This window comes from Apteryx rowi, unplaced genomic scaffold (assembly GCF_003343035.1).
Source record: "Apteryx rowi isolate R43461 unplaced genomic scaffold, aptRow1 scaffold_389, whole genome shotgun sequence".
Taxonomy (NCBI): Eukaryota; Metazoa; Chordata; class Aves; order Apterygiformes; family Apterygidae; genus Apteryx; species Apteryx rowi.
Window position 1 is genome coordinate 793,109 of NW_020450407.1, and position 72,089 is coordinate 865,197.

At 37.6% G+C, this 72,089-nt stretch overlaps 1 protein-coding gene across 12 annotated transcripts; it reads left to right on the forward strand.

Annotated features, from left to right (window-relative positions):
• The first annotated feature begins 22,407 nt into the window (after nt 1-22,407).
• IL15 (interleukin 15) lies at nt 22,408-57,913 on the forward strand. Of its 12 annotated transcripts, XM_026074425.1 has the most exons (9): nt 22,410-22,594; nt 22,723-22,819; nt 24,782-24,890; nt 32,806-32,935; nt 51,148-51,257; nt 52,903-52,984; nt 53,521-53,562; nt 55,125-55,268; nt 55,832-57,913. In XM_026074425.1, exons 4-9 carry the CDS (start codon nt 32,873-32,875, stop codon nt 55,940-55,942), a joined length of 552 nt encoding a protein of 183 aa, XP_025930210.1. In that variant the 5' UTR covers nt 22,410-22,594; nt 22,723-22,819; nt 24,782-24,890; nt 32,806-32,872; the 3' UTR covers nt 55,943-57,913. The 12 variants fall into 12 exon arrangements, with proteins under 12 accessions (XP_025930218.1, XP_025930213.1, XP_025930212.1 ...); XM_026074426.1 differs by lacking the exon at nt 24,782-24,890; XM_026074423.1 differs by lacking the exons at nt 22,410-22,594; nt 22,723-22,819 and adding an exon at nt 23,286-23,597.
• Nucleotides 57,914-72,089: the final 14,176 nt, after the last annotated feature.

The window sequence follows — 72,089 nt, forward strand, 5'->3', positions numbered from 1 at the left end:
ATGTCACTGGACAATTTTCCCTGCTGTTTCCAAAAAATCAAAGGTACTATTACTCCACTAGAAAGTTTCAGAAATATTGGATTTGAACTGCTGTTATTTTTTTGAAAAGTCTAAATGAGCCAATGTGAATCTCCGGCAAACAGCTTTCTGACTGAAGGAACTCTAAAGATAGGAGATATAAAACAAAGCAAAATTAAAACAAAGCAAAATTAAAAAAACTCAGCAAGTTAATGGAAGCAGACTGTCAGAGATGGACAGGTCATGTCCATCACTACATCCATTATCAAGTTACCTTCTGTTTTTTAAAGAAAGTATAACTGCTACATTTCCCAGATTCAGTCTTCTTGGGATACTATAGAAGCAAACACTGGATTAATGCAGCGGTGTGGATACATCCAGGAACAAATTTCGCTTCCACGAAGCTGAGAAAGAAATTCCCATTAATCCAAAGAAAAGTATGGTTAAACTTTTAGAAGGACCTATGACCTTAGCATTTTTTGCTGTATGTCTACCTTTGTCTCTATGTTTTTCCTCTAAACTATGAATTGTTAGCTTCTTTCCCTGAGCTTCATTGCCAGTGTAATGCTGTTCTAAGTAATCTTACTTAACACTGCTATTTTACTCCTGGAGCCAGATACAAGAAAAGACTAATATGAACATAAAAAGATGTTGCAACGTAGGTGGCTGTGCCCAAAGCTATAATTAACACTTCTTCCATTTCTTTCCCCCTTCAGGTATGTTGCCACTAACAAACAATGAAACACGAAACTTCACAGGTCCCTCTTTTCTTGACTGGACATGACTTTACAGTTCTCCAGGCATTTACAATTAGATTTTTGGGCATATACCAAAATGTATTTCCAAGCTCACTATCTCAGTCCAGCTGGATTTCAGAAACAACACGGAAAGTCTCCATCCAGTAGATATTCTCACAGCACATTCACACACTGCCAAACCCATGCCTTTGGGTCGTGACACAGTGTTAACCTCTTTCTTTTGAAATTGCATATCTGAGTTCAAACCTGAGCCTCTGAGAAGTTCAGGGTTTTTTTGCCGTTCTTCCTCTGGCCAGTAGCATATGGGAGATTTAAACATGTTCTCTTTATTTTGTCTGTGCCAAGGGCTGTAGCCAGTACAAAACTAGGAGTATGTTGTACTTCAGGTAAATTTTGTTTTCTTTCTTCAAGCTACAGTTATAAACAACATTGCATTTCTGACAGACCCACTATCCAGTTTACCAGGTAAAATATTCAGTTAGGATATGCCCACCTCTGGTTATACATATCACCATTCAGAAATGATACAATCACAGAGATGCAGCCTCACAAGGAAGAACCTCACCCTGATCTCAAAACAGTCCACATCCAGGGCATTAGGCACAGTAGGTCAGAGACCTAGGAATTCAACCCAGGGCTCCTACATCCTCACTCAGTACTCTCAGCCTGGAGCTACTGGATGAATAGAGATGTCAGCAACAAACTTTTTAAAGCAAAGGGTGACCCCTGTGCTATTTCTTGAAAGGAATGATACAGTTAACCAAATTCTGGAGGGTTGCAGGCTGTGGATTTGAGCAGGGAGAGGCGCTGAGGAAAGGAATCCAAATGGCCATAGCAAGGCCAGAAGACTAAAATCCCTAGTAGGCAACTCAATATATTCATGCCCAAGAGATATATAAAAGAGAATGACATGCATACAAAAAATCTCTCATATTCAGAGATGTTACAAACATGCACAGACTTGTTTATACTTAAAGAACCAAGAACAAGTCATTAGTGGAAAGATGAATAATATTAGATATCCACACAGAATGCCAATACAAATTGTTAGGCACACTCATTCCCCCCAAACTAGTACTAGAACTCTGAGGACAACCTTGCTAAATGCTCCCAACATAGGAAATGCTTAGAAGAAATGATGCATTAATCACGAGACAACTGGATGCTTTCACACAGTTTCTTAATCTATTTCATCCATTAAGTTTCCCAATTAACTGCATTCAGTATGTGAAATGTGTATGATTCATCTACCAGTTACAAAGGTCTTTCAGCATCTACTAAAATCCCTATTTTGAAAAATTTTGGATAGAAAGTTTTCTGACTCATGTTTCTGCTATTTATACTTAGAAGTCATCCAGAGGAGCAGAGAAAATTTCTCTTCTAGGTAGTGTTGGAAGAGCTGCCTTTGTAGTAATAGCAACAGTGAGAACTCTTGTACAGAAAATGTGCTCATGGCCAGTGGCATTTCTCCGTATCAGCATTTGTTCAGAAGACAGAATAGGTGAGGGCCATACACACCTGTGCTTAAGAGAACGGCTAATGTAGGCCTGTGTTTAAAGTTATGTTCACTTCTAAATCCTGGAACAGATTTAAATTATATCCATGTCCTCAGTATTTTCTGCTGGTAACCAAGGAAGTTCTCCAGTCAGACAGCAGAGATACAGAAAATCCTGGTTTTAGAGGCCTAACTCCACATGAATTGTGGAGGGAGGATAAGCATTTTACTCAAGCATATAGGTTCCACAGGGCATTAAGCAGGTATTAAGCACACTTAATGTACCATGCCATGTACCCAAGTCAGTTCTAAATGTCGGGCTGCCAGAAAAAAAGAGGTAAAATTGGTAAGCCAGCCCAGATGGTGAGCCACCCTAATGTATCCACACTGAAGCTAAGCTAGCTAGAATATCTCTAAAGGGCACTGCATTATTAGGGAGAAAAATCAGATGCTGCATTGCACGGTTCTCACTATCCTTGGCTACCACATCATTAATTGGAATTTAGGGTACTTAACACCTTGAAATACCTGTTTTTCAAAGTGTCAGTTCCCCTAATGAGTCTGTCTGAAAGACAACATATAATCTATAGTGTTTCCAAATTACACTCTAAGTCCTCAGTTAAATAATCAGTTAACTAATGCTCCTTCTGGGGACACTCTACATTAAGGAACAGGAAAGGAAGCATGAGTACAAAACATTTTACAAATAAAGACATATTGTTCAGAGAGGATTTTCCGTATTAGGCATTTACTGTCCAATCTTCTGTCTGTTTGCTTCCTCTGACTGTAATTGGTTTATATGTCAGCGTTCTGTAAATTGAACACCAACTATATGATGTTCTAATTTTTATTACAAACTGCAACAATTCTACCTGCTGTTTCAGAGGGACATTATGTTAATTTACACATATCACTTGCAACTTCTTTAACTCTGTTCACTGTCAAGCTATGTTTCATACACATTCCATTTTCTTTTTAGTAATAAAAGCAAAACCAACTCTCTGAAAAGTTATTCCAAAAGCTGGATAACAAATACTGAGGATTCCTAAACTGGACCAAAACAAAGAATCTTGCAGCATACATGAGACAGAGTTAATGTCACCAGACACCCAACTGATCCATCTTCACATTTTATTTTTGAAGTTTCTAGCAATAAAACATGTTTGTAAAACTAGGGTGGTTCAAGCTATTCTATTTCTTGTTATTGAATTCAGGCAAACTTAATAGATACATATATATCAAACTGACATCATCTAGCAGGAATTTCTTTCTTCCCTGCCCTCCTCTCTACCAATCATAAATCCACTTTTTTTCCTTCACATCATTTGTAATCCTGAAATGCCCTTCTGTTTGCTTTAGAGCTCCACTGAGGATTATTTTTATTATTCTTTTAATCTCATCTGAACTCCTAACTACTTTTAACTTTCACATCCTCTCTTCATTTCAACATGCCTACAAGCACATTCTTGTCTCCTGATCCTGAGAAAGCCTTCTACAGTCCTATCCGCCTCTCAAGGGCACTCAATTTTGCAAGATACCATCAGCAGCAAGTCACCTACAAGGACACTGAGAACTGGCTGCAGACACAAGGCTCTTGTTGATGAGCCTTTGCTGGGGCATGCTGGAGTTAACTCTCTTTCATGTCTTACATTACCCCGTTCTTTGACAACATATGCATCCCAGCCGATGTGGCAAATGGGGACAAGGCACAAATATCATGCCCTTTTTAACACATCCCTCTGAGCTGACATGGAGATTCTTTTGCTACACTGTTCATTACTCATATGATCTACTGTAGATACACATTTTCTTCATTACAATACCAGAAGTGAAGAAAAAACTTGATGCTTTAAAATGTAAGATCTACCGTGAAGAGACACCGGAGTAGGATGAGTATCTCTGTGAAGAAAACCTAGGATTATAATTAATATTTTAAATAAATGTTAGATCAAAAGTTAGTAAACCGAGTCTGGGAASAAAATCTACTGAACTGGAAACAGGTATAGAACTAAGACAAACCATACAGCAAGTAGTGGGAAAAACAAAGTCACAGGAAGGCCTGTTAAAGGATAGGGTTGGAAGTAGAGGGGACTGATGCACCTGGTTTTTGATATTGCAAGCCTGCTGCAGCTACATAGGCAAGCACACAAAGAATATTCACACTGTTAGTTCTAGACAACTGGGTTAGGTATAGTTCTAACTCCTAATTTTCATCATCTCAGATCCCTGCACAGTCACTGCAGAGGGAAAAGGACACTGATGAACRCGCAGCTTGGTTTATAACAGACAGGATTGATGAGAACAACTCCCTGTAGAAAATAGTATGGAGCAATGAAACTTCAGCTGGCCTTCACAAGCTAACAGGAGTGATATAGCTGCACTAGTTTTCCAGCCAGATAAAATGAGTCCAGACAGAGCTCCAGCCTAATTATGTCTGGTACATGGGTTGTTAACTTATTTAGCTCAGGGATCTGCATTTGCACCACACAGCTATATTCTTGAGCTTTGTCTGCCTTGCTGCCAAAAGTCAATAGACAGTTCTCTTTGTATAATAGCCAGTAACACTAGTGCATAGGATACCTCTCTCTTTCAGCCCTTTTATCTTTGCCTATCTGYAGGCAGATAAAAAGGAAACCACAATGATCTCATGCTAGGACTGCAGGGTATCAGACTTGTAAGACACTCTTCCCATTATGTACCCATTCCATTCTACCTTCAAGTCATATTATTTTAAGTTATCCCTATTACCTTAATAGCTATAACACTACCTAAACCTGCATATTTGTATCACTTACCTTCTTTATATTTGTCTATTCATTTTATTGTGGCGGTCATCCAAATGATCTGAAAGTATATATATGTACTGAACAAATAGCAAAGATGTGGCTCCTGCTTTAAAAATGTTATAATCTAATAATGTGATCAACGTCTGTCAGTATTATAAGAAGAGCTGGTGGCTAAACAGATGGGACAGTGTGCACTGAGATACCTATTAAAACTGCTAGGTGGAGCATACTAACAAAACATCCTGTTGGATAGTTCAAGATGGTCCCTTCTTTTCATTCTGTCACTCCTGTATAACCTGGTACTGTAATAGCATCTCTTCTCCTATGTCCTGCCCCTTCTGTGCCTGATGCTGTAGCTCAGGCTAGAGAGAACCATGCCAGCTCCATGGTTCTTCTGTGGTCTGCTACTTCAGGACAAGGAAGTTTCTCCAGAAGCCATTTGCATTCCAGATGGCTCTATGCAGGGCAAAATACTGCATTTGCATAGAGAAAATAATCCTATAATTTCAATTTTGTAGAAAATAAAAAAAAAAACAGTAGTCAACTTTTCTGTGGCTTTCAACAAGCTATTTACAAAAAAAATAAAATGGGAGAATGTCAGCTAAAGAGAAAGGATAAATCCTGCATTCAGACCTGCAGGATGAAAATTCTTGTTACCTCAGTTGGGTTGCTTCTCCTGTTAATAGGAATTCTTTCTACTCTCAAGGAGAAATACAGATCTAGCAGAAGACAGAGTAGGTGCAAAACACTCTTTCCATTCAGTGAGTGGAAAGAGCAAGATCCTTTCAGTAACAGAAGCAGCTGTAAACAATGGAACACAGGTGCAAGGTACTTAACCTGTCACAGCTAAGATACACAAGCTGCAAACACAGGGATAAACTATTGGTTTTCAACAAAGCAGGAAATTAATTAAATGTCTGAGGCTGAGAAGACAGAGAAGGGGCAATACTTCTAAGATACTGGGTTTGTGGCATGGCATATCAAGGTAGCAAGAAAAGTTCCTGTGTATGTTCAGAGAAATAGGATTTTGATGTAAACTAGCTTATCTAACAAAAGTATATCCAGATAAGGTCTATCTTTCTGTCACCAATTTTATTGCCAGAAGCAATCCTAGGAATCATAAATATTAAGCACTTAGGTCAATGGGAAACAAGTACTTATTTTTGTATGTAGGCCACTGTGGTTACTTGAAGTTACCTTCAAGAAACACCAGAGCATATACTATCCAGGCATTATTTGTATCTGGTATGAAGGAGAACCAATGAGGTCCTCAATATCCTCAAAACTGTTGATAGATCCAGGGGAACCTAGTTTCTTACGCACTAGGGTGGTGTGTAATAGAGGCAAGCAAGACCTAAAGCTATGCTCTTGGAAGGAAACATCTGTCTTCTTCTTCCCTACCCCAAAATGTTCTTTGAGATGTTGTGTTTGCTGCAGGGAAGGAATACCTGGAGACAATTCTCTGCCTCAGTTTCTTTACCACTTTGGAGTCCTCTTACTGGTTTGGGGACAATGGCCCTGCGAGGCTGTCAAGGATTTTGCTCCTTCAGCTCCTGCTTTTGCTTGTCAGMCACAGATTCTTCCTAGCACAACCCATCATCTCTGCCTGCAGCTCATCTTGTAGTTCCAAGCACGATTTCCCCTCTCACCTCTAACTGTGAAATCACATCCCTCCCTTTCCCTCTCCTACTTCACTGGATCCTGCAAGTTCAGCATGTGCTGGCAGCTACCTTCTTTATCAGGTCACTGTCCACTTTCTTCTTCATCAGCCTCTCCTCACAAAAACATATCTGAGCTATAGGCGCTTGTGGAGCTTTCCCAGCTTAAAAAATTCTGCAACCATTCCCCACTTGAAGTTCAGTCTACATGGTAGCATTGGTAGCTAACTGTTTTTCCCCCTTATCTCCTGCTACAAAAAATAGTTATGGGCTGCTTCTTCTTTGTGCTATTGATTTTTCACTATATCTGCAGTGTACTTAGAAAAAAACCCTAATGTTTCTACATATTTTCACAGATAGTAAGTTTGACCTTTCATGGGGATTTTGCCTTTATTAAAACCATCTGAAACAAGTGAAGTCTGCTCCTTTTCAAAAGTAATTGGATTAATGCAAACATTTTCAGTGCCTGCTTCAAACCAGTATAAATGGTCTGACATCAAATGAGGTTAAAAAGTCCCCTATAAACTACCACTGCTGTTATTAAATTTAATTAAGATAGAACAACAGGCAGTTTAAATGGGAAAGTGTTGCACAAAAATGGCAGCGCAAAAAAATGACTCTGATGTTGTCATTAAAGCTAATTGGAAGCAAGGGTTTCTAAATGACAATGTAATTAACAAGCTAATGAATACCATATTAGGACTGTTATTAACAATGAAATTTGCAAACATACATGGAAAACTAGTTAGGSATACCAGACTATTAGAGATATTACAAGGTAAAACGCTATAAACAAATTATACAGCACTTTATTTGATGATGATACAGTGTTCTAACCAAACAGCTGTAATTAAAGCCTTTGCCCTCTCACCCTCCTCTTCTAGCAAATTAAGTGACAATTATCACAGATTTGCTATAAAATATGTGCTTTGAGTAATTTTGCCATTCTAAAATTTCTGCATAAACTTGACCAAAGTAGCATGGTTTGAAAAGGCAGTGACCAAAGTTGGAGGAAGGCCCATGACTGCATGCAGCCTGTGCCCTGCAGCTAATTGTTCAGTAAAAACAAGACACCCTTGGGATTCATCACTAAACAAATATTCCACACAGTTGGACAATAAAGGTTCTGCTAAATTAGGCTAATGTGATTTTACGCATAAATGAAATTATTACTCAGAAAAAGATGACATGTTCTGCTTTCAATAGGCAGGTTTGGGCTGACTACTTTTCCATGGACCCCTACTAAGTAACAGATGGAGCAGCACTAGTTCAGATCTTGGAAATTAACCTTTGCATGGCAGTCTGTCATCATTTCAGGGTTTGAAATAATAGAGAAATGAAACATCAAGGACTGGGCAGGAAACTTGCAAGTTCTGAGTGAGAAGAAGACATGAAAAAGTCATAATAAACAACATAAGAGGGGATAAAATGAATGTAATTGCAACAGAGTCTGTTGGTGATACCTTGCTCCAGAAGAGCTCAGACTTGATCACAGTGACTGGAAAGAACCTGGTATTCTCACTGGCTTGAGATGATAGTCTTGAATGGGCCACCATGAAAATTACATTTGTGGGGTTAGGTTTAGGCATGTAACAACAAGTCCCCATTGTCCCGAGTCTGATGGTTAATAGCTGATGTTGCTACTTTGGGTCAGGAACAGAAGTTCTAGAGAGCACCACTTTGATTTTATAGAGGCTTCCATAATGCAATGATAATCAGTTAATAAGACAGTAATTGAGCAGACTTGTACCAGATCTTTGGTTTCTGTGACATTTTTATTTTCATATGCATTTTATGCCATGTTCTTAGCAAAAAGGGCTTATCATCTGTTAAATTTGCCAACATGAAGGAYTGAGTAAAAAGAGCTGTTTTGCAGAAAAGACAGACAAATATCATCCCAAAGGGCTTAGCATATTCAAATAAGTCAATGTTGTTTTGCCTGAGACAGCAAATGGACAAAGATACAGGCCTCAAAGGAACATAAAGTATGCCACATCACCACCAAAACTGCTGGAGGCAACATTTGCTGAAATTGCAGGACTTCATGGAAAGCCTGAGAGGAAAAAAGTGAAATGCAGATTAAAACTTAAGACCAGAATTATAAAAGAAAAATTTTACCTAAYTAACAAACACTGGGTGACAAAATGTAATAAAAGAATAGAGGTATGACTACAAAGAAGACAGAAGAAAGTAATAAGAAGCACTTCTCTGCAATTGTAGTGGACTGATTTGCTTAGAAGACCTTGCAAAGAATTCGAGCTTACGAGGATTTTTACTGGTCAGAGAGGTTAAAATTTCATCAAAAAAAAAGAATTTAGAGAGGTCAGATCTAAAGATGCAGAATTCTAAGCTAGAATACAAAACCATATCATAAACAACAGGCAAACTATTAAATATCCGCATCAAAACTTACAGAACTTCCTCTGCCTCCACAAATAAACATTTCTACATAAGTATGTGTTTCTTCCTTAATAGGTCTGTCCAAACAAACTGAAGCGTATTGAACAAATTATCAAAACATATCTTTATATCAAAACAAAATAAATTTAGTGGAAAACTTCAAGAAAAACAAAAACACCAGGAGACGACAGCAAGAGAAATAAACTAAGGCAATGGCAATTTGGATGGGAAGCTGATTTAAAAAGAAACAAGGTTCAWCTTATCTCTCTTGACTAAATTGAAATTGCTTCATATTCAAGATTCTTGTCTTCACAGTAACCATTGTGACCCAAAGAAAATTTTATACCAGCTATTCCTTTGCGAAGATTGAAAACACTGGCATTCTTTAACTAAAAATCTTCTAGAGTAATCCTTGCTTCACAGTATTCAGTGGAGCCAGGATTTTAACCTACATGCATATTTCTGTTATGTGGGCAGAATGAAATTGTTAAAACATCAATAAAATTGATAATACTGAACTCTGAAAGAGCCTGCATCTTGCAGGATAAGCATTATATTATTTCAGCAGTTCCCAAGATGATATCCTACCAAAAGGTGAAAACTTAGCTGGCATATGCATTTCTTACCTGTAATACCCTGGAAGGGAAAGGTATACTTTTAGATTGCTATTGAAGTAACCTGAGCTAAGGTCACTCTATTCACAAATGAAGAAATCACATAGGTGCTAAAACTTCTCATTTATGTGTACACCCTAATTGCTTTGCCTTAGTTTTCTGAATCTTTCTGTCTAGAGAAACTCTTGCATGGGTTAACATCTAAGTTGTTACAACATGTTCAGACTCATGTAAACCACTTTTTGGTTACTGATGGAAACACAAAAAAGTCACATTCATGCTACAGTGAAGTACAGTCTAAAGGAATCTTCCTAAAATTGGCAGCCAAAGCGGAGCTGGGAATTCAACCAAGTGTGTTTTGTCATAGAGTCTGGATGTTCCTCAAAACCAGAGGGAAAAAATGCTGCTTGTTTCAACAAAACATACAACAAATACTTCTCATCTTTATCTCAGAGCAAAGTATCAGCTTAATCTATTGCTATTGATAATAACAAGATAAGATTTTATCTGAAGCAGTCAATCCTGCTTCCTTTCTGCCCCAGGTCACTTCAATTGTCTATAAGAGCTTGGCTTCTGGACAGTCCAGAAAATATGTGCATGCACTGTTCTTAGCTACAGCAGTTACTATAATTTGGTTCAGCTAGATTTTTGTCAAACAAGCCACTTTCTCAACAAATTTATGGCTACCTGGGGTTTTAGCATTATAACACATATTTGCAGGCGCACAGAGTAGTCCTGCCTTTCAATACATCCCACTACTGTTAACAGTCTTGGCAAGGAAGACAGTAATGTGTAAAGAAATTGAACACATCCAAAGGGTGAATAAGTGACAGCTGTCTTCTGCAACTTCTTTTTCTCTCTCTTGTGTGTGCAGAGCCCCATATTTTTAAGCATGGTGGGAAGGGCTGAGGAGCAACAGATGAAGCCGTGTGTCTGTGTTCCCCAGCCAGCAATTTTTCCTTAGTATATGTCAACAGACAGACACAAAAGCTAGTACTGTCTGAGCCATCAGTGCAATAGCAAACATTTATATTTTCATCACATTGCTGACTGGGTTGAAAAATCAGTGATCAAAATGAATAGTTCACACAACACTTTTCCATATTGTYCTTTCCTTATTGTTCGCTTTACTTCTTGTGCAATATTCCATCGGTTACATTTCAAGGAAGACTTGAAAAATAAAGCAAAAGCTTAAATCCCATTGAATAAATCTCCTTTGCATAAAAAATCCATGGTGCCTCAATTTAAGCTGAGAAAATAAGTGAATTCTTCAACTATGCACCTTTTTGCTTTAGTATTCATCAATATCCTTCATTCAACAATGGTTTCATTTACAGACATGCAAGGGAAAAGTGAATTTTAAGATTTGTTTAGTCAAGAGGAGGGAGCTTATAAAGGTCAGATCATAGAAAAAAGGGCAGATGTGTCACCACATAGTTTCACATACTACTCACTAGGAACAGCACACAGTAAACAATAATTCAGGCTTTTACCCAGTACATTCCTAGTCCATGTGAAACTAAGCTAATATTTGAATTCGCAGTACCAATTCTAAATACATAAAAGAAAGTAATCTTATCAAAGTCAAGATTTGTTCACAAATAGCAAAATAACTTAATTTATGATGTAGATCTTTCCTAGCAACTATTAACTCATCTGGAATGCCTGGAATACCAATCTTTTCAAAGCTTTAAAGATACAATCTGCTTATCTTCTACCTCCCCCTGCTAATCCACCACATGGAATCATCTACTCTTTAAAGTCAGTGCTTTTTCCTGTCCTTGTAATTGCTGGATGTGAAGATCTTCCATAAATTCACCTCAGGAAGTCCGGGTTAATGTTTTCAACCACAGGGTCTACCTCTCCTATCTTGACATTCACACCATAAAAGTGCCTTCAACTTTCTACATGATAATACCTCAAAAGTGAACTTTTTCCAAGTGAAAAGCTACCTTAGAAAACTGACTCTTGGTATAAATATCTATTCCATGTATGCCAATTATCATCCTATTGTTTAGTTATTATAACACTATGAGTCCTTATAATAACAGAGAAGAAAGCCATATAATATTTTTCTTCAAGTAGAAATGCAATTTTCCTAGAAGTGAAAATTTCTAAATCCTTAGTGCTGGTAGCAAAGGAGCATATTATAACAATTTATACTAGCTGACATTTCCTTATCTGACATGTGGATCAAAATTGTCTTAACTCAAAAGAGGAGCGATTCTCTGTGAAAACATGTCATTAATAAAAGAATGCAGTCAAGTAAATTAACATTTGTTTCAATTCTTTTCAAATATTTTCATGACATATTTTCCACTGTCAACACCTAAATCATGGTTTCAAAAGTAAGTTAAGCGTCATTATTAAGCTACAAGCCATAGAAGAGAGCTTAACTTCTGTAAGAATACAATTGTCCTGAAATTTCATGAAAGCTTAATTCAGACAAAAATCTACTGAAGTTGCACTAATTATCACTTAACAGAATCCAGCATACACTCAGGTAAATATATAAACAAATTATTATTCCCTATTATTTTTTCTGATCCTCTATTGAGAATAGGTCTATAAATGATGGGTACATTTCATTATTAGGGAATACTTTTTATTTTGTCTCTATTTAATTTTTTTCTAGATGTACGATCTACAAACTAATCACAAAAAAACATGTCAAGATCTGAAGTGTGAACAAGTGATTGATGATATAAGAGTAAACTAAACATAAGCATTTACCTGCAACAACTTATGGGATTAGACTAACCGTTCTACACCATATTAAAAATCCCAGGCCCAAAATCTCCRAATATTTACATAAGAAGGGTTATTGCTTCTGGAAGTGGAGCACAGATACCTAGGTCACCGTTCATGAGCCAAATATTCATTCATATGGGGCCCAACTGGGTTTTCATATAATGAAATAGTTTTCCAACTATCTAGTTGAACTAGTTTTCAAACTTTCCAAACCTTGGGAAGTATTTTACAAGAGACATACTGCATTTGCCACCAGACCCAAAAGGAGGCACTACTACAATTTTTAGATACATGAATATTTTTAAAATCACATATAACACTTGGYTTATCAAGATACTACAGCTGAAAATCACTTAGGAGCTTCTGCGGTAAAACTGGATGAGTTTAACTTTGTTATGACAGAGAACAGATTATATCACCAAAACATTTTAAGAAGTAAATTCTCATTACCCCCAAAAGCGTAGAGAATAACTATCAAACATAAAGGACCAACCAGGTGTGAGCCATCCCTCCCTCCCTGTTCAAGATCTGACATGAATCGGTGTGATAGCCTGCAGCTCGTTCCCACCTCAAAGTGGAGAGCTGTCTGAGCGAACTCCGCGGGATACAAGAGTATCGCTGGGGAAGTATCACTATATGCTTGCTCTGTTCCCATGCCCCCCCCTCCCATTTGCTCTTGGTCAGTGGACAGTATGCAGATTAAATTCTGGGTTAACAGACCTTTGGTTTGACTGAGTATGGGCTTCTTATATCCTTCCCTTTGAGAAACTCTGACAGATGTGCCAGGGTGAAGGCTGGTAGAAAAACAGGCACAGAGTGCCTATCTTCAAAATGGTGGCAGAACTATAGTCCAGACAGATAATGTCCTCCTCTTGAAAAAATACCAGAAGAAACATTCAAAGAAAACAGTAAAGTGATAAGAAACAAGCCAACACATTTTTGTTATGGACAAATTATGTCAAAATAACCTTCCTTTTGTGACAAGATAACAAGTCTAAATGACAGAGAAGGATTAGCTGTCATGTCATCTTGACTTCAGTAAGACTTTTGACATGCTATCATGTGAAATTATTATAAACAAGCAAGGAATTTGACAGCAGGAGGTTGTACAACTGGTTGGAAAGCTGGACTCAGGAGTGCTGCTTATAGAGGAACTAGAGTAATGTAAAGAAAGGAATACTGATGGCTCATCCAGTATTATTCAAGCACTTTCATTCACGATGCAGTGACCAAATGAAAGCCGTACTTACTTAATCTCAGACAATATTAAACTGGAGAACTGAAACATTCTGGCAGGAGAAATAGATTGCAAAATAATCTTGAAAAACTGGAGAAGAGGTCCAAACTACAACACAGGATGGCTGAGTGCAAAATCCGCTCAAATAGGGCATGGGGATAACCAGCTATGGCACACCTTCTGGAGAAGACAGACAGTCGCAATCAACCACACGCTGACAGTGGCATGCAAATGAAAAAAGCTGGGGACCAAGACTAGCCTACACACAGGACAGGAAGAAATGCTGCTACACAGGCAGAGTTCTGAAGGGAGTCAACAAATTGTGAACAGCTCTTGAATGTAAAATAGACATAAGCGTACTCAAGCTTTTAGATAAGCTCAGAGTCACTAGATTAGACAGAACAGAAATTTCAAACACGTGTCCCTCCCTGCCCACTCATCCTTGCAGGGAGGAACATCACACCTGGGCCTGAGTTAGAACAAACAGTGCTCACTTCCCTATGGCCCTCTGAAATTTTATTCTGCCCACTTCAAAGACCTAGGTCTCTGCTATACATTTCCTCATTCTCTCAGTTTCCCTGCATTTGCCAAAGGATCCTACCTCTGTTGTGCAGCTCTCTCGCATGCTGTATTTTGCCACCTCTCTCTGAAGTTGTACAGCACACTGGAGGTTCTGAAAAGTACTTTAATGGAATACCTGTTAGGCATGGCTTAGGCACCCATGATCATGCCTTAGAGCAGAAGGACAGATTAAGTGACATCATAAAGACTTTCCATTTCAAATTTTGATCTGTTCTTAGCTAACACAGAGAAAGACATTAAGTCTGAAACAGTATTACATAGCTGTGAAGAACACACCATATACAAGAGAAAGATCAGTGATGCATTTTTAAATGGACTATTAAAAGGAGGTGCAATCACAGATGAAAGACTCATCTCAATGTGAGGGCCAGCCTCCTTATTTGGAGAAGAAGAGGTGGGGAGGAGAGCAAGTAAATAATGGAGTCCCTGATAAAAGCTCAGATTGTAATAAACGCTTTTAGTCAGAGACTATATTAATAGTCAGCATCAGCCCTTGAACTACCATTTGGCTGGCACAGGAAGTGTGCTGCTCCTGAGCAAAGTTTATGAAGAGTGGAGTTGCCTCCTTGTGGTAGCAGTGCTGATCTTCAAAGGAGGTAGCATGGATCCACATGAGCATGAAGGCCAAATTTTGCCTTGGAAGGGAAAAAGGTTTGGTGGGGACTAGTGCTGTAAGAGCTGAGCTTCCTATTTAATGTGATCAGGCCTTCAGCAATCAACAGGAAAAAAAAAAAAGAAAAAAAGAAAATGGAAATCACAATGGGAACAAGCACAAGAAGCCAGATCTCCTCCTCCCCAGAGGAGGAAGTGGTTATTTTTAAATTACCAGATGAATTTTATCAGTATTTCTGGCATGATGTTCCAAGAACTTTTCAACCCTCAAGTTACACTTCCTTTCCCTCAGCAATCACACAGTAGCCATTTCTATTCCCTAGGCAGCCTTGAAAATGTCACCAGTTTTATACATTCACCATGTTTCTGAGAAATGCACAGATTAGCAAAGAACATCATTTTAAGCTAAATCTCCTATTGCAGCTAAAGTAGAGCATAGAGGATTTTATTCAAAGATGGTCAGTATAGTCTTAGCCAATTGAGGCAGGTGACGATGAGAAAAGGCCTCCAAGACCTTGTAATTTAGGGTTCTGTGAACTTGTACCATCAGTAAAATTTCAAATCACAATCTTTTTCACACATTACTGCAAGGACGTAGCCCTTCCCCTTTGCCAAAGATTGAACGGATCTCCTGCTCCTTTGAGGTGCCAAAAGGCAACAGTGTTTATCAGATCTTTAGGTTTTAGCTTCTACTGATATGCGTATGATTAGATTAGCATTAGATTTGACACAGGATGAAAGAAGTGAAACATGCAATTTTATGTACCATGTAATTTTATGTACCAGCTGTATGTAGTGTAAATCTAGAAAATCATGGAGTCTCCACTAGTATAAATACATGGAAGGGTTTGCAAGAAAGTGTAGTATCAGCAGAACTCAAACCTATCCTTCCCCTAAGTCACATGAAATACATTCTACAGACAGGAAACTAGTTACACTGGGAGCTGCACAAAAGTAGACTCTCTTTGATAAATCCAGTGAGAGTCACTTTGGAAGGAATTCTGTGATAAAACAAGTAAATGAAAAGACTCTGCCAGTAATCTCAATATCTGTAAAGTCACAAGAAATGCCACAATTCTGCACATCTAAGATTTAGGAAAAGGTTTTGTTAGCCTTTCTCATGTGATGTCAAGTCCATTGTTCTTCTGGCATATACCTACACTGACTACTTTTACATGCCTAATATGTTGACTACTTAGTATCTTTATTGCACAGGACTTATGCTTGGACTAACATTCCTACGTTCAGTTGCACCCTCACAAACAGAAATCTTTTTGAGGCAATACATTTTCTTAAGTGTAACCTTGATTTGTTTATTAAATACATACAGGAGGCCTAATAGCCACATATCAATACTTGTAAGATGGCATGCATTCCTAATTGTGGCCCTCACTACAGACTTGTTAACTAATCCCTGTCTGTAGTTTTAAAGCCTCAACTTGGTTCTGGTGAAATACCTCCTATACCTATATTGATAAAAATGTGCTCATGTGAATTCTAAAAATCAGGTTCTTAAATTTGTTAATTTACAACACACACACACACACACACACACACACAGAGAGCAACAAAATCCAGAATAGGCCTGTTTTGGGGATCACCTTCTCCAGAGGCAGAAATTCACTATATATGAATTTTAGTTACATTTCCTATTTTCCTGGATGCTACTGTTTGGATGTTGTCACATGTGACAAAGCAGTGTACGCATAGACTCCACAGACACACTGAAGTAAGTGAAGTCAGCAACAATGGGCGGTTTCAGTCTTGTCTCTTCAATAATGTCTTTTACAAATGGTTTCTTTATTTTCTCCACATTTCTGCCTCTGCAGAAAATACCATAATCTGTTGAACCACTATCATCCTTTATTTTAATGCATGGAAACTTTGTTCCAACCATATTGACAAAAGTCTTTGGCTTATTTGTCTGTTTTCCCAGCAGCATATGTTGCATCAGCCACATAAAGGACTGCTGCTGTTTTACACTGTGCTAAGATACAGCCCAGAAATCAGTCTTTTGTCTTTCTGCATTTTGAGCAATCTCTAGCAGACTGTAAGTCTTCTTGAATAATAACAGGAACTGAAAGTCTTAAGTCAGGGGTAGCTAGACATCCTGATCTTAGGAATATACTGAAATTTTCACACAGATAAGAGTCACTTCATACACGTCTCATATCTCTGAGAACCAGGGACCATTTCATTTCACTGTGGATGGGCCTGGCCTTGGACACACGCTTCAATAGCTGGCAGTGTCACCCTCCAGTCTCTGCTGGCTCCCTTTGTTCCACAGGCCAGTGTCTGAATTAGCAAGCCAACCACATATCGGACCAAAGTCCTACGTGGAAACTTCACCTGAACGGCTCACAAGACAAACAGGGTTCACTGCTGTGATACTGGAATCCCTTCCATAGACACCTAATCTTTTGCTATTTTAAGGATGCATGAAGTACATGCAGATAACTGCATCTCATCAGGGGAATGGAGAGGTTTGGAAATATCCTGTATGTTTCTATTGTTACATGGCATTGTATGATTCCTACAACAAAATTCAGTGACTTTGGCTAGACGGTTATGAGGCAGTGGACAGAAGAACCCAGAGTAAGCTGTGGAGGTTAAAAATGGGAAATCTATTCTTGTGCATATTGAACACTTCTATGTCTCATGGAGTCCCAGTGGAAACACTGGCATTCTATTCAGAGGGAGCTGCTACTTCTGAATAACAGACGCTCTGGGGAAATATAAGAAATAACAGATGGAAAAAATTGCTGGCTTGAGGATAATAAGCTATCATAAAATCCCAGGACTGAAATGACAAATGGCCAACTATTGATAGTAAATTTCAAAACACTATCTTTTCATCAACTGATCAAACCTCTGAATACTCCTAGTGCATTCAACTTTTCTGTACATAGTACGTCACGCATTAAGATCCCCTACAGAAGGCACATTGATATTTTTCATGCAAAGGAGATAGCATTATGTTGTGGGGTGATGTGGGAATTTAATATTGCATGAGTGTGTCACAGTATATGAAAAGGCTCTTCATATACAATATTAACTCAGAAGGGATACAATAAAATTTAAGACAATCCTGAATTTGAGAAGATCTCTGATTTTTAAGTTAAACTATTTGGAAAAGCCTTTACCTTGCTTTTGGGTAAATGACAACAATAAAAAAACRTTGTGCAGAGTCTCTTAAATTTCCAGTGTTTAGAATACATTCTATCTATATGGTAGCTAAATATCTTGTTTTCTTCATTTATACAGAAATTACCTTCCACTGAAGGACTTCTACCTTTCTCGCAAAAGGTATGAGCATTAAGGAGACACAATGTATTATAGTATAATCAGAGTATAAACTAGTATTATTAAAAGAGAGATACAATTAAATATGTCATAGTTGTAGCATCATAGTATTAAAGGGACAAGAGGAAAAAAATTTTGATGAAGTGGACATCATTACTTGGTTACATTCTTTCTCCTTTCAACCCTCTCTTTCATATGTTGATTATTTCATTCTAGTAGGACTTCTTATTTATTTGGTTTGTTGTATGGGTGAGGATCCATTTCTACTGCATTCCTGAAAGCTTCAACAACAAATGGCAAAGCAAGCTGCAAAGCAGGCTGTTAACCCCAGAGAAGGTGTCTATATGGACTAAGATTGATAGATATGTTTTGCCAAACTGTTTGCTCTGAGGAAAAGTATCCCCCCCAGTCAAAGCACCTCAGTTTTATTATTATAATGCAACATTTTGATTTTTCAATTCACTAGTCTGGAATTTCTGTTCAGACACACTTAAGAATTGCTTGGCTAATAAAAAAAATTTTTTTGACTGACATCTGTCTTGGCTGTCATGTTTAAAACTGAAAAAGGGAGGATTCAGAGCTATGAATCCTGGTTGAGGCATGTCCAGTGCAGTCAGGTACTTAAACTCCAGAAAAGTGCTTTTCCCCACCCTTTTAATTGGCTCATTTAGACAGTGTCTGGTTCAGCATGTTAAGCTGAACAGCTAAACGTGCCTGACTGTCCCAAGACACTGTATGGGGCTCCAGTCACCCAGTTCAGAAAGCAGCAGTCATTTAAGAGTCAGGTGGTCCAGCACCTAACTTCAAAAAAGCACTGGAGCAGAGAATTATTCCTACAGGAGCTAGCTGGGAGCTTAAATAAGAATTAGATCCCCTAGTAGTTTTGTGGACTTGGCCTGTAGTTCTGTACATCAGTGACCACAGCGACAGTGCGGACCACGAGTATTTTGTGGTGCGGCTGCTCCACTCTAGACTGATTGATTAGCTCAAAGGGAAATAACACAAATATAAATTGAGAGAACTGTCATGGTGAAGACATGCCTTTGGAGTGCTGTTTTCCACTGTGCTAAGACACATCCCAGAAATCAATCATGTTAGCTAGCTTTTTATTCATATATTTATTTTATTTTGCGTAGGATTTGCTGTATCGTGACAAGTCACTCACAATCTCTCATGCAAGTTAAGAAGGAGCAACCCTCAATCTTGCAAAGATTTTAGGCTGAAATACTGCAAATACTCTGTCTAAATAGCATAGTGCTTATTCACAGGGCACTAAACAAAACCCATATGATCAAAGGTTCCTCACACAAATCCAACCAGTGGGCTGAAGCTTCATCCTGAATTTCTCTATGATAGCTTTTTGCACAAATTCAGAAGCACAATCCTACTCATTTTATTAAGCATTAAATGCCTTTCCCTTTGTTTTGATTTTGCTAACTTAGCAATCGATATAATTTTGCTTGGAAACACTATCTCTTTAAATAGGAATAGCCCATGTTTAATGGCAATAGTTGATAAATTATAACATGCCAGAAATATTGTGCATGCTTCTGAAAGGCAGAATATTAATGTCTCTCCAGTTGTGTCTAGAAATTAAAAAGCATTTGTAAGATGCCTGAAGTTTTTAATAACCAATCTGAAGAGTCTCTAATCTAGGAGATGTTATAATTTAATATGAAAAAAGAGACGGATTATCTAAAATACTCTACCAACCATGAAGCAGGACTGGCTAGATTTTCAGAAGGCACATGTTCCCAGCTAGTAACATGTTCAGTATATTGCATGTTCTAATACAGCAAAAGATCTGCCGTATAGTTATTTCGGACTTGCGTATTGGTTTATGTATTGTTATGGAACTAGTCTAGTATAGGACAGTTTGCAAATTCAATTATGTGTATGATTTGTTGAAGATTACAATTTACAGAAATGCACTATCCTAGCATATATCAAAGACAGATTTACATAAGTCCCTAATCACACAAGTTCCCCTCTGTCCCTCTCTTGCTTCAAGAGTAAGGCACTCTGCTACTGGCCACTACCAGCAAGATCCAAACTCTCAAGCTTTGTCCATGTCCACATGGGCCCGATAACCCCAGCTCTTGGCATTCAGTAATGAAGCATGCCAGGGGTATTCTTCAGAAGAAGAAGGCTGTCTCCCCCGAGTTAGCTCCACTGGCTGCCACATTGGGAGTGGGGTGAGCAGAAGCTGTACCTATTTATCAGCTCTGTATATCCACTCTTCCACCTGGAGGAAGAAAACAGCAGTTCTTCCATTTCTGTATGCAGTTAATTCATGGCACTGACAACTGAGGGTGTAGTAGTTTACTCTGCAGGAAACTTCTTGAATAAAGCAGGAATATTATAAAAATTAAATAAATTAATACTTCTCAGGAAGAGACAATATTCAAATTGCAAACACTATCTTACGCATCTGCCAGCACATTTGATTTCAGGTACTCTAAAAATTCTGCAATTTTGCTTAAAAAAATCCATATCATTATGCTTTTACTTGTAGAGAACAGCTAGGAGTTCTGAAGGCGTCTTATCAGAGAAGGCCTCCATTTCAAGAATGGTTTTTGAAAAGAGCTGATACTCAGTTAGTACATGAGAAAAGAATGGCCTAGAGTTATCTTCWGTCATTTTAAAATTTATCAAAGAAAGCTGGGTCTGAGTCATTTGGGAACCTCACTGAGGTGATCGGGTTTTGCAAGAACTGCCGCTGCTTTTTTCAAGACTGCCTTCAGAACATTCGGCATTTCTGTATAATCACACACACCACATTGCTCTAGAAAAGCCTTCTTCCCTCCATCTTCCTCACTTTTGCTCTTGTAGTAATACCTGGAGCCTCATTCTGCTCCCCTGCTGCTTCATGACAGAACTAACACCAATTTCAGAGGAAGTCATTTCATATGACTAGAGGCAAATTTTTAAGAGTACAACAAAATCAAACCTGTTGTTGGCCGTAGTGCAACCACACAATTTGGGTGATGTTGTTTCCAGCCAGGATGCTCATGTTTGAATTTTCAGTTATCCTTTTTTAATTTCAAAATTACATTCATACATCTATTTTCACTTTACTGTTTGCAAATTATAAGTTATTCATGTTCTTTGTCACTGCACTTATAATACTAAATTACAATTTAGTAGCTCATTAGTGAGAGTAATTGCCAATATCTTGCCAAATAGTCTGTGTCCACTATAAATGAGACTTGCACAAATTACAAAGGGATATTTTGCTTGTAGGAGAGTATGAGAATAATTTATACTATAAATAAACACCTTGCTATGGCTAGTAGTGTTTAGACGACTATAAAACATCTCTTGCGTAATTAGGAAGCACATTTTTGTGTAATTAAGAAAATGAACGAAAATTAAATGTTTAGAGAGTGCAGGTGGTATTGCCACCCTATCATAACATAATACATACTGACACCTGCATCATTTTTGTATATAACTACTGTATTATGAACAGTTTAGGAACAGTTTTTAAATTAAGCTAGAAAAAGAATATATTTTAACTTCAGAAATGCTAGCAAAATGTAGTCTTTAAAAAAAGCAAAGCCAGGGAACTAGTTAAAAAAAGAAGAAAATACATATATAGTGTTTCCATTTTGCAATATTCAAAGAAAACTGYTTGGGAAGTGATTTTTAAAAATATTAAAATGTGTTTTTTTTCCCCTTTTCCCATAAAATATAATAGAATTTACACATACCTAATGCTTTTTTTGCTTGTTTTTTGCTGTTTGTTTATAACTTTTTTCCAGTTGATAACATTCTGACATATTATAGTGTAGCAAAGATAAAACACCAAAAAGCAAAGACAAATGGAAAACCATCTATTTTCTTTCAGTTTTAAACACTGACAAAATATGATAGACTTTAGGATCTAAAGTCCAAATACACACACACACGCATACACACACATACTTGGAATTATTTACTGTCATTCTTGGAAAAAGCCAGAATAAACTGAAAGAARTGTTTATATGTTTTATATCTTGTTTTAGAAAAAGCTTCTTTAATTACAAGACAGTTAATAAATAAATATGTTCCTTCAGTATAAATGGTTATCTAGGCTGATTTTTTTTTTCTGCAGTGCTGGTACCCACTTTTCACTTACAGTTCTGTACTTTGTTACTGCAAGAATTCCAGCTATCAGTCATCAGGTGTCAATTTTGTACTTTCAGTTTCTCTTTCAAATATTGGCCATACTTCTATCAGCTGCCAGCTCAGGCAGATTTAACCTCCCATGTCTGCACAACTGCTTTTAAAGCAATATTAACTCCCTCTACTGAGACAGACCAGAAGAAGTGTGTGGAACTTCTGCTCTGGAGACACATGTACAGAGTAGTGTGGGAGAACAACAGAGAGCATGAAATTGTGAGTTCTGCATTTATGTCTTGTATTAAATGGTTGTAAGGTTCTTTGCAGTGGTCGTGACTCAGAACCAGATCCTCTACAAGAGCTAATCAAGGTGCCTGCATTTCACTTGAGTACCTTCTCTGTAGACTGGACGCTGGACCCCAGTGTCTAACCTCAAAATATAGCAGCGCATGTGGACACTGAAATTAAGTGATCACCTCTCTGAACAGTAAGCTGCCTCAAGTAAGTGAATTCATTGTGCAGCCTTCTAAAATTAGACCCTGGAAACACAGTTCTAGTCCCTGTTTCTCTATTTTTCTGTTCTGATGTCACTTGTGCCCATGCCACCTCTCTGCCCTGTCACCCTGCAACAAGCTAGATGCCGTCCTCTTCAGAGAAGCTCTTTTCTGCCCTGCCAACCATTTTTGATGGTCCTGCTCTTCTTCATGTTGCTTCAAAAGGCAACTTCTCTTCTCCTCCTCGGGTGGCTGCCCCAGCCAAATACTATTTGGGCTACAGAGAAGTGGAGGAATGACAGCATGAAGTATCATTATCTGCTTTCAAAGTAATCAACTCTTAGGACCTTTGGTTGGAAAGATACACTTTAGTTACAAAGAGGGCGGGGACTGTGTAGAGACAAGGGCACAAACTGCACATTTCCTTCCCTTTAGGGAATGGTAAGAGGCAGCACGCGTAAATGTGACTGCTCAAGACTACAGCTGCCTTCAGTGTTTTTCAGTCACTAGCCCTCCTTCGCAGTCAGAGACATATGCCTTTCCCCACTTTTTTTTTTTTCAAGTTTGAAAATTGCACAAAAATAGAAGGGGGAAATCCCTCCCCTCTGCTATTTGTGGTGAGAGTAATTTCCACAGTGTATTAGGTGCAAACGTAGTCCTTAATTATTATATAACAACTGAAAGTAAAAGAGAATGGAGGAGGGGGAGGAGCGTTTGCTGCTGTCACTGGTGCAAACTTTATCCTAACTTCTGTGCCAGCTTGCTACACAGCTTTTCCGAGACTTGTGAGTATTTTAAACATCCTCTTGCTTTTCTTTCTTTCTTTTTTTGAAAAGATGAGGGAACTTATATTGCTTAGCTTCCCATTATTTAATGTCTTTTAAAATTGTCTGGTAAGATTTGTTTTAAACATAAAGGGTAATAGTTTAATAGTTTTAATATATAACCTTTCACCTGGTACCTGTTTCTCTGTTTCCACTGGGTGAGAGACATAAGCCAATACGGGAAATTGGTGTTAGCCACTGAAAATTTGTCACTGTTTTCTAAAAAATGCACAAAACAAAAATGAGAAAACAAATATACTGCTGTGAGCCCAGCTAGCATAGCAAGGACAGAGACAAAAGGCTGAGAGAAAAATTATTAGCCATCTTAATGTATATACTTGAAAGAACAGTTTAATGCAGAAAGGGAACTCAAAATCTGCAGTCAAACACAGTCCTACTGGAAATGGGGTTAAACAGATACAGTAGCTGAAAGGGAGGTATTAGCTGGTCAGTAAACCAACTAAGCAATTGCATTTACATGTCTGCTGTTAAAAATCACCACTTTTCACCTAATAGGTAGGAGGCACAGGATGTGTGGAAGAGGAATTTATGAAGGATTGTATTTTGTTAAGACCTGCAAAGTTACCTCAGTAAAATCTACTAAAATAGGAAATTCCCCTTACTGTGTGCAAACCCTATCTGTATGATTCTTTCTGTATGCAGCAGGTACATTTGTGCTTCTTATTAAAAAACTGTCTGATATTGTAGAAGAAGTGCAAATGTGACTTTGAGATTCTTGATTATAATTACAAGAGTATGTTTTGCTATACTTTCCAAATAGTCAATAGCATGGCAATTGCTTCGCCCATTAGGAACATGTTTATTTCTATTAACAGCTGCCAATTTATTTGACATGTGCTGGACAAATGGAAAGGCATCACTTAATTATTTTATCTTGGAAGGAGAGACTTAATTATAAATCAGTTTATTATAGACAAATGTTCTTTATATAGCAATGGAGGAATCAAATTCATTCTTTGGAAGCCTACTAGGCTGTTCTAAACTTTAAGAACATGTAGTATGATTTTATAGCCTGTCACAGTCATTTTAGCTCTGCAAACTTTAACAACAACGTTCAGCCTTGCCAATTCTTCAGAGCATAACCTTATAGCCTGTTGCTTTTAGGAATGTTTTTAATTTTCCAGGAMATACAGTATACAAAGAGTCAGATCCATTCTGAGGCATCTGAGACCTTCACTGAATATAGAGAGGGATCACAGGGGACAGAGATGCATGCTGATGTGGAGCAATTGGGTAGGATGAATAACATAATGCTACATCTGTTCTGAAGAATGAAGAGTCACTTCTCACTTTAACTAGCAATCAGCTGCTTTACAACAAAATCAACATCTTCCAAGCTGTGGCCGGTGACAGGTTTGACACAAACTTTGTAATATCGCCTGCAGTGTTCTCTTGGCCAAACGTTTCCCTCCTCTGTGCTCAGGGATTTCAACTTGATGCAGCTGGCATGGCAGGGAGGATAAGAATCTAGGAACAGCCCCTGTATACGATGTATTTTCTATCAGAATAATGCATTTTGTGTTGTAAAGTAAATCACTGTTCTGCAGGGAGAGGCCAGTACAGTGCATGAGTTGCAGGGTGCCAGTAAAGCCCAGCAGCCCACCCTCATCTTGGAATCTCAACTGTTTGAACAAAATTATCTACACTGGGCAAATACAAGGAGGGTGAGGCACAATTGCTTTTATTCTTAATATAACCTTTTAGCCTTGAACTGTTGCATGTCTTAGTTTGTTGCAGGATCTCAAAATAGTTTATTTTAGTAAATGATATCAGTTCTTCAGGTTCCCTTCTTAATAACAACAGTGTTCCATCTATCAGTCTGTTAGGACAGATTGGAATTACACTTAGGAGCAGTTAAATTCTGAGTCTTCTCATCTTGATTAGACAAACCTAGTTATTTTTCTCTTATAGACATATGATATGGTATCTGTAAAGATACCTCATTTTAACAAGTTGTATAATAACAGCTAACGTCAGTGCAATAAATGCATCACAGTGATGAGGGAGAAAACACTGGTCATCATAACAGGGTAAGATACACTTGGTGAAAATGGAAATCGAAGATGTTGTTACAAATCTAGACATATCTCTCAACTCTCAACAGACAAGTCTTAGTGGATTGTATGCAATTGAGGGTTACCCAGAGATATGTGCAATGTGTGTATGAAGCAATATCTTATTATTTTATAAGTAGTTCCCAAATTCAGAGACACCCCTTCTTCTCACTCAGCCCAGATTTCTGATTCCTATTCCACAGACTTCAATAGCACAGGAGTTCACTCCAGGAATAAATGCTGTACTCACAAACAAGCTGACAAATCTGTTTCTGCAGAGACCGAACTTTGGTAGAAAGGACTATTAATGGGTCCTCATGTAAGACCTATGTCCTGCCTTTTTAAGAAGGAGTTCAAAGGGATAGGACTGTTTCAGGTTCCCAGTACCTAAACACACAGATACTCTTTCATAGACAAAAGGACTTTCAATTCCATATCATTAGTCTCAGAACAACTTGCTTTCTCACCCTTTTGGTGCTGAACCTCAGCCTCTGGCACCCATCTCCAAGGCTGCTGGATACTGAATTCTCTTCTGCTCCTGCTGGGCCAGTTCTGTTCCCAAGACTGATGCTATGAGCCCATGCTCAGAGTAGATCTGAAGGAAGAAATATAGTAGAAAGACATCATTTCATTCAAGCTGTCTGTACTGTATCAGCGTAAGCAGAGATCCCATTGGCCAGGGCTGAGTGCCACCTTTGACGTAATTTTTTACTAGTCTCCATGAGAGGTATTTGTATGGTCTAGGCTAGGATTTCCTCCGTGTCCTTTACATGATTAGCACTCTATGGTCTGTTCTCCACAATCCATCAGGATTCATGAGGACATAAGGCTGGATTTTTATATCATGATGACAACACAGTTGTTGCATCTCAGCACCTAAAAAAAGCTTTCTGTCTTCCAGTCACAACTCAATGTAATAATGTAAAATCAGGAGACTAATTCTTTTTTGCTAAAGAATTTTGTGTTAAGAATTTTTTGCCAGCAGGAGATGTACTATATAATTAAACTGTTGTTCTTACCAATAGGTTATAATCAGCAGGTAATAAGATATATGTATCATTACAAACCGTCTTACAGTGTTTCATGCTACAACAGATGTGGTAGGTCTTTAATGGCAGCACAGGTTTATCACTTAGAGATTGTTGCCATTATGGCTGCAATTCATAGTGTAATAGTTTAACAATTAACTCTAGTGCCAATGCTCAAAAATTGTTTAACAAAGAATGGCTGGTTTTTTTGCCCCGTGAGAAACAGTGTTTAAAAGCATGCAGACTTTCAGGAAGAGCTGACACCATGGCAGTTTAAAATCTTACAATATTACCAAAGTTGTTAAACCAACCTGTCCATAACTAGTATATCATATGTTTTAGGGAGCCTTTTTATAAATAAAAATATGAACAAAGTGAATTTACAGGCTGTAATTTATTTTTGAATAGAGGGATCATATTCTAAACAGATAGTAAAAAAATCGTTCCCACTTTACCTTTCTCTGGCTGAAGTCTCTGCCAGAAGGCTGAGAATGTCATGCACTCTGTAATTTTCTTCCCTAGAGTTTAAGCAATAAATCAGGACAGCGTGGAAAAGTTTTTTGTCCCTGTGGAAAAAGGATTTGAGCTCATTGAAGATATCAGGTCACCATCTCCCACAAATCCTATATGTGCAGATACAAAATATGATAATACAGATATTGAGATAACAGATGATCTTGCAAACAACCGGACTAGTAGAAGAGCCATTTTATGTAWAGGAATAAAAACACTGACAGGGTTTCATTCCACATATCTCAAATATCAAATTAACTGTTAATATGTTATTCACTATCGTTAACATATTATTAATTCTGTATCCAACATGATGGGAAATTAGACATGAACTCAATGGTCTCCTTTGATGCAGCATTAGCATAATAAGAGTTAGCACAATAAGGGTTGTGGCACCTGTACCAGTGGTACCTTCATATATCTCCATCCAGTGACAAAGTGTCACTATCTGTCTTCCTGAGAGGGAAAGTAGGAACCTTGTCTGCCCTTTCAGGACTAAGGGAGAGGTATTGCAGGAATATGGAAAACAATGCTGCCTGAAATCTGAAAGCTGCAGCTGGTTGCTGTCATCAGCCTGCTTATAAGACAAAATGGCATCAACATAAAGAGACTCATTCAGAAAATCACTAATTATATCTGTTTGTATAATCCATATGGGCTCTCTCCCGAGTCATGTAGCCTCAATCTGAATGTCACATTAGACTGTACCAAAGTATTTTAAAACAAWAGACATCTGCATACTTGTTACAACCGAGAGCTTGTAATGTGCGTTTAAGAACAGGGAATGGGAGTCACAGTAAACTTTTACCAACTAATCTATTGTAGCCTGTGGCGGAAAGTAAAAAATATGTTTTGTTTCCCTCCTGGTGTACTTTGATAAAGACAGAGTTGCTAGGTGGAGTTTTTCTTTATGCTGCTTCTTGGCAGGGTAAATAGATCAGGTGGTGTTTCGCATTCCTGAGGCTAGATTAGTTCTGATACTAGACCGAATATGATTACTTGTACTTGGGACAGCTCTGTGCAGCGCAGATCACTGGTGTGCAGCAGAAAGGATAGGAAGGAAAGGTTCCATCTGAAAGTTGTTACGTTATTTAGCGTGCTCAGTGTGGGGATTCCAAGTGTCCAACTGGCCCTGTGATATCAAAACTGGACACTGGTGATGGCCAAAGTCAAACAGATGGGGGTTTAGATGCTGCCTGGCTGATTATGGTTTTCTTCCACTTCTTTGATTTAATTTCAAAGCAATAAATAAATAAATAAATAAATAAAAATATTCTATTGCCTTAATTCAGCTGTATCTTAAAAAATAGTAAGTAGTTTCATGAGCACAAGAAATGTAATTGTACTCTGTCTAGAATGTATATATAATAGGAAAAGCAGATATTCTGTATTTCATGTACTCTTCATCTGTATGGTTCCATGTCTGATTTGGTGCACATTCCTTGCACCATGCTCTAAACTTAGAATAATTAATTTCATCTTTTTTTGTCCTCCTTTTATGGCACTCAACAGTATTCTATTGCTTCTTGAACATGAATTAGTTCACTTTCTCAACAGTGTTGAAGGATAAGGAGACAGGAATTTGATTTTACAAATGAAAAAGGTTGAAAGAATCTAAAAATTTAGGATCCAGAACATGATACCTGGAGACGGATTTTTTTTAAAGAGATTGTTTAACATTTCTTATAAATGTCTGTGTTCACTCTTAGCCCCCAGTGCTTCCTGTTGCAGCTGTGAGAGCTCAGTGTTTTTCTGAATCAAGCTCTGTAGATGGCATCCATTTCTCCAGACTTTAGCCATCTGCACTGGAGATATGTGCATCTGAACAAGCTGACTATAAGGATGAGAAATATATGCTTGGGGAGCATGAGGCTTCTCATCCTAAGGTAGATGTATAAAGCAGCTTAAAGTCAAGATCTCTTATAGGAGGGTACTCAGAAAATTATCATCACTTGTGAAAAATCTGGGTTAAGGAACTTGCCCAAATCACACGAAGATGGTGAGATGAAGGCAAGAACAGGCCTGTGTTCTTCAGTTGCTTTTATCATCGAACCCATGCTTCTCCTTCTGTAATCTTCTGCCTTTTTTCTACACACATTCCTTCTTCAAGCAAGGACATTGGTCCCTTTCAGTAGCTTGGCCCATTCACTAAACAGAATCCATTCTGTTCAGAAATTCTGTGAGGAAAAAAGAAATAGTTATGCCATACTATGRTTAAAGATGTAATACTTTTTTTAAAATTATGTTTTCATGGGAAGGCACTGAGCATGGGATTCAGTTTCAAGTTCTGGAGAAGAGTATGCTTTAGTGTTCATAAATCCTTCCACTTCTGTTAACACAAACCCTTTCTCCTTGCTTTTGTCTTCATCCTGTCTTAATTCTTTACCATGTTTACTATTCAGTCAGGTTACTCAAAGTCCACTGCTGTGTACCAGCAATACCACTGATTTCTGTTCCACTGCCTTCACCACCCTCTCCCTGCAGGAGGCGTTTTTTTTTTTAATGAAAAGCACTGCTTGCCTACGAAGCTCTGAAATGGAGTATGTTCATTGTGAATAGACTGCTGGAGATCAAATACTCAGTGCCAACAAATTTCTTCTGCAATTATGTAAACTAAGACACTCATGACTTGGCCAAGTTTGTGCAGATCTTCTATGCTGCCAAATTTGAAGACATTACTAAAAAGCACAGTTTTAATTAAATGGTTATAAACATTTTCTTTAGTATGAGGGAAGAATGCATATTTCTACTCATTTGTTTTTGGAAATGACTGAACTACTCTTGGTGTGACTTAAAACAAAATCGCTATCCTGAAGAAGTCATTCAGCACAGGAAATTTAAACTCTAACAATTTAAGCTTGCTCAAATTAAAAAACAACTGAAATTGGGTTTTGTTCTTTGACACCCAGCTGCAGAAGACCCTAACAAAACCACAGGCAATAGCTCCATTGCATGTATAGAAATAGGACTGGGTCCACAGCCAGTATCTTTGAAATTATTGGTGTTTAATCTAATTTCCTAAGAAAATAATGCTCATGTGATCACACATCTGTGCATGTTTGCATATCTCTGCCTCCCTCCTCCACCACATAATTTTTTAATTTAAGTCCTAATTTCTTAGAATAATTTACATTGGAAGAGGCATTTAGAGGTCATCTCTCCCAACCTCCTGCTTAAAGCAGGGCTAACTTCAACATTAGAGCAGGTTGCTCAGGGCCTTGTTTGGTTGATTTTTGAATACCTCCAAGGATGGAGATACCACAGTTTCTCTGCGCAGCCTCTTCCACTGCATAACTGCCCTCACTGTGAAATTTTTTCCTCATATCCAGTTAGATTTCCTTTCCCTTCCCTTGTTCAGGAGGCAACTTGGATTGTTGCCTCTTGTCCTTTCAATGTACAGTCCTCGGAAGAGTCCAGCTCTGTCTTCTCTGTAACCTCTCTGTAAGTAGTGGGAGAAAGCAACTAGATCCTGTCAGTATCTCTTGTGTACTGCAGGGCCAAAACTAGACACAGTGTTCCAGATGCAGCCTCACAAGCGCTGGTTARAGGGAAATAATTACCTGCTGGCTACACTTGGTTAGCCTTCATTGTTGCAACATGCACTGCTAACTCTCATGCAGCTAGCTGTCCACTCCTAAGTCCTTCTTTGCAAGGCTTCTACCTAGCCAGCTAGTCTCCAGCTTGTACTGCTGCATGGGCTTATTCCACCTCAGATGCAGGATTTTGCTTATGTCTTTTTTGAACTTCATGTGGTTCCTGTCCGGGACATTCCTCCAGCTGGTTGGAGTGCAGCTGAGTAGCAGCTCTGCCCTCTAACATATCAACAGCTTCCTCCAGTTTGGTGTCACCTCTGAACTTAATGAGGGTTCATCCCATTCCATTGTTAAGGTGATGACTGTCCAGATGAAGATGTTAAACAGTATTGGCTTCAGTATCAGCCCCTGGAGAGCACCACTCCAGAAATCCGCTGGATTCTTTGTGTCCTCCATCAAATGTCAGAGTAGTTTAAGTCCTCCGTGAGGACCAGATCTGTCATCAGCAGACTTCTTCCATTTGTTTAAAGATGGCTTCGTCCACTTCCTCTTCTTAATCAGGCAGCTGTTAGCAGACACTCACCCCTACGTCCCTCTTGTTGGGCTCCCCCTGATCCTGCCCCATCAGCTTTCAGCAGGCCTGGCACCAACTGTATACCATAGAACACACTCTGCCCTCCTTGTCTTCCCTTAAGAGCCTGTGTCAAACCATCGCAGCACTCCAGTGATGTGAGCTATCCCACCACATCTCTTTAACCTTACAGCGGGGCCTTAGCTCTGTGGCTACGTGCGTTCTTCCAATTCCTCCTGTTTGTTCTGTTTGTTTCCCAAGGTTGCATGTGTAAGCATACAAGCACTTCAGATGGCCCCTGGCAGTTCTGTTTACACAAGGGGAACTTAAGACCCTTCCCCATCACTCTGTCCTGTAAGTACCCATTTGGGAAAAGCTTAGATCAGTCTTCAATCTCCTTGTGCCCCAAATTCAGTCATGGGACAAATGTGCAGAAAACCAGACTTTGCTAGTTCACGGGCCATTTGTGCAATACAGAAAATAGTATATATAAAAGAGTAGCTTTACAAACTTATTTTCTTGCAGATTATGTTGGGACTACTTTAATCAAAAATACAAATATTAACATCCAAATAAACTGTTCTGTCAAAGTGTCTTCATTCTTTCTGCTTCATAACTTTTAGGTCTTGCTGTGAATACAAAATTAGTTGTTTAAACAGATTTAAAAATTGCTTGTTTCTCCAACCCAAACACCGAAAAGAGCTGAAAATGAATCTAGGAAAAAGCAGGTTCTAAAAGAAAACGGAAAGGTTCTAGTTAGTCTTTATTGTTTTAGCTGAAAAAGCATAATTTAAAAATAAAGAGGTATTACAGAGCAGGCTAGACAGCTGCCATGTTCCTTACTATGAAAACACTGCTAAAATGAAGGTGCCATAGTAGATTGCTTGCTGGCCTGACCTTGCTTCCATGTGGTTTACCTCATTTATTCTCTAACTTATTTCATAAAACAGAGGAGAACAAAAGTAAAATTGCATATCTGCACTGTACTGTGTCTACATAGAGGGCAACTATTAAAAGTAATGTCACGCTGTGTTGTGGTAATTAGGGGAGCTCTTCCTTCAAAAACACAGAATTATACACTGATGGTAATGACACTAACACTCCCCTCATCTAACATGGCTACAACCTCTCCTCTGGTTGTCAGCAGAAGTCACAAAAAAATATCCTTTGGTGACAACACACGTTTTCTAGGGGACCTCTTCCCCCCCCCCCAATATATTGCAGCATTCAAAGATGACAGTGTAAGGTGAGTTTCTGGTATGTAGTAGATAAAAAAACCCTTTTAAAAAATCTCTCATGTTTTTTTCATCCATTTAGAGGATTTGAAGTGTTGCAAAAGTAAATTGTGAAATTTCAGCAACTTTCTGTTTTGAAAGCTCTTAATAGTCGGGCTGAGAGACACCCAGAACTTTATTACAACATAAAATATACTTATTTTTCCACCACTAGGTCCCACAATGCACTTTCCTGATCCAGACTCTATGCTTCTGTTCTGAGTAATGTTCCAGCAGACAGGATGCAGAGGACGGTACAGCCACAACGAAACTCTGCTGGAGCATGGAGCAGGCTGGAAAATCAAGTAAGTGTCATTTAAACCACATGAAGTTTTATGAAGGCTCAGCAAAGCTTTAAATGTTATTTTTATGACCTAACAAGAATACCAGGTAATGCAGCAAATTTAAGGCTTGAAAATATTTCCAGTATTTTAGATGAGATCACTAGTTTCTTACAGTTGTCTCCTGCGGTTTTTCCACTTCCTGTTGTTCACTTATACCAGAATTACATAGTAAATGGCCTTAGGTCTGGGATTTTTCACATACGTGTTTTTCACAGTTTATTTGTGGCATAGCAAGCTCTAGCAGCCCGTCCCTCTTGCCTGGACTGAGTGTCTATGTCTGTAGCTGACCTTGCGTGCTATTTTTGAGGCCATAACCTCCCCTCAAGGGTGTTTTAAGACAGGAGGAAAACCCTGGAAGTGCCTAGTCTCTGTGGTGCTCTGCACAGTTCCCCAACACGCTTTCTGGATGATTCCGCTGGTTGCATCCCCAGCATGAAGCACGTCCAGATGATCGTCAGAGGCGCTAGGATGCAGCACTGTGTACGCCCCCAGGCTTGCGCGCAGCTTACCTACTGGGAGGCCAGCCCTCCCCATCCCTGGGCAGGCTCATTTCCTGAGCAGTGGGCACCTGTCAGCAAGCAACCACTGGCAGCCTGAGGTGGGATTCTCCCACTTCCAAACACRGACTGTCCCACAGCAACAAGCAAAGAGCAGCCAGGGTGGTACACTGCCATGTCAGGAGGCCTGTATGTACCACCCCGGGACAGAGCGATGCTCCACCAGTGGCTCCACTGGGGGGACCGGTGCCAGCTCTGCCAGCCAGGTCTCAGGGACAGGGTTGTGRGGCGACCCAGATCTGCCTATCAACCAGCTGCCTCAGTACACCAGTGGACACCAGCCAAAACCAGACCACCATGCCTGTGGGCCACTGCACGTGCAACGGCTGCTGTAGGTCTCTGAGGCAGGTGCCAGGCAGGCAGCCCTACCACCACAGTGCCCCCACAGCACCACCCCTCTGGGCCTGCCCCACCAAGATGCTGCACTACTGCCTAAATATGCAGACAGGAAAAGAAAAGCCAGACAGGAAAGGGCTGAATGGTTTTCATGCTTGTTATGGTAGCTGCTTTGGATGAGGTAAGCTTTTTTAATAATGAATTTTGATCATTTTGCTGTTTACCTCAAAGCCTCTTCAATTCTAAATGTGTAATTGCTCATACTTGAAACTATAGCTCATCTTTTCACTGGCTTACCAGTTGTGKTTTTTTTGCAGAAGCCAAAGAAACAATTAATCAGCTCAAAACTGAGAGTTAAACATTGATTACCCAATAGCTTCATATGACTTTATGGAAGTTTCCAGAATGATTACATCAGAGCAGGAAGTGATTACATTAAAAGCAGGAAGAAATATAGCCCTTGTGATTATGGAGAAGCATTTGAAACTCAAATCCCACCACTGTAACCCATGGGAATTTGGGAGGATCAGAGTAGCCAGCAGAAGCTTTATGGGACATGTGAAGAATGTAGCATAGCTAGATCACACACCCAAATTGCTTTCAGATATTGAGATTAATAGTCTCTCTCCACCCTTGTAAGATATGGAAATAATCATTAGGCTAAATGGTAAAATTATTCCCATGTTGATTGACTGGTACTTATTGTACCTGCAACTGTATCATTTCTTGTTCATTTTAATTGTATTAAGTTGTACTGGAACAATAAAATTAACCATTAGATTCATCAAAACACAACTTGATGAAAATGCTAAAACTTTAGTGCACCTCAGGGTAGAAATGTTAGATGGAACAGTTCCCCAGTTACAGGGAACAATTGGGTAATATCGTCTCTAAAGCACCTTAGTCATCCCCAAAGAGTTTTCTCTTACTGTGAGGGAGCAGCAAGGGCTGGCTGCTCCCTAAGGGAAGGGAGTTGGGAGTGCAGCACAATAACCTGTCCAGCAGGGCAGGGGCCTCGCTAGCCAGGGCCCCATCCCACCACTGCCAGTGTGGTGAGCAGGGCACGCTTGGGGGTGGCAGCTGGGGGCAGCCTAGACCCCCAATTGCCCGGCAAATCTGCAGTGATGAGGTCCAGAATCAGGCCAGAAAAGCAAGCCAGGAAGTCAGGGTCTGGTTCAGTGATGGTGACCAGGGTCAGACAGCCCRCATACAGCCAGATAAGTCCATAGTGACAGGGTAGGTCTCCGGTCAAGCTGGGAAGTCAAATCCACTGGCCAGGGTCAGGGTCCAGATCAACAGGATACACAGCCAGGCATGGCTGCAGGGCAGCTGCAGTATAGCTCAGGCGGGGGCCAAAGGTGAGAGCCTCAGCTTAAAAACAGCTCCCGAGGGAAGAAAGGGCAGGCCCTTGCTGAGGCTTTTTCCAGCTCTTTCTTCACAACAGCTCATATCAGCTGGCCTTGAACACAGACAGCTAGACTCCTAGAAGGAGTCAGTGTTCCAGGCCCTGCCGCTTACAGCCTTTGCTAGACCTGTAGCAATTTGCCTGTTAAGGGAGTATTTTTCATCAGCCTAAAAGATCACTTGTTTATAAGGTTTGTTTCTTGTGTTTATTTAATTCCATAGCATTGTATTGTTTGTATTCTCTTGGGAGATAGCAGTAAAAGATAAAATGTCATTCTTAGGAAACCATACTGTTTTCCCTGTTGGCCGGATTTAGGTATCAGCTAGTACTGTGGGCTAGACTACTGCACGTCCTTACTTGCCACAGGGCCCACCCAAAACTACACCTTGTTATAGTGCTCCGATTTCTACATTTCCTTCCTGCTAGTCTCTACACTTCTACCATCTCCTGCATTATGCTCCATCTCTYCACTCCAGACTATACTCCCTGAACCTTTGCCCCTACCTCTTCAGTCTCCTGCCCATGTTCTCGTACTAAAGTGCAGGTCCTGGCGCTTCACAGATGGTGCTGAACATACAACAGATCAGGTCATGAGCCACTGCCTTGCACAYGAACAAGTTACTGCATGTTAGCTGTTCCACAATGATTGCCTGTGGCACATGAGAGTCAAGATAAGGTTATTTACTCTTCTAGGACTGTAAAAAATCAAATGTACCACAAGCAAATTTTTTTTAAATTATGCTAAGTATTTCAAATACAAATACAGCCAGTGTTATTTTGACCACAGTATTTCCCTTATTGCTGTTAACATAAAAAGCCATTACTCATCTAGAAAGATGCAGAAATAGGATCACGTTACTATCTCAGTAACTGAGCTTATTTTGCCCTTTGGTCATAATAATGTTGCCTCTGTCCTAACTTAGCTATTTCACCTCATTCATCYTTCATGTTAACTTAAAAGAGGCCTCATGACTTCTGAAAGTGAGTGTTTTCTTCCAAATCTAGAGAATATTTTTAAATACAGCTGCACCACTACTGTTTTTTAAAGTCTGTGTGATTTTGTTCCTCTGGCATTTGTGCTGTTTGTTACTTTATCATCTCTTAAATTATTCATTTTATGCCATTTTTCTTATCTATAAATAGTGAATGATGTAGTTATGCAGGTACAAACAAAAAGACAACATCCTTCTCAATAGAGTTTGCTATCCAAAAATATGCGTAACATATTGCCATTAACAYCTAGGTTGTGCCTGTTAAAAAAAAAAACAAAAAACATGCAGATGGTCTGAAAATGTTAAATCATGGTAGAAGAGTCTACTATTAGGAAAAAAAACTGAGAATCCATCCTCTGGGACTATATTATTGTGAGCTCTGTAATGGTTTTGTAGGAATATTTTTTTACTCTAGATCTACAGTGATCAATAAAGATTTGAACTGAATGATGCTTTCATAGTTGAGCTAATTCAAGTGCTGTCTTCTTGGTTATATTTAAAAGAGATTATTTATATAAAATACTATCCTAGAAACTACTATACACAAGCTAATTAAGAATATTCAGATAACCAGTGTTTTTTGAGAACAAATCTTATTGTCCAAGTATCCCTAATAATGTCATAGCATAATAAATTCCTTCCAGAATTTAATTCTGGCAGTAATAGGTAGTCAGTATTTTTGGTCATTTTAAAGAGAATATAAATATGGCAAACCTAATTCTCAAGAGCAAATTGTCTATTCCTTAATTTCAGTCAATTTCCTTGTGTTTTTTTTTAAACTCCCCTTGATTTGTGGAAAACCCTACATCTCTATGCACTCTGTTTTCAATGACAATTTGTAGATGGCTTTGTAAATTAAGTATTACAAAAATAATAACTTTCTAGAGATTTTTTTCTGAAATGCTCTAAGGATTTATTTATTATTTAAGAACAAACAGGAAACACTCTGGAACTGTAGCAATTAGAATAGTGGCTACAAAATAGCTCAGGGAGATACCAGTCACTGTAGAACAGACAAGTAATTATGACACTATTGGAAATTTGGAAAATAAGGTTCCCGGTCTGTTGTCCAGAAATCAGACCAGCCCTCAATAACCAAAATGACTTTGAGTCATTGTCTGTTGGCTACTTTGGTATGAGTACCCTTATATGCTAGCAAAGGTGCCGTAAACAAAGAGTTAGTATTGAGTACCTGGCCCTTGGGAATTTGATGGGGAAGCAGACAAGGAAGTTACTGACCTTCAGGCCCCCAAAACAATTACTTATCCTGAATGTACTCAACAGTGCCTCTGCATGCACTGAACCAGCCCCTGGCCAGTCCTGTGTCATGTTCTGAAGTAGTGGTGAACAAGGTGGTGGTTAAGGAGGCTTCTGAATAAGAATTTATTCCTAAAATTAATCTTTAATATAAACAGGTAAATTACCATAAAATTGAGAAAAAAGTAAATAAAGGGGGGCATATGTACATTTCACCCTGAGTCTTGCTCCACTGACTCTAACAGCTACAAGTACAAACAGAATTTTCTATTATCTTAAGAAGTCTCTACAATAGTTTACCAAATAATTTGAAAGCACAAGTTTAGATTAGATCACACATTAGCTGATTGTTTATTTCTACTGTGATGTTCTCTGGCTGAACTTGAAATTTCATAGGTAATTAGAGGATTTCTCCCTCACTTATATGAGGTGACCTGAGAAAATAYATATTTTTAATTTTCTGTGTCTTTTAGAGAAAAGAAAATTGTTTAATCATTTCACTAAAATGTATTGTCAGGTATGTTTGCAGAGTTACACACTATTTAATTTAATTGAAAAGACAAAAGATTAAAACAAAAAAGTAGTATAGCATTAGTATAAGGCATGAATTCTCCAAAAAATTGTGTCCTGCAAAAATGAAGGTGATTTTTTTAAAGAAAAATTCCATGCAGCCAAAATAATCTCTTCTAAAAATAAGTTCCAATCAAAAGCAAACACAATCAGTTTCAGCTAAGCTAAGTATATAAAATCATTGAAATTAACTTGTATTATTCAATCCACCTAAAAAAAAAAAAGACAAAAATCAGATACACAGAATTGGCTGTGTACTTGTAAAAAATTTTAGTGAAACTTCAACCACAATTTGAAAATGACTAACGGAGCATATCCTTTGACTGAATCTTAATCAGTATCCTCTGCTATTGAAAAGTAAAAGGAACATGAATATGCTATGAATTGAGAAATTCGCACCATTAGGACATTATTACAAGAAAGAAAACAATCTCACCTTTGGGAAAATTGCAGAAGTTTCCTGGTATGTTTTTTTCCATTCACACTGTACTCTTGTGCCTGGCTTTTCTGACTTCTGCTTAGCTCCTGCAGACCCATGGATGACAATTAAATGCAGACAGAAAATTTAGAAAAATGTACGTCTGCCACATCACATGGTTAGGAGGAATGGGCAACAATTTTTTCCCCCAAATCTGCGCAACCATTAATATAGTACTGAGATTTTGATATACAGTATGCTGATGTCAAGTCAGAATGTGGTTACGCAGGAAGATTTATCCCAGATCCAAAACATTGCTTGAAAACATGTAAATAGATTTCATAGTTCTATAAAAACTGTAAGGCTTTAGATCATTATAGATACATTATGCTGTTCTATTTTGATTGGTACATGAACTGAACTGTTGATTTTGTCTCTCCTAAATTACACAYTTAAAATGTTCCTTTGTACTTGCTTGCCTCTTTCCAGAAAAAGTGAATTTAAARATACAAGACTTAACAATACTGTATAACATGGAAAGAGTCCATTTCACAGTAAAAATCACATGCACCTTTATGAAGACTATGTGTGCAAATAACTTTGAGACTTAAAAATAAAAAGACTTTAGTGAGTTAGTTCTGCAGTCAGCATTCATTTTCTGCAAGAGAACAGGTCAGAACAAAAGCATGTCACAATATATGCCCTTGTGAAACTTTTATSTTCAAAAGTTTCAATTTTACTTCAAAATTTGAAGAAAACTCAGTGAAGATATAAAATTTGGTCCAATTTTTGGGAGACTTTTTCCTCGACAACTTTGTCTCAGGAATACTCTCACCCTTTCACAAATGCCAGAACTTCTCAATGTAAAGTTTTTCAGACATTATAAACCRTTATTTCATAAAATTAGTAAGTTATGATGAAGCATTTGGGGTCTAGTACTCCTGAAGGTCAAGAGAGACATGGCAGTGGCCTTCAGAATCCTGATTTATGAAGGGGACTGGCTTATTCCTCTGGCCAGACATGCAATGTATGCATGTATGCTGGGGGAAGAGGGATGTACTGGCTGGCGCTAACAAAGGTGGGAGGGAGAAAAGAGGAGAATAGAGGATTGTTCTCAATAGAGAGCACCATTCAAGAAGATGCCTTAGAGCTCGGTGGTGGAACAAAGGACCTTGCGTTAAGAGAGGAATTTGTTATTTTTGAAGGACAATATATGCCAAGTTGTTGAATTTATATGATTTGTCTCAAAAGTGGAGGACTCCTGAAACTTCTATCTTGTCTTTCTAAGTTTTTATGGTGTAATTCAGTGTCAAATGCTTCTGATTGCCAGCTTGGGGATGAACCGGACCTTCTAGAGATTTTATTCAATGCCATGAATTCAGTGGTGCTGGGAAATGTTGTGAAAACAGCACCAGGAACCAGAAGGTGGTCTTCATAGGCTGAACCTACCCCACATACTGGTGTGAGTGTGATTTCTCTCTCTTCTATTCTGTAACTGAACGGATGCCTACCCTGATTAGTGGAAAACATTTGGGGAATATAAAATAGTTGAGTCATCACTACAGGCATTGATTTTATAAACATTCCTCAGCTGATACCATAATTTCTCTCTGTAGGAGCCAGTAGTTTAAAATCGATCTGTTTGCTTTCATTTCCTTACCAGGTAGAGGTAAGAAACTGAGAGCTAGAGAGAATCTAGGGGAACCCTAGTGAAAAGTTATAATGCACTGCTCTGAAATCCACATGGGCATAAAACTGGTTAAAAACTGTTAGGGTTACCTGCTGTTACCATTTGCAGCATCTGTAGCTAATCAGAACAAAGTGTAGCTGTCCTTTCCAATATTCCATTTTATCTTGAGCTTTGAGAAAACAGACAATTGTCAGCAGTTGGATACCTTGAGCATATATACTCCAGGCAGTTTTACTAGTTTCCCCTCTCTCTTTTTTATTATTCCATGCTCAATAACACTCGACTTGTGCTACAGAAACCTATACTACTAACATTTGTTATCCAATTAGGCATTATCTAACAGTATCTGAATATATTATAGGTGTATGATGATATAATAGAAACATCTAGAGCATGTACACAACTGACACATTCATTCTTCAAGTGTTTAAGTGACTTTTTTGCTATGGAATCTTTGTGAAACTTTTCTCATGTTCTACTTTTTAAACATCATCTTTTTGATGTCTTCCTTTTTTCTTTTCTTTTTTTTTTTTTTGAAGGACAAAAAACCCACTTATCTCCTGCCCGCATGTAACTGAAAATGTCTCTCAGATTCATGAAATTTTATGGATGCCTGTAGATTATTTTGCATAATTTAAATGACACATGAATATTTCAAGCTCTCATTTTAAACTGTAGGAGGTTTCAAGATATATGGGTCATAGTGAGGACAAAGTAGTTGCCTTAGTCATCCAGTTAAAGGTTAATGACTTGTCAATAATGCAAATTTATGTGCTGTGCATATGCGACAATTTTTTTTTTTTACAAGAAAATAGTACACTATTTGATTCCCGCTCTGAGCAAGACAGTGTCAAACGTAGACTAATGTATAAATGTAGAGAAGGCTAATACAAGCTTTGTATTACACTCAGTAAAGGTGACTTTTCAACAATGATGTGATTCAACAAGATGGAGGGCTAGTAGCTATCCTCTGCTTCCTAGGGTTGAAGGTTGTTACGAGTAACTGTATTAACAGCTCAGTGTTCATACTGTATCAAAAGTATGTTAGCACCTAAGAACCGGCACAGACTGATTTATCTCAAAGCAATTTAAGTCACCTGTTTTGTCTTGACTTAAATATCAGCAACAAAAAACTTGATTTAAATCATGGACCTTAATTTTGATTTCTCTTTATACTTAAGTTATTTTCTAAGACAGGGTCATTCTCTCTAGTTAGCATAACCATTAAAAATATTTGCAAATGAAAGAAATCTTGGTATTAAACACACTACTTCATATTTCTAACCAGAAAAACACACCATGTCATATGTATATTTCTTAAACAATTCTGTAAATTATAGATTCAGATTCTTAACTGTTACAATGTTGTTATCCTAGAAATCGTGAATGATGACTGTCTTGCTTGCTAGTTTTTGTTCTGTATTTTGCTTACAACTTGTTTCAGTCTTCATTTTGCAAAAATGGGAATTGAAGTAGCACGCACACAGAGTATTTTAATCTTATCTTGTATGAGTTAAATGTGAGTAGCTAAAATATTTCTGATATAGAAGAAAAAGTAGCCTTTTCAAAGTAATAGATTTTGCACCTAAATGAAGAAAGTATTGATTGGATTTAGTGAATGGATACATTTTCTCAACATCCATCAGATTTTCTGAAAAACTTAAGTATATGGAAGCACCTTCGGAAAAAAAATTGCACTACACATTTGAGTAGGATAAATGCTGCAATCTTACTGAAACCAATAGGATAAATTGATATTTACCATCCATTCAGCTGACCTCAAGCTGAAGTCTATGGGATGTGACTTTGCTATGTGGTCTGAAGAATCCTATAGACATGTGGCTTGGTGCTAAAATAATCTTGAATGCATGGTACATTGTCCCAGGTATTTAGAATTAGTAAATGATAACCTTTCCAGTCATTTTTTATTCACAGTTTTCATTTAAGGCAGGAAAGTTTGTTTTTTCTTTTCCAGCTAGGTTACTCAGCTTTGAAATAGCTACTTCAAAAGATGAAAATGTTCTCACAGAGCTTGGTGAACTGAAACAAAAATAAATTAAAGCAAAAACACAATAAAATGAAATACTTGTTTTCAGGAAAAGGGTGAACATCAGCATTTGTTCCCTTGTAATGTTTGAAAATAATATGGATATTTACTCAAGGTAGTGACATTGTGACTTTTAGAAAGCTCAAGCTAACCCAAAAAATGAAAGATATGTCCCTTAGGTTATATATGCTTTTAAAAAGGAATACCACTCAGAAAATTGCATTATGAAGAGGTCTCATTGATGTAACATTTTATGTTTTTTAATTACTTACAATCATATATTAAGTTTAGAACTTACCATTGCCTGTCAAGATTTGAAATGCAAGCTGAAAAAAGTATTTAAGTACAAGAAACTGCTAATTAAAATCTGAAAAACTCATTACAGAGCAAATACTTATCTATACTGATACACAACAAGGAAGCTAGAGAAGAAATAAACATGAAAATACTAGCCCCAGATCTGACTAGCTTTAGCTGCATTCTTCTTTGCTGGAGACTTGAGAGCATATCAAGGAGCATACACTTTCCTTAGCATTCATGACTGGCTGCAGTTGCTGGAAGCAGCATACTGGTCTGGAGGACTTTTGCTTAGAGCCAGTGCAGCAGCTCCTAAATTCTGTGCACTTCTCTAGTTCATGTCAGASGCATGGTTCTAATTTTTAGCTGTAAAGACTATAACCCTCTTTTCATCTGCCTATTACAACCTGCCTGTAAGTTACATACTGTCTATCTAGAGACCAGCAGGGGCTAATGAAGTCGTTAGGCTGGCTGTGATATACCTCTTGCAACAGGATTTTCTGCAGCCCTTTGGTTGTACAGAAGCAGTGTAAAGAATCTGTAATATAATACAGATCCATATTTTCAAAAAGCAGACTCCTGCATGACTACTCTGATGCAAAACTGTTACTGACAGCCTATACAGGTCCAAGACAAAGATCAGTAAGGTCAGTCAATCAGGCTCTGAAATCAAAAGGTGGAAAAATCCAGTGGGGAAAAAAAGTAAAGAGACAGCAACTTGCTGGCACAATTTCCAAGTGTAAAACAAATAATAGTATTAAATCTGGCCTAAAAATTTTAGAAGAAAGACTTGAGACTAGAGTGGCAGAAATGGATACAGTTTGTTTTGGAAAAATCAAGCAGATGTAAAATTTTGAAAACACTAAGAAGAAAGTTCAAGTCTCATCATTCTTTCTTGGAAGGAATGAAAAATAAGAKATTTGCCATTTCTAAATTGCCATCATTAGCAACATTTTTGCAAAAGAAGTACCATTATTTAACTCCACATCCTAGCCCTTTATGAAAGTAATTTACCTTCACGGAGATTCTTCTATGAGGAATGTTTGTAAGGTATTTACTATTTCAGTTTCTATAGTTAATGTGTATACATAGTAAGGGGTAATGAACATATTTGTCTTACCTCTTTTGCTATTGCTTTGATTGTGTCTTCCACGTGTAATCTTCAGCTTCATTGATACAGCTCTGTTGGTGATAACTGTAGTGGAAACTGAGCTTTCCAGCTCATCTCTGCTTTGTTTTCTGGGACTGAAATGATGCCTGACCTGCTCTTGCAAGACTGCTGAAAACTTCTATGCATATCTTCTCAAAAGAAGGATTCTGTCTCTTTCAGTAAAATGACTGAAATAGCAGCCTGTCATTTGCACTGTGGTGTATGCAAGAATCAAATTAAATTATTGTGTTCCCCAGTGAAACTGTAGCTTACCTGCACCTTAATGAATAGCAAGATAAGATTTAAATAATTTGTCTGAGAATGCAGCAAATCACTGGAATTCAACTTCTACAGAAGAGGGCTGGAGCAAAGTCAAAGTGAGCTCAACAAGAAATGAAGGAGCTCTTGATGTTAGGGAAGGAAAGTGTAAAATTGTTCAGTATGCACATTTCAGCTATTCTCTCTGCTATGCTGATTGTCCAGCTTGCATGTGTTCAGGAGAGGGCAGTAGGAAACATAGTGAAAGAGAGTCTATTATGCTATTTTGATCCTAGGAAACAAGTGTCTGCATTGATGACAGCTCTGGGTTTGGTTTGGGAGTTGCTGTAATCTTTCAAAGTGGCAAGAGCATGCAGGTGTGTTCATTCTACCTTGGGATAGGTGTAACAACCACATGTTGTGCTGCCTTTGCCTGGAGTCCTTTCACTGGGGAAAAAAGCACTCTAACCAACCCTATCAGCAAAGTTTTCAAATACCTAGGGATGCTTAGGTGGACAGAGCTGGCTGGCTCCTGGGCCTCTTGAGCTCCCACACTGAAATGCCCAAGGATTTGTTATTTGTAGTATAAATCATATACAATGCATTCATAAAACTTCAGCACGAAGCTAAGCCTTAAGGCCTTCAAATATTTACTCAGGGAAATTTCAGAAGACAGGTGGCAGCCTGGGACTCACCTGTGAAAATTCAACTGAATTTTTCGTACTACTTTCATTTCAGAAGTATTCTGCCTTTAAGTGCAGTATGCTAGCTGCCTTTTTGGCTTTAAGACCAGAAGGTGCCAGACTGTATATGAATGGCCCTATTATTGGTGACTTCTAAATTTGATTCTAGCAGTACCAACCATGTGGACCTTACATGGCATTTGGGTGAATTTCTGCCAAAACCAAACTGAGTTGTTCTTACAAAGACAGCAAAGTAAATTAGCTTGCAATGTTGTGCTTCCACTCAGGACAACTGGATAGCTTCCTTTAGGGGCAAGGAAACAGTGAGCAGTTCTGATGGAAGAAACAAAGAAAAACAAAGCAATGTAAGACAGCCAGGCTATAATGTCTTCAGCAAAGTATCCAGGCAAACAGTAGGGGACACAGTTGCTAATATTTTTGATATTATGTTTTTAAAGAAAGAGAGACTATATGATTGTGAGGGAGAGCAAGTACTTTATCAGCCCTTGCTTAGAATGACATAGAATTCATTTCTAGCCTTACCATTCAAAAGCAGTGAAACAAGACTTGCTTGAAAAAAAGACTTCGGAAAAATATTGTCTTTATCTTATCTGTGGATATATTCTGGCACATTTACTAGACCCGGTACCTACAACTGAGTCTGTCATTTATCTCAGTGGGAGCTGCAGAAGACCTATCCATTTTGAAAATGAGACTAACTTTTTTCTTTGGTTGATGTTGATCTGAAGATGTGCACTTTCCAATTTGTAAAAAGTAGTCATTTGTCTGGCAGACTACGTTATCTCCCAAAATGTTTCATTTACTTAGCAAGAGTAGTTGTTCTATAAATAATACATTTTTTTAAAGTTTAACAGAATTGACTGACTTCTTGCAATGTGGGCATAGGTTAAACTTAGAATGTGTATTTCATCTTATGCTTTATTTTATGTCTCCTGTGATGCACATCAGAAACATTTACTATCAGTTAATTAGTGTCAACAGATTGTTGCTTTTGACTCAACAGTCTTGCACGCTGAATCAATGAAGTAAGCAATCCAAGAGTGCAGACTTGTAATTTTATTGAAGAGTTTACTCCTTTTCAATAATATTTTCCACAGAGCTTTATAATATAAAAAAGGCACCAGGGAATTATTTGTGCTTTGCAGTATTGCCCATGACTTCCTATACAACTGCTTTGAACATCTTTGTGAACTTTTCGGGTTTTTTTCAATCTTTCTTAAAACTATTTTGTCTAAATGCATGCACTGGCTAGTAGTCTCATCTTACTCTGTCTGAAAAAACAGTTGGAGTTTTCTCTTTAAGTGCTGTGCTACATTGTTAAGAAATATAGTTACAGTTATTATTATTATTATTATTTTTTAAGAACTATCATGCAGAAACCAGCTTAATGTAGTTGAGTATTCCTTCAGTTCTCATTAGTTTGCACACACAGAACCTCTTTCATTCCTCTACACAATCTGGGCTTGGCTGCCAAGCAATGAAGCAACACCATCACCCATACAAATGGAAGAAACCTCAAATAATAGTAATTACTGTATAGCTCTCACCACTTGCATACCTATGGAAAAAGTGATTCAGTGTACAATCTCGTAATTTGTTACATTCCACAAATATATTCAAAATTTTCATGAAGTGGGAGGTTTATGCAGCACCTGTTAGAGCTTTTACAATAATCACTTTTCCTATATCCTACGGCGAGAAACTAAGGATGATTGTGCAGTTGCTGTAAGTCTTACTGGTATGGTAGTTATAAGTGATTTCAGTTAATCTGAAGCAGAAATCGTTTCATTTCCAAATTTGTTTGCCTCTTCTATGCAGAAATATGAAACAAATCTTTAAAAGAGATGTTATGTTCTTTCTTTGAATCTGGATAGTAATTTGTTCTGCCTATTGATCTGTTTACAGTATTTCTTATGGAAGTTTATATGCTGCTCTCCTTATTTGTCACATCTATTTTTCCCAGGTTAATTTTTGGCCAAATTTTCAATGACTCTGGAAATGGAAATAACTTCACTGGTTTGAATAGAGCTATGGCAAATGATACATATTAGGATTTCATTCTGCTCTTTAAAGAAGAATAAAATCATAGGAAACTAGCAGAATATTTCAAGCTACATTCTGCCTGCTTACCTCAGGATCCAGTAAATTTCAGTATAAGTTAGTTAGGTCTGTAAGAGAGGGTTGCAGATTGTATATATTAAAAACAAAAAAACCCCTCATGAAATACTGCCTTACTTTACAATTTTGGGAACTTTAATTGCTGGTTTTAGTCTTCTATCTATTCCAAATACGTTAAAGAACTCTATTAGTATGTGATATTATTCACAATCACTTAACTGAGTATTCTGTTAAGACTGACATAATATTTGTTCAGTAGCTGCTCCTATGATAACTATTTTATGGCTTGGGGATTGCCAACTTTTGTGCATAAATATGATACCCTTTTCTTTTCTTTTCTTTTCTTTTTTCTTTTCTTTTTTTTTAAGTTTCTGTATTTGGCTCTGGTTTAGATGTTAACATTCTACCTCCAAATGCACAGAAACTTCTTTACTAATTATATTTTAGTTCCCTGTTGGATATTTGTTGCCACGGCATAAAAATATTACAAACAATACTTACACAGACTGCATAACACCGTGTATGGATCAGGATATTTCTTGGTAACCAAACTTCAATGCTGGCTGGTTCTTCTGTTTTTTTTTGTCAGTTTTATTCATGTCCTTTACATTTCTAGTCTCCTATGATTCAGCTGCTTATTAATCTAGGAAAGTATATTCTGAAAGCCTTTTCACCAACTATTGCATATTACAGTCTGTCAGGTTTGTTTGGGGACAAATGACCAGAGGGGAATGGTTGAAGCTAACAATCACTGCCCTACAAATCACTTTTTTGCTGTGTAGCTCCTCTTTACTTTATTGACTACGCCTTTAACTCTTTCATTTTGCTACTATCAAAACTTGGGGCTTTGCTAGGGAAACCTAACATTAACGTCATATATGTTTGCACCAGGACAACTTTAGGTTGCTCTTTCATAACTTTATAAGTGATCAGGACCTGGGAAAGACTAATTTAAAAAGAAACATCTATGTATTAGCTTTCTTTTCTGGCTGGATTTTACCAGCTGGCAAAACATGCTCAAGAGAAATACTGAATTGACAGGCAAGGGGTAAGTCTAATGTATGGGTAAGTGTACTCTATGATACGTTTGGTGTGCTGGTCCCTCGATCATGTAAATGGGGACCCAGCATCTCTATTGCAGGCAGATATATTATTGGAAGAAGCCTGTTGGTCATGGAATATGCATTGTTCTGGGACTCCGACTGACAGATTAGTGGAAGTATGAAGACTAAAAGGAAAGCAAATTTATAATATTTCTACTTTTAACTAGTAATATTTATCCCTAAATACTGTAGTACTTCTGTTAGGTTTTACCACTGCTAGGTTTCACCACTAACGTGACTGTAAGGTTTTTTTTTAAAGGTATAAAATCTATTCCTTGTGCCAAGGACACACTTCCTCGCAGGCCAAGAGCTAAATATAGGACACATCTTCATAAGGCAATGGTATAAGCCTCAGGCCTCAAAAATGTTTTGCAAAAAAAGTTCAAAGGAAATATTTAACTTCTTACATTTCAAATTCTTATGTTTAAGGTATTGAGTGGAACAGCAATGACTCTGTGACCTTTTGGCAAAGTTTTCAAATAGACTTTGCAAACTTTACTTCCTGATTACTGCACCTGGCATAAGTGCCAGTTAGCARAAGCATATAGGAGTAGGAAGCCCTTCTAGATGACTGACAAAAGCAAATAAACAAGTTTTCCAACTAACCAACAACACATAAATGCTTAAGATTAAACTAAGAGTTTCCTGCCATGCTGATTACTGAGAATACTTTATTCTCTTTTAAAGGTCAGCTTGGACTCATTACTCACATACAAGCAGAATAAGCTAGATAGAATTTATAGTATCCACAGGAGATCCAGGTTTGCAATAAAAACAAGGAAAGCTGTAGTTCTTTGCTGGGGCAAAGGAATCAAACAGGAATAGTATTTTAAGAATGCCCAATTTTAAAACAGCAGCCACAGAAACGCTTTAGCCTGCCCAGTTCTGGTTAAATACAAAATTTCTGAGAAAGCACTTTGACTTTGTGGAAAAAAGGCTTGAGGACATAACAATCTAAAGCACGTTTTGGCTCTCATCTAGGTGAGCACTAAAGCATGTGATTCACTTTAACACTTGGTAATTCCACTGACTTCCTCTCTGGATCAGTAAATACAAGCCGGACAGAAACATGGAAAGCTCTTTCCTTGCCCTTAAACCTTAAGGAGGAGAGCTGCTGGTAACACGTGATGGAGGTTAGGTCTTGATTTTCTAGGCTTCTATGCAAAGATGGGTAAAAAGGGAGAAGAGAAATGAAAATGTCTGTGGAATCCTGGTAGGTTCAGGTCCCTTGATGGCAAAGAAGCCATCCTTTTTAACGGTTGTTGCATCAAACAGTGTTCAGAACAGAACTTATGAGAGCTACTGGTATAAACTGGGAAAGGATTCAAGGCACTGGTACTAGATCCCATCATAGCAAAATACTAATCTCTGTTGATATTGATTATGCACAAATGAAATTACTTTTCAGGTGTGTTTATAAGGCTGGACCCATAGGTAGGATCTGTTACAGTTTCTTATTGTCTCAGAATGCATTAATATGGCTCTCTTTTTTTTTCTTCCTGAATTCTATCCCATAAGAACGACTACAATATTATACTGTAGCTCCTAAATATTCAGGAATATTTTTTAGTTCATTTCCCTTTGTTTTTTCCCTTTGAACTGTCTAGAGGAACTCAGGAATGAGAGAACCTTCAGTGAGTCTGCTCCTTTACTTGCTATGTTCCCCAGCATTTATTCAACTAAAAACAAGTCTATCCTTTAAAACTTACCCGTGACCATGAAAATGGTCAAAACAATATTAGCTGTGGAAAGGTTACATCCTTTCTGTCATATAAAACAAAATCACATAGTTTTTCTGTCCATAGCTAAGCAGTTCATATTTCTTTCTCATTATAATCTTGTATATTTGGAAAATATTTTCAAATTGTTACATAATATTTTGATTTTAATACTCAGATATTTTAGATTTCCATTTGCTGTGAATATAATAGTAGGCTGAAGCTTGTTTTTAGACATGCTTTGAGTAGCAATAGCAAGGCATGTTCCATTTTGAAGCAGTTCAGAAGATGGATGAGATACTTTTTAGTCTGGCCTTACTTTAATTTATATTATCTATTTATAATTCATTTACATACATCTTATTTAACAGGTTTTGAGCACACACACGTGAAAAAAGGATCTGATACTGCTTTTTGTTACTAAGCTATTTCAGCCATGTCTTTGGGTTTTGGAAGCAAAATAATTGCAGTGCATTTAAAACATTTTGTATTTAAAATAGTAACAAATATTTGTTACAAATACTCTTGATAACTAATCTGTGACACAGGTAAGTATTAGTCTCCTGGTTTTGCCAGCAGAAGCTTTAATAGAAGTTAGGTGACTTGCAATAAGTTAGCTGCCAACGTGAGGATAAAAGCATAGTTTGTACTCCCATTCTGGTATTTTTGCCATCACACAGTACTAGCTCTTGTTTATTATGTTCTCTGATCAATTTTTAAATACTCACTTGCAAGCTAGTATGCAAATAAACCACTGCTAAAGAAACATAGTTTGAACCAGATAATATAAAAGTGTTGCACATATGCTGAGAAAACCTTGGACCAAACACCTAACTGGGGATAAGTAACCTGGCTCTGTGAAGGAACTGAACCACCTCAAATCAAAGGGGTTGTGATTCTGGAACAAAGATTCCCAGGCTGTGCCCAGTGAAACATTTGCTGATAATCAACGCACAGCTCACACCTCCTCCTAATTTCAAGTTGTCAAACTCTATTGCAAGAATTCTTACGTGCATCACTTCCCAGTATTATGTGTACATATATAATGTATAGCAATATACTTATATACTATATCTAAGTAGTATGTATAATATCCATACACATAAATATTCCATATACATATATGTAGTGTTTTATATATATGTAACCACAATATTATAATCACATGTAGATAATTTATAAATTTGGGGAGGTAAAAGGTGGCCAGGGGAAAAGATCTGCAGGACTGAAAACAAGACAGCAAGAGATCCTTAATACTGTCCCTGTATTCAAATGCAGTCTGTTGTATGAACACATAAATAAATAGGGAACCCCAGAGCCTAGAATTAATTTGTTTTTTTGTACTGTGTCCTCAGCATCTGATTTTCTACCAGCTGTTTAGTAAAGTGATTATACATTTCTGCAAGCTACAGATCAGTTGGTCTTTCAATCTACACACAACAGGTAGTCTTGTCTTGAYTGGACATCTTGTCAAATTGGTTAATTAAGTCAGCAGTAAAGCAAAATCCTGTGAAATCAAATTGTGACAAACTATCTTCTTGGTTGTCTTTCAGAAAACACACCTGAAAAATCTTTGTCTGCAATACCAGCTGTATCTTCTTCTGAACAGCCATTTGCTTGGCCTTTTAAAGAATGAGACAGGACTAACCATCTTCTTCCTGTGGTAACTACAAAATTAATGATTAATTAGATAGCAAATACAAATTATTTCTTTGTATTATTACAGTTGTTACTTAATTGCCTCCAGGCACTTTAGAATGTGGATCCTCTCCCATCATGTTTTGCAGTCTCTTAGTGATTCATAGCCCATGGTGTCTTACTTTATTCTTTCTTTCCTTCTCTGATTAGGCTTAGTCTGGTCAAGAACGCATCTCAGCCCTTATCTCCATGATAACTGTCAATTGTTGGAATTATTACATTTAAAGTCATTGATCAATTGCCATATGTATTTGCAATGAAAAAAAAAACCCACATGCTCAACTCACCTTTTCACATCAGAACATGTGAACATATTTAAATATATACACTGTATTACATATATTAGAGGCCTCCTTCCTTTCTCATTCTGGTTCCCTGTCTTAGAAAACTGGCCCTGCCTCTAGTGCCCACATGCCCTTACTTGTTCTTCCCTGTGCCCTTTCAAGTCAAATCTCTTCGCTATGGTCTGACATGCCTTCTTTCTCTTCCTGGGAAAAAAGATGGTAACTGCCCTCTGATTCTTCTTGTAAACCCCCTTTTTTTCTTTCCCAAAAGCCTTCTAATTGCTGAGCCTTCAGTTAAGGCTTAAATGTTTAACCACTGCTTGCTTTAAACTAACTTCCCAAAGCAACGTATCTTCTTTCTTTCCCTTCATTGTTGTATGTTATTTATAGTACAGCAATCCTGAAAGAAAAATATATAGTTCAATACTGAAATTAAGGATCAAAGTGAGGACACATTAAAACCACAATTCACATTCCAGAAGTCTTACAAAGGAGAAGGAAATTTTCCTTCACCCTTTAGGGGTTCATTTTAAGCAAAATGTTATCCATAGCAGGAGGAAACTTTTCTGTATACAAAGAATTACATCTGAAAGGACAAGTAATATTTCTACAGGGCTTAAGACAGAAATTCCATAGTAACAGGAAGAAAAATTTTTCAGCGTTTCACGGGTATTATGTATTATCTTGGAAAAGCCTGGTATAAAAGACTTCGAAATTTGTGATATTTTTGTGTACAGAAAAATAACTGTAGGTATTTTACATTAAGTAGCTGAACTTTTCTCTCATATCACATCCTATATGATGGGCCTTTAAAAAAAAAGTTGTAAAGAAAAGAAAAAGGTAAGATTTGCACCAACACATGAGACAGCGAAGAGATGAAGTGGAATAGAAAGGTTTTTGTTACTAGGAGTTTGAGATACTGCACATAATTATTCATGACTTTTTATCTTCTCAGTAAGAGGATCAAATAACTTGTTTGTAAATCTTTACATCGTACATATCTTTGGTTGTCTACAGTGCTTCCTAGRTAGCATTCTTCACCTATTATATGGTTTGGTATCGTGTAACACAGTCCCATAATTTATCACTACATTACTCTCACATAGACAGTGTATAGAATGTGTGGCTCCCTATATGATTATATGATTTGTCACATGTACGTACCCCACACATTTACCATATATATAAAGACAAATAAATAAATAAAATTATATATATGAAAATGCATATCTATAGCATCTGAATAGTCTCTGACTTCCTTTTCTGCATAAATAATGTGTATACCTACTATCTAGCCTAACAGTTACTGTTTTTCTTCTTTTCTAGTGCTTATTTACCAAAGACAGCAGCTGGTCATTGCAAGTGGACAGAAGTTCTAAAAGATTTGGAGCAGATCAAAACATCTGAAGTAAGTTCATAAAAAAGTTGATGTTTCATATAACCTACAGTTAAACATCTAGCACAGTACTCAGCCGAGAAGACAGTCAGTGACAGGGAGCAGGAAAAAGGATTCGGTTTGTATAGTGCTTTTGCATGGGTGAAAGCAAAGGAATAGGAGGTTAAAGGGAGCTAGAGCTGACCAAATACTGCGTACTCTAGATTTAAATGTTATTTTCTTTCTTATTTTCTTTTTTTGAATGCTCCATTTGAATTGTTTCAGAATTTCTTCTTACTTGGGTAAAACAGGAAGAAACTTTTCCTAGGAAAGAGGCAGAGGGCTTGGGCATTAGCTCTTGGTGAGAAAGTACTTGTGAGACTCAATTCCAAACAGTGAATTCTCACAGTGAAGTAAGTCCATCCTGCAGGTTACTAGGCAACTTTAACATCTACTAACTTACTGGCTCCCAGTACCTGGATGGATTGGCCCTTTGAACTTGGAGCTAACTTTACTGTCTCTAAATCCACTAGTTAAAGTTCATACTTCTAACTCTTGTTTTCTTTTAGGACATTGATGTCAGTTTATATACTGCAAACACAGATGAGGATGTAAGTAGATTTAAATTTGGCCAAAATTGGTCTAATGTGGTAGCTTAATTTCTTTACTAGTAACTTTCTCCTAAGGCAAGCTTAGTCTAATTTGAGAAAAGTTTCAGAAATCAAATCATTTGCCTTGGAATGGTTCTGTTAGTTAAATTAATTATGTGAGCAGGTATTACTTATTTTTACTGAATCACCTGCTATTGAAATTAGCCAATTAAAATGGAGTGCCAAAATGACTGCCAAAATGAAAATAGCAAACGCTACTGAAATAATTTTGGTGTTCATCTGTAATTTGAGGGAGGGAAAAAGGGACAAATAAAATACCTCCAAAGATGATTATTTAATGCTATGCACTATTTTAATGGCATATGGAGAATAACTGTGTCAGTACCCACCTCTGCATTTCTCTGCTTTTGCCTTGGAAGCAAAAAGCCTAGGTACTCTCAAGATTTCAGATTTCTAATAGCTGGAGATTATAATTTATCTTGCAAAGGATAAATTGACCTTGGTGATATAATTCTGAATACAGTCATAGAAACCTATCTAAAATATGATCGTCTTTAATGGAGCTTCCACGCATTCATTCCTGAACAGACTTTTTCATAATTCATTGCTGTGGAGGTCAGTCTGTACTCCATGGGATGCATTTAGCCTGCCACGAAAACTAATCCAACCAATACCCCACACCCAGCAGATACCTTTGGTATAACTCTGGAGGACTGTGGGCTGGATTCATTGCTCTGGTGATGCTGGCAGTAGCCTGCTTCTGAGACATCTCCTTTCCTGACTACTGCCAAACACACAAGGACCATGAAAACCATACAGAATACATAAATCCAGTACATAACAAAGTTAACCTAAGATTTTGTAGAAATGTTGGACTTACTGTGTTAGAGCAGAATAGTCTCAGTGTAGGTGCAGAGTACAGTGATTTTGATGTGTACAGTAGATCTGGAAGCCTGGGAAAGCATGAGTTCTGATGTGTCTGTGCAGTTAGACCTGTACATGACAGGAAGAAGGGTCACAAAACATGCAGATCCACCCGTGCACACCYCATCCCCTTAACTGAACCAAACCTGAGAAGTTAATACATTGTAATAACTGATATAATACCTGGTAATGTCAGGAARAGATTCTTAAAGCAGGAAGCCTGGATTTAAAAGTCAGACAGCCCAGAACTTATTCTTGGCTCTACTGTTGACTTGATGGAGAAATTTGTACCTCTGCCTCTTTTCCTTAATTTGTGAAATGCATATTATACCTACCTTCTGTTCTCCTCCTCCACCCATATAATACTAATTTAATTCCATTACTTTTAATTATATCCCAAATTGCTATCCTATTTAATTACTATGTTCTTCATCAAGACTATTATATCTCACCTCATTATAGCAAATTAGCTGGCCTACACATTGTTAGCTCTCACACACTATCTGTGCAGATATTTGTCACTCTTTGAATAGTAAGAAGACATATATAGTAAAATAAAATCAGCCACTCCTAGGTAAATTATATCCCACATTTGTTTATTCATTTTTAATTGTGAACCTATTACGACTTATTTTCAGAAAGAATGCCAAGAACCTGTAATAAGATGCTTCTTCTTAGAGATGAAAGTGATTCTTCATGAATGTTATATAAAAAATTGTAGTAAAACACAGGATGTATTCAACATTTTGAAAAATGGAAATGCAAGCTTTGAAAATAACCAGGTGAGTGGCACTGACAGTCTGCTGCAAACAGAAACAAAGGTGTTTCTTCAGGAGCAGAAATACTTTTTTTGTTTCTCATAAAGGGTAGGATGGTACAGATGAAAGCAAATGGGATCCCATGTCCCATACACATATATCAATGAAATAGCAGAATTTCATGGTTTTTAGAAAAACATTTTCAGGATTCCCAYTAAAGCAAATACAGTACATGCATGCATGCATATGTCTGGGTGTATGAATGTGTGTATGTATAAAAAACAATTTGTAACTTCAGCATCTAAAGTCAAATATGTTTAGCCACATACAGAAATGTGTCCTAATTTTCAAAACGACAGGCCCCTTGCATGTCTCTCAGAAGCTCTATATCTTTGAATGCTCATCTAATTCAGAAAGCAAGCCAGAAACAGCCCAGTACATGAGCACTTTGGAAGCCTCCAGCAGTGCTCCTGTACCAATTGTCTGCAGTGGAATTATTCAAAACAACAGAGCGAACAAGAGTTAGTTTTCTATCAGAACAAACAGATCAGGTATTCTCCGTTTTACTCTCGCATTTTCTTTTTCAGATGAATTCCACAACATCAAAAAAATGCAAGGAATGTGAGGAGTACGAAGAAAAAAATTTTACAGAGTTTATACAGAATTTTGTAAAGGTTATACAGAGGGAATGCAAATAATACAGACCAGAAGACACAAGCTGGAAGCCAAGAGAATTCAAGGAACATGCCTCAGAGAAGTCAGATTCTCACCAACAATAAACTGAAAAGAACTCTATTTACAATCCTACATACATGGCATAATGGACAAAGAAAAATAAAATTATTAACATATTGGATTCATAATTGGATATATACAAACAATACTACTTACAAAACATAAATGAAAGGAATTTAACAAGGTTTAAAGCTTTTTTAAAACCATATTTATTAGTTGATAAGTCCACTGGGGAGGAAATCTTTCCTAATTTACCTACCTTTCAGAGAAATTCTGTAAGATCTCAGAATATCTTCAGCGGGAATCTCCCTGTGAACATCAGTTCAGAGCTGACGAAATACTGTTTCCGAGAAAAGCTCTTATTATTATTAATATACAATCATGTTATCCTATTAAAACATTTGTTTATAGCTATTTTTGTTACCTGAAATCTATTATTTTACTGTCTGTGCTTCTAGAAGATCCTAGCTCATCTCTCATTTCTGATGTTTGTCACATCTGCCAGTTTTCCTCTCTGTTCTTTCTTCCATTAACATTACTTCAATGAAATAATGTCAAAATGCAAGCTGAGGCCTCTCTGGCTTACAGGTCTATTGGCTATCTTAATATATTTCTTTCTACCATGATTTTCAGGTAAGCCTGGTTACTTGTTTTACTTAAGACTCAAAGTCAAAAACTAGAAGATTTATTTAGAGATACCTCCTTGCCTTTTTCCCCTTTTGCACAAAGGTAGCATAAGGGTTTTCAGAAAGACCTCCTCTTCTTCACAGAAGGTGATGCTGGTCTTGGTTCCATTGTCCAATGACAGAACACGCTTTGTTAGTTCATTTGTTATCTCAGTGACACAGACACTGCCTTAGTCATTAAGGTAATTATCGCAGTTCCTTCAGCAATTACCAAAGATATAAATCCCACTTTTAACTGAAGATGGGTAGTATAAATTTCATCTTCTGCATTCARGAGATGACTAAGCCTCTTACACACTTACTTTTAAATTTCTATGTAGTGGAAACCTTTCCTATCTAGCAGAGTTTCTACCTGTGGTCTCATTCTGGGATAAGAACTTTGAAGGTAGGAATCACTTTTTGACCAGTTCATAGAAATCATGTTAACTATATTCCTGCAGGTTCTGTATGTGAGAAGACTGCATGCAGAGTCCCCTACCCACCAGTAGTTCTGAAATAAGGTTTGGAGCAAAAATGTTGCATAGTGTTCTTTCAGCTCTTCCCACAGTAAATGATTTCTTTATGATTCCTGACCATGTGATACAGACTGTTATCCATAATAAGTAATTAATCCCTCCAGGAATCTCCATTTCTCCATCTTCACTTAATAAATGGATGGGTCATTCAGCTGTCCACTTATCAGGAAGGAAGTCTCAGTCTCATTATGGCAACATAGTGCCTGGTACTCCCTTATGGAACAACAGTCAATCTTTGGCACTCTCTGGAACTGACTCTCCAATAACCTACAAGAGAAAGAACATAAATAAAGACTGACTGATTGGTAAATTTGTGAGCACAACAGTATCAGGATTAAACACTGGCAAAGGTGTCACAGAAAAAGTCAATCATTTGCCACTGTAAAACATTGATAAAAGAAATGTTCACTATATAGTTAGGATGAAGTAAACCGGTCCTACATTTTGAATTGTTCCGTAGAACAGTGCTCCACATTGAATGTGATTTCATCTTATCTGATGTCACATGTATAGGCAAGGTAATATCAGGTTATAACTGTTGTTTTTAATCAAGGAGTTAAAGAAGCTTTCCTTATTTCTCATTTGGAGGAAGCTTGAGACAAATCCAGCAGTATTCATCTTGGAAGAAACAATAYATTCCTTCCCCAGGTAGCCTTCTTTATCTTGGCCATTGTGAAAATCAGTTATTTGATTAATTTTATTCTGTATTTCATTAAACAGTTTACCAATGACATGTATGTCATATACTGTGAATTTGTCTTCCTGAAACAATCTTTCTAAGTCTGTGATCGCGCAGTTTGCCACTGTATTAGCTACTTCCTCTTGGACATAGACCAAATGTCTTTTAATTTGCTCCACGTTCACCTATTCTAGAACCAAAAAAGACCACTTACTAATCCATTTCTCCAGTATTTCTCCTGGGGTTCTCCTTTTCCTGAGAGCTAAGCTACCATCTTGAATTCTCTGGTGATAACAAGTGATCTGATTAGTGAAAAGAATGGAATAAAATAAGGCCACTTTGGTATTTTTTTGGTGAGGGAATTCATACCTATCTCAGAGGAAGAAAATCAATATGACTGAGACATGCATGAATCTGACCTGACTCATTAGTACTGCAGGATTGTAATTCTGGGGATCTTCTTTCAAAGTAGGGTAATGAGGGTCTTTTTCTGTCAGGTGTCACTTTAGAGAAAAAGACAGTTCACTGAAAATTCAAGTCAAACTTGAACTCATATTTCAGGTCTTTGCAATGATTTTAYTTGACCAATATGCGTTAATGGATGCATTACTGCATGTACTTTTGTTACCTGAACCTCCCTAAAACATCCCCGGGGTGGAGGGAGGTATTTCCTCTGCGCAACCTCTAGGCATTTGTGTGGCATTTGTAGAATCTAATCTTTTCCAGCTGCTCCTGGTAAATGATCAGCCTCTGTTAAGAAGATTAAGCTGATTCACAGCAGAGTATTTCTACGTTCAGAAAGAAAAATAACTCTACCTTTTGACACCAGARGAGAAGAAAAATGCTCTTCCGCAGAAGTTCTGGGCAACATAATTCTGGTTTTCTGACTTAGCAGTAATTTAAATCTTTTATCTTTTCCCTTCCAGTCCTGGTACCCAATATCCATATTTCTGGGTATGTTTTGACAGGATAATGGAAATAGCACTAGTCCAGATGAGAAATTACATTCCTGCCATTCTCTGCCTTCTCGTTGTTTTATTGGACCCTGAGGATAAATATTGGTTGTTCATCAGTAGAACATTGCCTCCAGTAGCTCAGAATATTTGAGCACCTGTTGGTCAGGTGCTCTTTAGATAATGTCATGGGAGACGTTTGAAAGTCTTCACACAATTTAAAGTCAGCACTGGATCAGCATTTATAATAGGACTATTAGCTGTAGTATCTCCCTCTTTCAACTCATAAGCTAATTTGTGCAGTCCAGGTTTTCTACTTAGCAGTCCATCTACAAAGCGTGATTTCATTTTCTGTAGTGTCTGACTGTCTTTCTGTTACACTTTACTGACAAAGTACATCTTAGCAGTTTCTTTTCCCTAGTAGACATTTAGACCTTAGAAGTAGCATCTGAGCATTTCCACACAATCTTTAAAAAATCATTCAGTTTCTGACTRAGTTTATACTATGATTTAATATAAGCTAGTAATATGGCACAACCACTGYTGTGCAAAGTATTCTTCTGATACTTGTCAAAGTAAGCTTTCGCTCTCCTGAGTGGCTCTTCTCAGACATTTAGCTACCCAGTGCATAAGTCTGCAATAATCAATCACTGCCCAGAGATATATGTCCATTTGTCCCTTCTTTAACCAAGGAAACGCTATTTTAACATGCAAGATGCCTTCGGTGAGAAGCTTGTAAACAGTTTATCTGACAGCAGCCATAGGAAGCCCCCTTAACACTCAGCAAAAGGCAAAGTAATAGAAAACTGCAGTTCCATAGCAGGTGGTCTGGTCTGCTCAGGCAGAAACAGGTGACTCTCTGTTTGACTTGAGTGAAGGTATGAGTGTATTCATTTTTTCCTCCTTTCAAATCTCTTTTTAAGGAGTGAATCTAAGGGTTCACTGGTGCTAGTACATTTGGAAATGCTATCTCTGTGAGAGCCAGAATCATGGATAGTAGTGGAAAAAGGTAAATTCTGAATTGCAGCTACCACCTCTCTGGTTGGGAGATTTACTCTTTTGCGAATTATAAAACTCTGAAAAGGGGATTCTTTGCCAGCAGTGAAGTATTTGGGGGCTCAGCAGCAGTTTCAGGTGTTCCATCTCTAGTTCATATGGCTAACGGTTTGTTATCTGCCCAGAAAAAGAATAGGTAGAAATAGTCATTAGGAGCCATCTTCATGGCAAAGACTCAGACACAGTGAACATTTGAGYGAGTCAGCACCATGTACACTGGTGAAACTTAGAGAGGAATACAAACAGTGTATTTGCTATATAAACCAACAGGCATTTTCTATGGCTAAAGCAGTGTTTCAGCTTTCGGTCCAGGTCCAAAGCTTCAGGTAGCTACTGTAGGAGCCAGTATAGTGTATGTTGATTTAATCTTCTGAAATCAACAGTCAATCTCTGATTTTTTTTTCTTTCCTTTTTTTTTTCCTGCTGCAATTTTCTGAACAGGCCAGAGATTTCAACAGGTTCATCTGTCCTTTGTAAGTCTAGTGCAGCACCTGAAAAATAATGATACTGTTATATACTTGAAAAGAGAATGTGGCTGAGTTACCACTGCCTGAATGTTTTGCCACACTGACATTTTTGAGTACCAAAGAACTGTTCTATTTTTCAGTACTATTGCTGTCAGTAGCAATGCTAGACATGGAGGTATGGTAGATCATAGGGATTCTGTAGCTACACTGCAGCAATAATATTAACCTCCTATCACACCACAGGAAGAGTGAGCATTTCCAGAAGTATGCTCTATTTTGTTAGCAAGATAAAGGACATGTATATTTGCATGGACAATTATTGCCCAGTAGGTTATGGCCTCCAGGTAAACTGGCTAGGACAGAGGCACGYTGCAAATTAGTTCTAACACTAGACAATCACAGTACTACCCATTCCAAATACACAAATTGTATGTACAAATGTTGGTCAACTCATTTGTAAAGGAGCTGGGTCACAGAAATTGTGATCCTAGTGTCCATGAAACCCCAAATCAAGTGCCCTCTCATCCTTGTGGATCTCATTCTCTGCCCCGCTTCCTTTCCCAGTTTAATGTAGGCCACAACACAACAGGAGGAGGCTGTTAATGTTGTTTGTTGCATTTCTTATTGGAAGAGTATAGAATAAATATATAGGAACAATATGGTAATAAAGTCATCTAAGATTAGCCTAGCTGTAATTGTCAATAGCTCTGGTATGTCAAGATCTGCTGTTCTTACAATTAAACATCCAAGGTGATTGAGCTGCCAAACCTTTGAGCCATACTTAAAAGGGGACTATTCCGCAGTGTGCAAAGAGCTATGCCTTCTCTAGAGATGGAAAAGAGACAATTAACCTTTGCTATTATGCTCTAAGGAATATTACCCATATGTACTTAGGAAGGAAAACCAAAAAGGAGTAGGGTAAGTATTTTGCAATATATAAGATCAAATCAGTATTTCTAGGCTGTTTCCTTCTAGCTAGTTTCCTCCAAAACCTGCAAATGATGGAAAAGAATCCTCACCTCCTTATCAAAAGGCTTAATTAGACCAACAACCAATACYTCAAGATTTAATACTAGAAATAAAAATCTGACAGCTGACTGTATTCTGAATGCTCTTAGTAGTAGTAGTATTTTCATAGTCAAATCAAGCTTATTGGGAATCATTTGGACTTGTAACAATGGTGTAGAAGAAGAAAGACAAATCATCTGGTCAGACTCTAGAGATCTCTCTATTCCAGAACATAGTAAATGATGATAACTGCGGTTATGTTAGAAAAACAAATTCAGATTAGAGAAAGACGATGAACATGTAATACTTATTTATTCAAACCCAGTATTAACAACTTTATTTTGTGGTCCTGAACAGTTCTGAAAAATGTGTAACATAACCCATATTGCTTAGAAAAGACTTGAATCGACTATGTTCATTCTCATACTGTTTATAATCAATAAGCCTCCTAACTTATTCAACAACTGTGATTTTTCTGTGACTTCCACTGTATATTCAATTCATGTTGGCACATACACAGTATGAACACTAGCCACATAAAAAATCCAGATATCATATTTTTGTGGTACAAGCAAAGTAAAATTTTCCATCTACCACTTGTGACAGAGAGACATTTTAATTTGTAACTGTATTTTGCAAAATTCAGGCTCTGCTTTGCAGAACAAGGACTAACTATGGAAAATTAAACATGGAAATTTAAAAGATTGTTTTGTTTGATTTGCAAACCACTGTAAATTATTTAATCTCAGTATTCTAGACCTCTAAGATGTGCAAATTTACCAGTAGACTTCTACAGCCTCAAACACACCTATTTCTAAGTAGTATATTTGCTGAATTTACATMCTCATATCTTGGATTCTAAGCATTTCAAAGCAAGGGCAGTATTTTTGTCATATTCACTGGTGTCATCAGGAGTAAACAGAATTTATCCACTTCTAATTGGAACAGCATAAAGTTTATCCACTTCTTACCTGTATCAAGCAGGTGAGCATACTCATATACCACTGGTTACTCTGCGTGTGTGTGTACAGAGTCTACTACCATATGCACTAATCACTCAAGGGGTTTTCAATTGTGGTTCACAGGATACCAAAGCAAAAAGTAACCAAGAAAAAACACTGTCGATCAGGAAATGCTAAAGGGTCCTCAGAACAAGAAAGGGTGAAAAACCACTGGTCTAAGCATTACCTCCAGTAAAAACAAATACATTATAAAAGCATTCTGAGACTGGTTTCTAATTCACTTTTTTCACAGGTGGTATTTGAGGAAAACAAAGAACTGCAACTAACTTTTTACCTGTCAAGTTGCTCTTCTGTCAGTAAGCACTACACAACCTTAACCCATCATACCTCAAATGACAGAGGTTTTTTAGAGTGACAAAAGAGAACTTAAGAGAAAATCAAATATACAAAAATTTAAATATATTACATTGTTAGAAAGTTGCTAATATGACAAAAATAACCCTAACACTGTATCATAGCAGTTTGCTATCTGCCTGGATAAAACTGAGAATCTGCTCTATTTAAAAGTTGTTCTTTCCTAGCTCCTCCTCTTCTTTCATAGTTTTATTGAATATAGAGTTTCCTAGCTCTCTATATAGATAACTTTTTCAAAGAACATATATTTATATGTATTTATTCAAGGAAGTATATGAAATTGAAATTTGGTGAGTCTCACAGTAGTAGAGGATATATTAGTAAACCCAGTTCGAGATATTTTGAGACATCAGTTTCCCAAAGAGCCAAAGTTTTCTCTCTCACCCCAAAATTCCCTAATATTTCTCATAGTTGATAGATTCTACAGTTTTTGGATGGTGTGCTGGGAAGCCAGAGCATGCTTTTTTTGGTCAATCCCCAAGCATTCAAGTCACTTAGCAGTTATCCAGTGAGTGCATAGAACTCCCCAGTCCTCTAAGGAAGCAATATTGAATAGCAGGTGTTCATCATTGTCCATTATAACAGCCAGCAATTTCTTCTCCTCATTAACTTTAATTATGACTTTTTACTTCACTTTAAATTCCTGTTTTTGCAAGACCCCTCCCTCCTTTTTTTTCCTTATGGTTGTTTCCTTTGGCTAGCTTTCTACCACTAATTTCAAAGATAATTAGACCATCATGAATAATTTCAGCAACTTTTTTCTGTAACAGGTTTCCTGCTTTCATGCATCATTCAGCATTTTACGTTTTTTACTGATGTCTTCAGGTAGTGTTTCCCTCTCTTGCACTGCAGGACAGTGACTAGACAATCTTCTTAGCAAGTAGGTATCAGGAATTTGGRTAAGGTAACCAAAATCCCTCAGCTGCACTGCATTTTTATCACTGGCATAACTCCTTTTTAGGACTTCAGCCTCTAGCATTTCATGCCACTTATAAATTATGAAGATCTACCTGGGGCAACTTAGATAGAATTCATGAATTTCTTCAGTTTGTTGTAAATTWTAGGTTGTCCAGCTATTACATATAAAGTATAAATGTTAACTATTGCCTTAAAGAGCCAAGGTTTTAATGTCCCCTTTTTGCCCTCTTGATATTACCTGGCATCTTCTGAAAGCATTGCTAATTTTGGAGAGTCTCTGTTCCATTTCAGCATCGGTGAAGGAATCCCCAGTAGACAAACTTGCACAAAGCTGGCATCGGATTGTGTCAGTAGGTGGACATGAGCGTTTCCAGCAGCATGCTTGTATAGGATCTCCATTGTCTGGACACTAACAGTAAGACCAAGCCATTAAGAAGTCGTCCATGAGGACTCGTCCTCCTCAGTGCAGATAAAAAGGACACGATCACCAGCATCCACTGGCTCCTGAAACAGTTTGTTGGAAGCCTTAATTTTTGACTATAGACAGTAGAGAGTCCAAAAGGCGCTAATACACAGTCTTAATCCCATTAAACACTGAGTAGGTAATGCCGATAGCTACCAAACCGAGTATATGAATGAATCTGCAACTAGTGCCAGATAGCAAGGAATATTTTTTGAGTTCCAAAGACGTAAAGGGACAGGAGGAAAATGATAGCACTGGTGACAAATATGCTGTAAGGAGTCACACAGGAACAGTGAAGATGTAGAAAGACCTTTTTTTCCTCTCCTGTGCTTCAAATTATTGTAACCACTAAATACTAAAACTGACAAGATTTGGAACTTGGAAACACAGATGTCAGTGACTCCTCTCACTAGGCTGTTAGCTACATCCTTCCAAGCCTGCACAATGTGACCAAAATGCCCATTCCACTGCAACAAGGCATACTATATGTTGAAACCAGTCTCCTTTCTCTCTGCCTAGCTACAGTAGCATTTCAAGTGTGAACTATCATGGTAACTATGATCACTAACACCGACAGGTGCTCCATCTCCACCACAGCTAACAAAACCTAGGTAATTCAACGATAAAAAAACAACAGTTGGGCACAAACTGAAACACAGGAAGTTCCATCTGAACATGAGGAAAAACTTCTTGACTGTGAGGGTGACAGAGCACTGGAACAGGTTGCCCAGAGAGGTTGTGGAGTCTCCTTCTCTGGAGATATTCAAAAGACACCTGGATGCGATCCTGTACAATGTGCTCTAGGTGAGCCTGCTTGAGCAGGGGGGTTGGACTAGATGATCTCCTGAGGTTCCTTCCAACCTCAACCATTCTGTGATTTGCTTGGCTGAATGCCCTGTCTTGGAATGATGAGCTCAGCAAAACCCATGGTCCTGAGGAGTAGGGAGTAAGAATTAAGGAGCACACTACTCATACACTGTTTTCAACAGCACCCTTGCCATGAATACCACTTCCTCTGTGTCTGAACAGTATAAAACAAGATCTGCCTTTACTTGTCCTACAGCCAGACTTTCTTCATGGAAAAAACCCCTCTGTGCTTCATTTTACAGTCCTTTTCTCCTTAAGTGTGTTGCACTTGCATTTTCCTATCATTAAACACAAAGATTACTCTCATCTCCCACCTCACTGCTGTCAATAGCAAGAAGCCCATGCACCCTACAGCTGAAGCAGCACTGAACAAAAACATGCTAAATCTCGAGATGCATGTCCATTCATTTCTTTTCATTATGTGCAGCCCCCTGCAAGAAAAAAGTTGTCTATTCTAGCACAGTGTGGTCCTTCCAAATTGCCTCATACTCTCTCTGCCAAACTTCCTTAATTAATCCCTCCAATATTCACAGAAGCTACACTYAGAGACGGTGAATATGGCTTGAGTGCTTGCAGTTAAATCTCCTTTACCTTTTGACAGCTCTAGTGCTTAAGGTTGTCCCTGCATTTACTACTTCTTGGTCTTCAGAAGTATGAGTTCTGCTGACCCAGACATTACAGAAGAGCATGATATATCTCCAGGGAACCTTAACTCTGCATCAAAGATTTTTGTTAATCAGCTACAGTATATCAAATAAATTTCAGAATTACTTAGTAGAAGAAAACAAAAAGCCTTATAAACATCTTTTATCCTCAAAAAAAAAAAAAGAAGCATACCCCAAAAGCTGTTTTAACTCCTCAGGCGCTGCCAGAAAGTTCTCCAGAATAGTTTTTGGACAATATCTCTTCAAATATTTAGGACACATGTTGTAATATCAACAGTGCAGCTGACATTTCTACAAGGAAAAGATATTATTTCAAATAGTATTCACTTGCTGCTGTTGCTGTGGCAAAAGCATATCGAAGAGAGCTCAGAAATGTACTCTAAAGATTCTTATGAGCTGTATTCTGGGTGCTGGCAGAGTTGCAAGACTTTTTTTTTTTTTTTAACTTGAAAACAGTTTATAACAGAGAAACCTATTACATCTTTAGATATAATCTTTTAAACAACTTCCTAAGTTACAGTTTTATTATAGGACTACTGACTTCCTTGCAAAAAGAGGGTAACAAATGAAAGTAAAAAAATGTTTACTGAAATAGTTTGCATTTTTCTCACGCCCTAGGATAATATTGTGTGATGATACTACTGCACATAAACACTATATGGATTACATTCTCAAACCTTCTCAGTACTTCAAGGAAATTTACAGTGTTTTTATTCTGTATTCCAAAAAGAATTATTGGAATTTTCAACTTTCACCATCTAAAAAAATTGTCAGCTTAAAACTAGTCTGAAATGGCTCACTGGTAGTTAATCCAGCAAAATCAACTCRGTAGAAGTCTCAGCTATGTCTAAAGTGATTAAGAATTTTCCCAAAGACATTCATTGTACAGGTGAAAATACAGACTATTTTAAATATAAGACAGTGTTTCTGTGTAATATTTTTCCCCAAGATTGCTGATATATGATCTGATACATACCTTTGGCAATACTTCTACAAATAGTTGTATAGATTCATTCTTGTTTTGTAAATACAATGGTAAAACCCAATTTACGTTTAAGAATGCTTTTCTTCCCTTGATGAGAAGATCTGAAAGCTGCTTTTGCTTGAAGTCAGAGACTTGAGTTGTCCAAAACATACACAGGTGACTTTAGAACAGAGGGAGCTTCTTCTCTCATCTAACAATGCTAAAATCTTAGAATATATTCTAGCAGGTGACATTATTGTAAATCTTAGCTCAGAATTTCTGTAACTTAAAGCAAGCATCCCAACTATTAGCAATTAAATGTATCTCTAGGAATAAACCAAACAACATCCTGGCATAAAGAATAAGAAGAAAAGAAAAAAGCACATGCTTGACAGGCAAAGTGTATTAACGATATCTCAATTTGAACATGTGTCAGATGACTATAATTTAATGTTATTATCATGCATTTCATATATTACTTTTTTGCCTAACACCTGCTTTATATTCTCCCTTCCTGCCTTTCTTTCAGTTACTGGCTTAGACTTTTAAAGATATCTTTTAAAAATGGAAATGTATTGTTACACCTCCAGGGTTAAACTGTGTCTTCAGGGAACAGAGGTTAATTGGAGTTGTAGAGCATGATAACACCCTGCTTCGTATAGCAAGGGAGATGCAGAGCAGTGAGGTGACAACTCCTTTGGGTTGAAAAGCAGAATTTACAGAAGGCTGTGCATCTCTGCTCTTTTTCTGTGATCACCATGCTCCAACTGCTAGGGACAGCTTAAATTAAGACAGTTCACTACAGTTGATCTATTGCTTCCATCCCTTCTTTTCAGTATTTTAAAGAACTTCATGAAAGCAAAAAGAAAGAGAATGAGAGAGAGTAACTGGAATGAGGCACTGTTAGCAACTCTTATGCCCAAGATACAGCTCTCAGTTAAAAGAATGTTCCTAACCACAGACAAAAAGTGGGAAACACTCTCATGCCCAGCCTCCTGATTGCAGAATGAAAGCAAGGGACCACAGTATTTTCTTTAACCAATTATTTTTCCTTTGATGCTTAACCTCAAAGATATTTATAAAGGTCTTTATATGACCTTTACAATTTGACTTCACTAGACAAAATTAGTCAACTTTGTTTTTTTCTCTCTTCTCAAAAAGATAAATACTCTACTTCCCTACTTAATCTAATAGCCCTTTTTTGCAATATAGAATTGATAGGAAGACGAATACAGGATGTATAACATCCCTTGTTAATGACCCATGTAAACATATCTGAGAGTCAACGTTAAACTATAAACAACAGATAAATCAAATTAATACTAGAAGTTCTAGTAATACTAGAAAGCAATGCAAAAATTTTGTTTTAAACCTCCAATTCCCATGGTTTAGGCCAAGAGTTTTGAGTTCAGCATAGAACTTCATCAAGCAAAATATATGATAGTCAAGTGTGCTATGGAGGTTTCACTAGTACTGATCTGAGGATAATTGCTGCAAATCTTGCCTTCAGTACCTCCACCAAAAGCAGCCTTATTGCTATCACAGCTATATCAGGCTCTTATTTTCATATACAGCATTATTTATTACAGTTCTATTTTCCAAGCATGTCAGAGATTTTTCTTCTTCATTTTGCCTGACTCTACAGCAATCAGGAAGAAAGAAAATAACTAGTAATTTAAAAATGCCTCTGCAAAAATGTCCACACACTTTTTCTTGACACAAACATGCCGAAGGACCCTGACACTCAGTGGCCTGAATCCTGTCAGATGGCTTACCTGACTTGCCTAAGTATCAGGTGCTTCCAGATCCACTGTCTTGGTGCAGGATCCACTTCTTCCCAAAATGGGAGGGACTCTGTAACATGCAGGTTATGGAATTTCTGGCCTTTCAGAGGGAAGCTCATGCACATTGCTGCGATTAGCACAGCAAAAGCAACTAGGCAGATTTGCCACGAGAATACAGTTTGGCCCATGCTGTGCACTGCCAGTATAGAATTGCTGCCAGCGCATATCTGAGCTCAGAGGCGTGCAAATTGCAGAGATCCCTAATCACATTTCATTGCACACAAATGACCTTTTAATTTATTATTCCAGCCTCGGCATGTACTACTCAATATATTCAGTGCACTAAATATATTTGAGAGTTGCTGAGGATTAAAGATTGGCTGTGACAAACTGAACTTTTCAACCCACATAACCAAGGGGAAAATACCAATTATGCAATACTGCAGTTCCAAGCATTTACTTAAATAGCAACGCAAATAAATATTGATCTACCTTAAGATACAATGTGTTGATAAAAACCACTTCCAGTAACACAGCAGGATCATTTACCAAACTGCATTTAATAAGCAAGCTTTTAATTGTTCATCTTTAAAGTGGCGATGTTCTCAAACTCCTTTTAAGAGAGGTATTTCAGCTAATACAATAAGGTTCTACACTCAGTAACATCCCAATTCAGCTGAATAAAACTACTTTGCCAGAAGTAATTAGTGCACTCCACTACTAGGTTAACAATACGGATTCTCCTGTGCTCCCAATTCCTATGTACATGCAGCCCCAAAGAGGGTTTTTTAGCATAGCAAGAGAACCAGCGTTAATGAACAAATGTGTGCAGGTGTTTCCTCTTTACAGAGCAGCCAAACTACCACAGAGGAAAACAAAAATGAGTTATGACCGTGAATATTCTCTGAAAATGCTATAGGGACCAAAGGTTTTAAATAATTTAATAACCAAAACGGACACAGGAAGCTTTGTTCAGAGCTGGAACAAAGTAATCTTTCAAAGTAGGTTTTCTTTTTAATATCTAAAACCTGAATCATAGCATAAGGTTGAATCTAGACTTGGAGTTATTTATAAATTCAAGATAATTTACTTCAGCACAGCAAAACTGTTGAAAGATGAATTTTCTCAAGATTTAGATCCAAACTAGAAATGAAAAGACTTTTTCTCCGGGTTTGAAACTGAAAGACTTTGTATTTGAAGTTTAAGCACATTAAAGTTAAATATTTTACTAGAACAGTTATAAAAAAMCCAGAAAAATTAGCATCAGTGAAATACTGATATGGCCACATTCTGGCCATACATATGCTGGAGGAATTCCCAAATGACTTCTAGAATATCAAGGGACATAGGCAAAACTGACAATAGCAGTAAATAGGATCACAGTATAGCTCAATGAATTCAGTGAAAATAACACTTCTTGTAAGCGTTCAAGTGATATCAAGTTTATTAACCAAACCTTCTTGCAGCATGTGCAGTTGTTTGATGGAAAAGGCAGCAGATGATAAATTAAAATTAGTCGATATTTAAAGAGTCTCTTTCTTTAAACCTGAAGCATCCATAATGCAATTATTAGAGTTTATACATTATTTAAAAATTTTTTAATAAGCAGCAGCAATAAAAATAAATAACGTGTGCCTGGGTTCCTGATCTAGGAATAGGATGGACTGAACAGACAAGGAATAAAAATCTGTCTTTCAAAAGTATTGTTTCCAGTGAGTTTGCAAAACATGAGTTCTATAAATGCCAGGTCGGTTTGGGGGCGTATGGTTGGTTAAAAAGGGAGAAATGGATGAGCACTGGCAAAAAACTTTACAGAATTGTTATATACAACTAGAGGTCAAATGGGATAGCCTTGCAGCTTTTTGTTTTCTAGTCTTGAAAAGCTACTATCTAAACTTGGCTAGACCTCCTTATGGGCTGAACTCTAATACTACTGCATGAGAGTAGAAATTCTCTACTGATGCCAGATTGCTTCAGTAGCGCAAGGAGCATCTTCACAATGTGGCACTGACCAGAAAAGTGCAAGGCTAAGCCTGGGAGAATTTGCTGATCGTTTTCTCTTGTCATCAGTCACTGTCAGTAAGAATTACAGCTCTCTCTTCCCTGGAATTTCTAGTTTTCTACAACTATTCCTACCTACCTTGCTCTAGCTCTATTATTTGGGAGAAGCAATTTACACCTACTCATATGAGGTTCATTGAAACTTCTTTTAAGAGTCTGACTTTACACATTTACACATGTAAATCATCTCTCACTGTCAGAGTGTGAGATACAAAAAGGGCTACTGACAGCAATGAGCACAAACTTAAAAAATAATTCCAACAGCAATCCTCAGTCCTTAAAATATTCCCCTTACATAGTGGGGTATATGCCATACTTATGTATTTAAACAGATTCCTGAAAGTGGGAATACTAACAGGAAATTTTAAAAAAACACATGTTGAGACCCTGAAGCATCCCACAAACAAATATCTAAATGATGACCACAGAAGCCAAATACAAAATCTGTATTCAAATTATCTCTGTATATCTCCGTATTTGTATTGGAAAAATATCTCTGAGGATTGAAAAAAAAAATCTTAGAAAAATAAAATTCATTAGGAATCAATTTTAACCACATATGTAACAGGGGCAATGTCAGCTAGATGATAACTGCTGGATTGCAAACAGTGATTAATGATTTCCTGGAATGCTGTATTTTACAACAAGAACTCTTCATATGCAAATCAATCAATCCCTCTCTGTTGTACAAAAGGGTTAAATTCTTCATTACTGTTTCACTGATAAGAATTTACACCAACATAGCTAACACCAAAATTCAGCTCATGACTCATTAATCAAGTATAAAGGCCTATTGAATAATATATTGAATAGAATATTACATGCAAATTTATTTACAACTTAACATGGATGCTAGTGCCTATCAAAGAAAGAAATGTTTGATTTTAGACCTGTTGTAACACATGAAGAAAAGATAGCTGGAATGTGCATCATTTTTATCCAATATACTTAGTATCTTTTCAGAAAAGACCCAGTTCAAATACATATTTAAATCTAGGGTTGTTCAAGACTACAAGACCTCCCCACTTGCTTCTCTTTCATGGGTTTTCTCTCATGTGATTCTGCGGTTTATAATAAATTAGAAAAAGTAGCATTACCAGCAAACAGTGCACCCACGTTATGTCAAGAGTTTCATCAAAAGGCAGAGCTTAAGAATATCTTTCAGAGAAGACAGAAATTTTTACCACATTACAGAATGGAAATGCAAGTGATCACAATTTGTATGCTTAGGATAAATTCATATCCTAAGACCAAGGCTAAACACAGGAATTTAAGACTTCTCTTTCTGGAAACATGAAACAGAGAAAACACCGGTCACTCTTTTACCTCAGCCTGCTAAGAACAACACTAAAATTACTGTGATTGCGGACAAGGTAGTACATATACAGTACACACTGTCAATCTCAAGGAATAACTTTGAAGAGAACTAATGGCTTTTTAATATTGTATCCAACGCATTCTAAGTAGGTTGCACACCTGCTTAATGGTCAATAAAAGCTGGTATAAAGTATTTCAAATTTTAACGGTCACACCTGGATTAATATTTTGCTAGAAGATTGCAACATTTTAAATGTAAGGATAGATTAGAATTTTTTTATTTAATAGCCTAGTGTACTTTCTGGATTCAGTCAAAACCCCTAGACTCTCA

Bases quoted from the DNA above. Each gene is read 5' to 3' on its own strand.
- IL15 (XM_026074425.1), top strand. From the start codon at position 32,873: ATGCAGAGGACGGTACAGCCACAACGAAACTCTGCTGGAGCATGGAGC. The intron at 53,563-55,124 runs GTAAGTAGATTT...ACTTATTTTCAG, and splicing joins CTGCAAACACAGATGAGGAT to AAAGAATGCCAAGAACCTGT. The intron at 55,269-55,831 runs GTGAGTGGCACT...TTTCTTTTTCAG, and splicing joins CAAGCTTTGAAAATAACCAG to ATGAATTCCACAACATCAAA.